At 44.4% G+C, this 64,797-nt stretch overlaps 2 protein-coding genes across 3 annotated transcripts; both read right to left on the minus strand.

The window, feature by feature from the left end:
• Positions 1-13,979: 13,979 nt before the first annotated feature.
• tfap2b (transcription factor AP-2 beta) lies at positions 13,980-23,809 on the minus strand. Of its 2 annotated transcripts, none has more exons than XM_086100982.1 (7): positions 23,718-23,809; positions 21,346-21,807; positions 20,365-20,419; positions 18,696-18,915; positions 18,358-18,476; positions 17,763-17,904; positions 13,980-14,963 (listed from the first exon to the last, which is right to left on the minus strand). In XM_086100982.1, the coding sequence occupies exons 1-7, from the start codon at positions 23,763-23,765 to the stop codon at positions 14,681-14,683; spliced, it is 1,329 nt and encodes a 442-aa protein (XP_085957108.1). In that variant the 5' UTR covers positions 23,766-23,809; the 3' UTR covers positions 13,980-14,680. The 2 variants fall into 2 exon arrangements, with proteins under 2 accessions (XP_085957108.1, XP_085957109.1); XM_086100983.1 differs by lacking the exon at positions 23,718-23,809 and adding an exon at positions 21,917-22,004.
• A 5,518-nt stretch (positions 23,810-29,327) lies between these two features.
• Positions 29,328-41,457, minus strand: tfap2d (transcription factor AP-2 delta (activating enhancer binding protein 2 delta)). The gene is made up of 8 exons (XM_086100386.1): positions 40,970-41,457; positions 39,914-40,429; positions 36,112-36,172; positions 32,997-33,162; positions 31,625-31,743; positions 31,362-31,503; positions 30,947-31,060; positions 29,328-30,493 (listed from the first exon to the last, which is right to left on the minus strand). Exons 1-8 carry the CDS (start codon positions 41,006-41,008, stop codon positions 30,277-30,279), a joined length of 1,374 nt encoding a protein of 457 aa, XP_085956512.1. The 5' UTR covers positions 41,009-41,457; the 3' UTR covers positions 29,328-30,276.
• Between the last annotated feature and the right edge of the window lie 23,340 nt (positions 41,458-64,797).

Here is a 64,797-nt window from a genome sequence, read left to right on the forward strand (position 1 = left end):
TAGCCCTGAAACTATGCATCTTTTTGATCTGTTGCACTCGCAAGTGTGTGTGTGTGTGTGTGTGTGTGTGTGCGTGTGTTTGTGTGTTTCTGAGGCCTTGGGGCTGTCGGAGCATCGCTAGTATCTCACAGGCCCCCTCCGTGGGATTGGGGTCTTATTATGTGAGAAGGTAAAGTCATTTCTCAGCTCCATCACTGTTCTACTCAAGCGTGCGTGTGCGTGCGTGCGTGTGTGTGTTTGTGTGCGCACATCAAAGCAGTGCAAAGAGATGAGCCCGATAGTATTTCTCTGATTAATTTAGTCATTTGGGACACTGCGTTAACTGGATTACATTCAGATGTGTTGATATGACCACATGGCCCTGGGATCTGTGTGTGTGTGTGTGTGTGTGTGTGTGTGTGTGTGTGTGTGTGTGTGTGTGTGTGTGTGTTTAATAATTATCCAAAACCGCAGTGGAAAATATCCTCTTGTGAGGTCCACAAATGTAAACCGAAGAGGAGTTTGGAAATTTTCAGTCACAAGTGATGCCGTAGTCTGTTGTCAAGCTTTGAGGGAAGAAATGTGTTTGGAATTGCACGATTATATTCACAACCCTACCGTTAAAAAAACAAAACACTTTGTTGGACAAGACATCTGCAACTAGCATAATCTTGCTAAGATGTCGCTAATACATCGTTAAAAAGACCACATGAGGGATGCTAAGCATGATATTGACGCAAACTTGCCATGTCACTCGTGACACGTCGTCGATACAAAAATGAACACGGAAGCATTTCTCTTCAAATGTGCCGTGGCCACCAAATGCAGGTTTGAGAGAGCGTGTGCAGTCTCGATGCATTCTGAAAGACAAGCGAGCTCGGCGGATAGCGCTGGGCAGAGAGACACCCGCGAAAAGAGAGAGAGGGAGAGTGAAGAAGAAGAGCACGCAAGCGAGAGAGATGGCTGAGTGGCCAGAGGGCAGTGAGCATTAGAGTAAGAGCCTGATTGGCTCTGACCTTCCTCACAGCCAGCTGTCAGCCTCTTAGATACACACACACACACACACACACACACACACACACACACACAGCCTGTTACGGCCCTGCAGGCTCTGATTACCATATCAGCACAGTCTCATTTGCATAAATCCCAGCACTCTTAATTAGGCTCCATCTCTCTCTTCCTCTCTTTACCTCACTCTCGTTCTCTACTCTTTTTTTTCCCCCCTCACCAGTTCTTCCGCTCTTCGCTCGCAGATATGGGCTAGGGTTTAGGGTTAGAATTAGTAGATAGGAGGGTCCATGACTCCCAATTAGTTTAGCGCTGATTAGCCTAATGACAATTTCACTTCATCAACATGCATTAGCAGAGTGTTTTTTTTTTAACAGTGCCCCATTCATATAAACATTATATGGTCCGACTTTCCTCTTCTTTCAGCTTCCTGCACTTTAGCGCCTCTGTACAGATCAGAGGCCGCAGGCGCTTGCGTTATCGGGTTGTCTAGCCATTCGTCTGCCTGTCCGTCCCATTCGAGTGCATGCATATCTTCGCACCACCTGAAGGTATTTTTGCACAAATTTGACACAAACTCACCCTTGTGACCCGCTGATGAACTAAATAGATTTTAGTGGTCAAAGGTGAAACCTCAATGTCACCGTGGCCTCGCATTCTACCATATTCTTATGAATATCTACCAGAAGGGAATTTTATTGTATCTGGCTCTCGAATTCGATTGGACTGAAACATGAACCGATTAGAATTCAAGGTCACAGGCCAAAGTGACTGTAACCTTACAAACTGCATTTTTGGCCTAAAATATTCTAACTCGGGATGTACGGATGTACAGCATGTTATGACATTTTGTATCGACCTGGGTGAAGGTCAACGACTGAACACAAGTTGTGGGTGTAAAGAACTATTTCAATGTTTGGGTATAATCTCGACATTAATAAGTCTTAAAATTTAGAAAGTAATCAAAACTTCAAATACACACACACACACACATATATATATATATAATGGGACACGATATCTAAAAAAAATCAGAAAGGTTGTTTTCATTTTACGATTTAAAAAAAACGTCCTTAAACATTACTGAAAAATAAAAAATGCACTTCCATTGAAATATTAAAAAAAAAAATTTAACGGAGTTGTTGGCCTCTGCTGAACGGAATTATGAAAGTAACTCGTCATCTAACTTAGTTCTAAAATCAAATCTGTAAAGTAAATAAATTATTTTTAAACAAACTAATCATTGAAGTAACTACCATTAAGTTCCTCTTCAAGGTGCCTGCAGCAACAGTGACCATTTTAACTCCTCTTAGTATCGCACTCTCGGTTAACCGTATTGATGCTATGCTTCTCCGCCTTGTTGTCGTAAACCTAAACTGCACTTTTATTTTGAGGTGGCTTATCTCAGGTCACGTTTCGATCGAATTCAATTTCTATAGCTGCCAAAACTGTGATTGTTGAGTGTGAATTGATCCTGTTCCAGCAGTCCAAAAGTTAGATCCCGTATGTGAACCACCCCACTCTCACTTGTTGTAGTTTTTGTTGTTCAGTAGCAAAGCACGGTGTCGACGGTTGGGGAAACAAATGAAAAGGGCCTTGGCTCCTCTCTGGGCCTGAGGCAATCGTGATCTACAGGCCCCCGGTATGTCTGCCAGAGGGCTTGTTACGTCACCTGTGAAAACTGACGCGCACTAAAGAACCAAGCTGTTGGGTTAACTTATGGCCAAAGATGCTCCGCCGCCGACGTTTACATTATTCTGAACAAAGATTCACAAGCAGATGGTTTTTAGGGGTTCCAAGTGGTACCAGAGGGCGCTCTGGGAGACTGTTGAACCCCCCCCAAAAAACACTGCATTCTGTATGTGTGTGTATGCCATATGTGTGTGTTGTCAGGGGGAGGTGTGTAGGGGGGTTAAACACAGCTATATTCTGTAGATAACAGGATTAGCTGGGAAGCGGATAATAAGTTAGCATTTCCTGCCTGCGGCACTCTCTCCTCTCCTCTCTTTAATCCTGCAGCTTTGATGTCCCTGCTCCCATCAGGTATCTGGGCTGCTCTGGCCCCGGGGCCCCGGGGCCTCCAAATGCTCAGACACTGTGTGTGTGCGCGCGCGTGTGTGTGTGTGTGCGTGTGTGCGTGTGTGTGTGTGTATATGGGTGTGGATGGTGTGCCTGTTTTATGGATGTGTGTGTGTGTTTGTTGGGCGTCATCATTAGTTCTGCCCGTTTTCTAAAGTTGGCTTCATGGGATGAAATCTGCTGTTCGGCCTCTTTGCCAGAGATCTGCTTACTGTTTACAGCCTGCGCTCTTTCCGCCTCGCTCTGACCCGGCGGAAAACTGCTGACCAGGCATCTTCTTCTCGGCATGAAAAATTTAAGCCATTAAAAAAAAAATAATAAAAAGCAAGGCGCACGTGCACAAAATATACGAAAGACAAGTTTTACAGGACATTTCTATTAATTGCTACTGATAAAAAACGGGCTTAAGGGAAAACAATGACATGTCAAGGAGTTATTTTTCTTTTTCTAGAGTTAAGTCACATGTGTGAGTGTGTGTGCATGTGCATGTGTGTGTCTTTTCCTGCCATGGACGGCAGGAAAAGAGAAAAAAACTTCCCAATCCATCACTCCAGAATGACAATTTTTCAAGCTACGCTGGGCTCCCTTTTCAATGGAAAAACTTTGCCCATTTCTTTTCAAAATGGCTTTATTGATCACCGGGTGCCAAATGTGATTTTTAGCGCAAGTCCCGCTAATTAAGATCAAACTTCTCCTTGTGTTGCAAATAGTTATCTGTGTCGCTGTTCAGTGTTCAAACTTCAGCCCTGGAGATTTTGCTCTGAGTTATGTTTCCAATCAGTGTTGTGTCTTGGTCAATGGGCTTCATTCCTTTTTAATAACTTTTTTGCCACAACTTGAGACACTTTTGTATTGATTGTTTGCTGTAGTGTACATTTTCACGTTGACTATACAGTGGAACCCTGAAGGCGCACAGTATAGACTGAGATGCTGAGATGTTGCCATCATCAACCTGGCAACATTTTAAAAATTGAAAGAGGAAGTTAAACGCTGACAGTATGATGGTCTCGTTTTTTTTTTTTGTGAGTGGCTTTAATTTGCACTTCACATTTTTACGTTTCCAAAGATTTACCACATTCGGTGCATTGCACATTGTACGTGCATTCGAAATCTCCTGCACGTACAATTTATTTCTTTTCTTAGTCACTTTGCACGGCAACTTTTCGATACTATTCACGTGAGATCATTTCGGAGCTTCGGCGCGAAAGTTTAAGAGCACCCGTCTGTTGTCACGTCAGGCTGAGGTCCCCGGATGGAGCAACTCGGAGGGGATAAAGGAATTGAGTGTAGAAATGGGCGAGTCTAATTAAAACGGTGAAAATAATTACTGATACAGGCTGACAGACAGCCTCGCCCTCAGACATCCTCAGTAATTAGTTAATTAACCAAACGCAAATTAGCGGCGAGAATTTGTCAGCCGAACTTAATGGAGAAGATGCTGAGCCCTCCTCTCACTTTTTACTTCGACATCCCCTTCTCCACAACAGCCTTCGTTATCTGCTTGTTTGTATGTTTTGTGTGTTCAACTATAATGGACTACCCCCCCCCCCCTAAATAGTTTCAAATAGACCACATCCATTTTGCTTGTCTTTTATCACCAATTTGCACGCCAGTAACATCATGGTAGGTAATATATTTATGGCCAAGTCAATTCATTCACATTAAATATGCTTTCACGATAACGAGGCTAGAATATTCCCAAGTTTCGCCGAACAGGAACAAATTGAGTCACTGCTGCCATCTGTTCCTCTTCCAATGCCTCAATGTAAAATGAATGAACTGCGTAATTTTAAGTGAGTGAGGAAAATACCTCTAAAGAAAAAAAATTGGGAAAATGGACTTGTTGCTTGTATACAAATGGATGGATCTCTGCAGTGCCTGTCCTCCCTTTTAAAGGTGAAATCAATCAACCAACCAACCAAATTATCTGTCTCGATGTGAATTTTTTTTCTGGATGTGGCCATTTTGTGATGGAACACTTGGATGCAAATTTGCTTTAAAAAAAAAAAAGCCCCCCTGCAGTGCACATATTCAAACTGGCCAAGTTAATCGGGAGGAAGAGCGGCAATTTTCAAGCCCACTAGCTCCCAGGCTAGCAAGTTAGGGGGACTAGCAGGCCGATAATGCAAACATACAGAATCAATTTCCCCTCTCCACCTTAGCTATGGGCCAATTAAAAGGTTTTGCGATAACTGTGACCTATCACATAAACGTATCAGTCACTTGACTCGTCAATCACTTGAAGCGCAGGATTCCCAGCAACTGACAATGGATGAAACTTTAAAAATGGTGCTAAACCTAAATTGGTTAAAAATGAGAAAATGTGACTGCAAAAACAAATTGCTGTTACACTATATTCTTCGGGATATACGTAGGGGGTACAGTATGTTGAATTGGCCTTGGGATTTATGAGGCTGTCCTTGGAAAGATTTCTCTCGTGTCTCTAAAAAATTTGTGAACCCTTAGCTTCAAGTGTCAGGCATTTAAATCATGTTCATACATGTTGCCCATCAACAGACGCAAGCTCAACTAAACAAGACAAGTGACAAGTATGCATATCCGGCATGAGTAAATTGATACATCGCATGTATAAAAAGTTTTGTCAGCGAGCATTTGAACAGGCACGTGCAAGGTGTGTTTGTTTGTGCTGGGGTGTGTGCTGGTGTGCCGGTGCCTTGAGGGATAGAAGAAATATGCACATTGAGGTCAGAGCTGTCAATCAAGCCCAATCCGTTCTTTGCGCTCGGCGTGTGCGTGCGCGTGCGTTTGCGTGTGTGTGCGGGATGACTCATAAGCGTAACCTATTGTTGCCAGTGGAAATGTTTTCGCTCTATTAGCGCCATTGTCTTTCAGTTGTCGACGCGCTGGAGTTGCCAAGTTCTTGGCAGACTTTGTTTTATATATTTCATCCAACCTTCTGAATCATACCAGTTTTTGTACTTGACCCCCCCCCCCCCCCAACCCCACCTCCCAAAAAATGCCCTTCGGCATTGTTTTCATTCCCGAGCATGGACTTAATAACTGTCAGTGTGCCGGCATAGTAAATGATAAATCTTTCATCGATGGGTCTTCTCATCACCAATGATAACTTTCTTGATCATGCGCATTGACCCCTCAATTAAATCTTTAAAAATAGTGCGTCGTCCGCTCGAAAGCCCCTTTTTCAAGTGGAAGTTTGAGTCTGGTCGGCCCACAGTGCCAGTAAACAGAGCTACGGCTCCATCAGCAGAAACCGGTCGCATTTTTCCCGCGTTGCGCTGTTCTTGTCGTCGCTAAACAGACTTAAGGAGTAGACTCGAGCAGGCTAAAAGGCGTCAGCGGCGATGTTCCCCAAAATGAATGGAACGCATAGAAAAGCGTTTAGCTGAATTTCTGAGTTTGTAAGTACAGTACAGGAGCTGAGATCTCCCCATCTCTTTCTTGAATATTTTTTGAAGTCACCATTTTTTTTTTTTTTTTTTTAAATCATGTTAACAATTGAACTTTATTTTATGGTACACGTACAAAAAAGATTCTCATTGAAGCCCAGTAGTTTCCATTGCTGCCATCTGCGACCACGTCATCATTTTAATTTTGCCCGTGTTTGGTGTTCCACCCGACCGTGATGCCATATTTCCTTGTACTTGGAGAAGCATCCACGCCGGACCGTGCCTATTTTGACCCGCCGCAGCATCCGGCCCCGGCCACTTACTTTGTTTCCACTGGCTACGCTGCGCCCGACTTTGCCCTCGTGTCGAAGAGACGACGGCACCCGCAGGCCTCTTTTCTCCTTCCCTTGGACACCCTCCCCGCACCCTTGTCTTGTGGTATTCCTCGGGTGTCCGCGCCCCATGTCCTGTGGTGTAGCTCCTTAAGAGAAGTGTACGTTTTGGTTATGGTCAGTGACATGCAAAAACACTGTGGGGGCCTAACAGAATGTGAGCACTGTCAGAATCAATTAGAGCCATACGTGTTGTTCCGTACGTGTGTGTGTGTGTGTATGTTTGGCTACTTGACTGGTGGGGAGACACCAGTACAGATGGAGGCTTCAGATGCGATGAGCGTCACGGTAAGGCCTCCTCCTGTCCTCTTTGGTTGACATCAAGAAAATTTGTTGGTTGGGGCGTTGTTGTCCGAAGAGCCCTTTGGCCACACCAGTGTCCCCCTTTTGTCCCCTCGTCTCACACTCAGCCAAAGTGGATCTTGCGCCCCATTATTGAAAATGTCTCCAGCAATTCCTTCATAAACGCTGAAAAAATCGCAAAAAGATAAAAACTGATGGCCGAGTCACACGGTTGTGAGTCTGATCCTCACTTGACATTATTATCATGGAGCTATCATTGAATTAATCCCGTGACCGAACATGCCCATTTCTGACTAATTGCATTGCAATTCTCTTGTGAGAAACGACAGTTTTAGATTTTTTAGTGCATTCAAACTGAAAGTGGACTGGTGGCTGCATCTCTGTCTAGCTTTAGTACACACACACACACACAGAGTATTAGAAGTGTTATGAGGCTGGGCTTGATGCTATAGGGGCAGATGGTTGGTTCATGGCCTTGCTCACTCGATCAGACTAGGCATTTTGTTCAGACACCGAGCAGAGACCTCCATTGCCCTGAGGCAATTTCTCTCTCTCTCTCTCTCTCTCTCTCTCTCTCTCTCTCTCTCTTATTTTTTTCACGCAGTCTGTGAGCCAAAGATGAATTCCTATTATAGCTGAAACACAGCAGATAATACACTGTCTCTTCTCCCCCTCATCATCTTCTTCGATAACAAATGATCAGACGTGCTCTTATCTCGCCGGAGTTGTTGTTGCCAAATCCGTGGTCACGCCTTTACCTGTTTGCGACGCATTTACATTATCGTGCGGAAGGACACACCAGAATGAAACTCGATTCTGCCATCTGATGGGATTTTTTTTTTTTTCCCAGGTTAAATTGATCTGACACAGACTTTGTTGAATGCAAGCGTCGGCATCGAAACGTTGAGCTGTTGCGCAAGTTTCCCCAAACTTTTCTACGCTCATAAATCAACTCCGGAATGAACTCGCCTCAAATGTTCTCATGTAGTGACACGAGATTGCAATGCAATCAATCGACAATAAATGTGCCGTTCATGAATTATGATGCATTACATTTGGCATTCGGTGACCAGCAATTGCATTTTCTTGTTGTTTTGTCATCTCTGGACTGTTCTAGCCAACGCGCTAACATTCAGTGCTCCATTATCCTCTCTGGCCCCAAATGTTTGAATCCCAGACATAACTTGGCAATATTAAGGCAAGAAGAAAGATATTTACTGAGAATAATCAAGCCAAAGCCTGGCGGAAGCGTTTCTCCCTTCAAATCAACAGCCGACTCGTTAACCTAAAACATAAACTAATGGCCAGAGAGCGCTTGTGTTTGCTCCCGCATCCCCAGCGACACGCCTCAGTGCACAAGCGCTCTGTTTATTTAGAAGGAGGGATTAAGAGGAAGCGTGCAAATGTTTCTTTTGAAAGTAAATCAATTCATAACGCCAGCAGGCTTTCAGGGGTATTTAACGAGGTCAATCAATTAAGCGCGGCTTCAAACATTTTCATGCTAAGACTGTAAACTGAAAAGCGTTTTTGATTGCTCTTAACGGTCGCAGCCTTGCCGCGATGGCCTAGTTGTTATTTTTAAGTACCGTCATTTGTGTCGGGGGTGTTAGGTTTCTTTGCACTGCCTGACACCCAAATGTGTTCTCAGTCAAAAGTATTCAAATAGTTGCTTTGCATTATTGGCTAGTCTTGAACGAGGAGCACCAAATAATTGTCGTGTATGCGATTTGAGGTTTATTTCCCGACTAAATGGACTCTCCCTTTGGTGGGACGAAAATACTTCAGTCCACTCTTTTGGGGCGTGCTCATTTATTCCATGTGGGTTTCTGTTATCTCTGACCTCTCCTGAATTTTTCACCCCCCCGTTTATTTGTCTGCTATTGCTCTGACCCAAGCATGCCTCGAACAATAGCCACGCCTTATGACAACGGCTTCTCAAGGGACGATATGTGGGCTGGATGAATATTGCGCAAGGCGAAGGTTGCTGGGCCTCAGCAAAGTGCGGCTTCGGGGTTTGAGGGCTGCGTCAAGGGGTCTGCAGCTCTGTCGGCTTTGCGGTATATGCATGCTTGATTTTTGTTCGGCAACTGACAAATAGTTCAAACTCTGCAGGTTCAAGATCTGTTGTTGTTCTTGTGATGTGACTTTCTTTCATTAAAAAAAAATGCAAAAGGTCAACAGAACCTGTCATCGGTCCTGGCCAAAAATATTTGAAGCATCACGAATATATATATATATATATATATATATATATATATATATTTGGTTCTTTTTGAGGTCGAATAGCATCATCTGTATTTCATTTTTTACGTCGGTATGATTGTAGTGTGTGCTGTTGTGTCCAAATGAGCATGAGTGGCTTGGCGATAGGAGTGTGCGTCCTCCTCTGTGTGACCTTGAGAAGCTGTCTTGCCTCAGCAGCAGCAGCAGCAGCGACTGTGTCACTTCAACTTAATATCTTCAAACCGTCCTAAAGGGAATCTGACTGCCAGCATCCCTCCGAGCCCCCCCGCCCCTCCGAGCCCTCCTCCTCCCAATACAACAACCACCCACACCTCGCCCTGAGCTACCATCCATGCGTATTGTCCGTCATGCATACTGATCCACACGTTGCGTCTCAACGGCCGACGCCGACTAGCTGCTCGACTCAGTCGGGCCGGCCGGTGCCCCGCGGCCCCCCACGGCCCCCGCAGACACAAGAACGGCCGTGAAGGCGCATCGCCGGCCTCCATCCGCTCCTCGTCAGCTCTCCATATGTCACGTGTTAATGACATCGAGTCGGCGGCCACCCACAGGTCCCGCTTTACTCCATTGAGATACACGGTGCTTTGGTCCTCCTTGGGATGTCAGTCTTTTTCCGTGTTTTTGGGGCTTTTCGGTGGCAAGATGTCAAGGTATTAAGTGGTGGGTGGGTGGATTTGACCGTTTTTAACTTGAATGTTTTGTCAGGAGGTTAAATGACGTTGCTGTTTGTTGTCCGAATGGCGTCGCCTCCTCTTTGGTACCTTTTTCGAGTGCCACGTCCCAGCAACGTCTCAGCCCTGAGCATGTTGACAAACTGGAGTTTCTTTTATTTTGTTACAGTTGACTCGCACTTTTCAATGTAAAGTGTTCCAGCACTCGGCCTCGGGCTTTTTGTGGAGCACTCGCCTTATTTTCCTTTTTTTCCTCTCCAAACAAGATGATTAATGGTTCATTGTTAAAACCGATTAATGGAATGCAATTCCCGCACACACACCAAAAACAAGAATTGTTGAGAAATGCACTTTGGTTTGTGTTTAGGATCTCGAAAAAGCCACATTGCATGTTGTTTGGGGTGTTTGTTGTTTTTAATGAATGTCAGTCGTGAAGAAAATAAGCAGCAGCTGAGGTAACCTTTTATGCAAAACAGGAAATGGTCCAGTGTCGCTCTCACCTTCCGCGTGAGCCGTATGGGTGGGGGGGGGGGCGGCAGAGGGGGTGCGTTGGCTTTCATATCGATCGCCCTTATGCCAACTGTTTGGTTTTTTGTGGTCTTTTCATATAAAGAACCTCGGGCGCCTATTGCAGGCCCCAGCGGACTTTTTGCCGCACGCTGAAGGGCTTTTTTTTTTTTTTGTGAGGTAGTGTCACGCTTGCTCGTTCCGGCAAAGCTCCGCGTTTCTTATTATTCATGGCTCTCTACGCATTTGTTGAGAAGGCCAGGATCAAACAGGCCCATTTGCAACGCCTGACACTCACCACTGTGTGCGTGTGTGTGTGTGTGTGTGTGTGTGCGTGTGTGTGTGTACGTGCACGTGTGTTTGAGGGAGAGAAAGAACACAGCTCTAGCTCAGTAATGACAGGATTTGTTAAACAGTAAATTAATGAATAATGAAATATCCAGCGCCTCCATTGCCTGCAGCACAGTGCTGTGAGCAGGAATTACTCCCGACCTGCACTCGGCAGTCTGCATGCTGGATAACCCGCGTGTGCGTGTGCGTGTGTGTGTGTGTGTGTGTGTGTGTGTGTGTGCGTGGGATAAGCATTTTTACAGCCCATCGGGTGACAAGAGTGCTGAAAGGCTTTGCTGATGGCAACGCGCTTCCTGACTTTCTGGCAAAACGACAGGGTGACTCAGGATGCAAGATGTAACTTGCAAACTGGACTCTGTTTTTTTGTTGTTGTTGTTTTTTCACAGCTGGGTCAAGGTTGAACCGGTCTCATGATTAAAATGACATCTTGTGATAGTTTCATGAAAACAACTTGATCAGACATATCGGTCATCTTTCAGCATGATCACGTGTTTATATAGCTGGCAATAGAACATGCACGCTTTTTGCTGGCTTAGCTCGTATCAGATCAGTAGAAAGGAAAGCATGGTGAAAAGACAACAGAATAGAGATTGCCCACGGGGTTTTTCTGCTTATCCAGCAACGACAATTACTTTTATACTTGATGCGTAATTACATGTCATAGGAAAAAACAATTATTTAAAACCATCCTTATATTTTGAGTACATAGATTTCAATCTTTCTTTTACATACAGTTCTCATTTATGAAGCTGAAATTTATTCATTATTTTAACTTTTTTTTTTTTCAAGAAAGTGTTGCATGCAAAAGTATTCGGCCCCCTTTACTATGACAGCCCTGAAATAAAAACAATTGCCAGAAGTCACAGGTGGAGACCATTTTTGAACAAACAACACCAAAAGTAACATACCACACAGGTCAACTTGTCCTAAACGTACAGCCAAGAGTGCCAATGGAATAGTTTGGGGCTTGCACCCCCCCCCCCCAAATAATAATTTTACATTTGTGGAAACATGAAAATGTTCAAAGGTTCTAAACTTTTGAAAGCCACGAATCCATTGTCTCTGTGCCAAATGCCATTGAGAATGAATTTATCCCAACGCGATGCTCTCATCCCAAGCATGATTGTTGCCGCGGCCAGCCAACCTGTCTTTGTTGTGTATATCCGCTGATCCTCAATAGCTTTTTCTTTTGTTGAACGGGAATCGCTCGCGGACGTGAGGGTTCTGAACTCTGCACCTGCGTCACGCGACGTTCCACTCCAGTGGTCACACTCGGCCCCGGGCTGCCTCTATCACTCTCTCCATTTCTATCACTCCCTCCCGCTTTTGCTCTCTTATGTTTTTTTAAGGTAGTTTATTTGCCCATTAGACCTGCACTGTTTTGGGGAGGAAAGGCCTAATAAAGTTGATTTCGGAATTTCTCTCTCTCTCTCTCTTTCTGTCTCTGTGTGCGTCTGCTCGACCCAGCGCATCACGTGCTCTCTCATCATTAGTACAGTGCGAGATAGCCAACACAGACGAAGCCCCCCCCCCTCTCCCCCCCAAGGCACAATTCCTGCTCCCTGGCGCACATGCGAGTGAGAGGCCTCCAGAATGCAGCCAATTATCTCGCTGGAATCCATCCTGCTGTGTGCATGCTCTGGAATACATTGCAGCTTCCTTGCATGATGAAACCTCAGTATCTGATCTATTATTACCAGTAGCAGTATTGGTATTGTTTTAGTTAAAAGTGATATTGTTCACACAAAAAAAAAAAGGCTTGCAATAACCTGTGTTGGGAAAAAAAAAAAGGGTTGCTTTCAACATAGTCGGCAAGGTTCAAATGCATAAAGTGCATTCATGGTTCAGTATCGCAGTTTGTGCCCAATTAATGATTGTGCACGAATGATGAGTTGAATCATGTCTTGGATAATCGGAGCGCTGAAGTTTCCCATCAGATTTCTCTGACAAGGCATGGTAGCTTGGAATTGCGACGGAGTGCTCTGATGTATTAATCAGCAATAAAATGTGAAATGAGGGGTTTGACATGGCAGCTTGAGGAGCAGAATTTGCATTTGGCCAGGCAAACATTGCATCTCAAGCCTTATCAAAACATTTTGGAGAGCAAAACTGAGAATCAACCGCCGAGACGATCCCAAACAGATTGCTGGGCTCATGCGTGCACGCGAACGTATGCAAATGTTGTCACGTTCCTCAAATGAAGTCAGTGATCCGCAAAACAGCTCCGCCAAGAAAAAAAATATATATTTCGAGCCTTGTGGACCAATGGTCATAATTTTACCCAACTGCTTCGGAGACTGTAAACGGTTTGATGGTGTGTTATGGTTTCATCTGAAGTGAAAATGCAGCCAACAGTTTTCCGTGAACTGACCCGCTTTATTTGACCCTATTGTTTGGTTGAACTTTCACATTTCCTGGTATGTGGCCATAATACAGAATCATAACCAAGTGGGTGAGTCAGGTCATCTGTGACCAAGGAATTCAGGTTTATTTTGGAGCACTTTTGACTCTTTATCTTTTCTCTTTCTGGATCAAATAATGCTATTTTGGAGGGGGATGTTATTACATCACGCTTTAGTCAGAAAAATTTGGTGTGTTGGACATTTGAACTGCAGTATGAGTAGTAAAAATGGATTTGCTTGAAATGCTGAAAAAGAAAAAGTCCATTTCATGGTTTACGTCGACTGATCAGGAAGCTGAGAGTTCCTTTCTGTTCATTTTTTTGTAGGTTAGTTAAATTTAACAGTAAGCATTCAGGAAGTCAGAAAAAGATCATACACGCTGTTGGATAAACCCCTGAGATTCATATTTTTGTATTTTAGAGCTGTATTTGTTTTTTTTAAGTAAAACATTTGGTCAAATTCCGAATTTCATTTTTCACAGAAGCAGGAGTTCAGAACAATCTCTCATTTGATTAAAAAGTCACCCCTTCTCAATCTCTCTCCTTCCATCCTCCTCCCACCGTTGAGGACATTTGCTCACTCTGTGCCGTGAGGAGGACTTGCTTTCCGTATATGAGGATACATTTCCAAGTGCGGCGTTTTTGTGAAGGAAGGGTGCCAGCAGCATAGCTCTCATAATAAAACGCATGGTTTATTATCAGTGTGATAGAAATGAAAGCACAGGACAATTCAAAGCATGTCTACCCATCATCAGCACCATGACAACAGCTCTAGAAGAACAGAAAAACACTGGACGAGCCCTCACTTCCCCCACCCCCACCGGCTGGTGACGCACAAAGATCAAATCACAGATAAATAGGCCTCCTCCAAAATAGCTGGCACCTATTTACAAAATCAACCATTTAAATTAATATAAATAAATATGTACACGCATAAATTACCCCCGCCAACCCCACCCCCCACCCGCTTCTATTTCGTGTGAAGTTACCAGACAAATCTGTTTTACAGATAGATAGCTCATGACCCATCTTCATACTCACAATGCTTTTTGTTGCGTGAAGACAAAACACAAGCGCGCGCGCGCACACACACAAAGTCTGCTGCTGCACACAGCATTGCGGTCAGGATGCTGGCAAGAGGAGCAAAATGGATGTAACACCGCAGCCAGAATGTCCTCGGGGGAGTGAAAGAACGTAACGCAGATGAACAGTCCCTCTGTGTCTCTGAACTCCTTTCCTCCTCTTCCTTCCTCACGCAGGCTGGTGTGTGTGCATGTCTGTGTGTGTCTGTGTGTGTGTGTGTGTGTGTGTGTATACGTGCGCGCACTTCAGTCTCAGTGGCGTAAAGCTGCAAGTAATAACGTCACGTCTGGTTCATTTCCGCTGCTTTTCCTCTTTCTCGCCAGACTTGTTGTCCCCGTGCCGGTTGGGAGGGTTGTTGAGGAACATCTTGTCCAGTCCTTTGAGGGCCTCGGTGAGGTAGTTTTGGAGGGCTGTGAGCGCAGCGCAGATGGCGGGTGATCCGAAGCCGTGTGTGATGAAGGAAAAGTGAGAGAGGCAGCTCTGGATGCCGGGCTCCAGGATGGGCGTGGGCCTTGAGTTGCCCAAGGGAGTCCTGTCCTGGGCCAGCAGGTCTGTGAACTCCTTACACAATTGCCTGGAGGGAAGAGAAGCGATCATGTGTCGGGAGAGGAAAGACCTTTTTGCCATTGATGCTACTTCAGCTAGCGTAGCCTCACATGATAATCGGTATCAGGAGCTCTCCCCTAAAGATAATCTATTTTCATCAGTGAGTGAGACCAGATATGCACAGGTCGGCACCTCTGAGAGAAGGAAGGCTGCACTGTTGTGGGGGTGGTCACAGCTGACTTTAATCGTAGCCAATCACTCCACTCATTTGCTTTTTACACGTGTGCCGTGACCACCCCAAAATCTGGGTGAAAAAAATTAACTATCAGCATTACTGAATCGCTTGGTCGATTTTAGCATGTTTAAAACAAACAAAGTCAAAGAATTGCATCCGTCAAATTTTCTGCATCCAGCCCTCAGAATCAACAAATGTAAAAGTACTGAAAATACATTAGAAATGTTGTACAATAAGAAGAAAGTCAATGGTTGAATTAAGTTCTGTGGAAGTTATTGCAAAAAAAAAAAAAGGGTAAAAAAAAAAAACAACAACCTTGAAATCATATCACAAAGTGGAGATGAAAAGCAGTTTGCTGATGAATCGGTAAAACCAGACAATGCTACAAACAGGTGCCTGTCTCATGAGCGTTATTTGTGTTTGGGAAGCTGCGCAGGATAATTGTTGAGCAATTTGACACTGTGGCAGGAAGACTTCAAATGTATGTCTGTATTTCTTTCAGTTTGCGCTGATTTGCTGCACAAAACCTTGACATGCTACGTATTCTTTCACTCCTACCGTTATGTTGACGTGACATCGCCTGTGCTTTATTTCATGTTTAAATTTAGCCGTTTGCTTTGGATTTGAAAACATTTTGCCAATACCTGTGTAGTGTTTATTAATGTAGTGTAACTTCTCTCTTTTTTAAATTTGCACTGAGACCAATTACACATTTATTCTTTAAATATGCAATTAATACAAAATAATTTCGTTTTTTTCCCCCCCGCTAGGTGCAGGGGTAGCCACAGAGTGACAAGGGCTGGATTTACCCTACCCTTTAGCTCCGCCCCTTGTTTTGGGTATTTTGAACTGATTTAATTTATTATCATGCATGCTCTTGTTGCAATGTTCTTAGCACAAATTTGAAAAAAAAAAATTTTCAATACATTCAATCACCTATGAAACAACATCAACTTGCACAAAAAAAGGAATATTAGGCCTTCATGTGAGGGCAATAGGTTTTTAACATCTCATTTTGGACACCCTGTTAAATTTAAACACCTCATTTTTCATTGGGAGTTGGGCCCAATTTAGATTCAAGGGACCTCTGGCTTCTCAGAGCACCCCCCCCCCCCCCACACACACACACAGTATAGAGGCAGGCCTAAGGGCATTGCTGCAGCAAATGAGTGACAGGCGGTGCAGGCCGAGCCCAGCTGGGGTTAGTTGAGTAGAGAGAAGAAGTCTCCACCTCGGGCTACACTTTAGGGCCCTCACTGTTGTTTTCTGATGACTTGAAACACTTGACTGATAAATAATGAATTTTTGAAGAGGCGCCACCGACACACAGCAGTGGAGCAGGTTCACATCTGAGCATCAAACATCCACCGGCGAACACATCAGCCATACTGAGCACCAAACAGATATTGGAATTTACGAGCCAATATTGCACCGCAATTAGACGACAAACCACTTCTTTTCAGTGGTCTAATTTAACTTGACCTCTCTTTTTTTTTTTACTTTTCAGATCTTGAAATATCTTCATTCTAAACACCCTGTGCTGTGAATATTTGCCCCCAATTCTGTTCTTACAACAATGTTGCAAGATTTTCAAAAGATAGTTTGGATTAATTTTATTTGCTATCTAACTGCTTCTTTGACACAGCAATTGCAACTCATTTGCGAAAAATCCCGAATTCATTTCCACTGTATAGCAGCCCTCAAATCGATAATTATAACTTGACACAGAGACCAGTACAATGGATTGCCTCGAAGACGAGCATGGGTCAAAATATGCATTCACAGCAACTGAAGTTGTATTTTCAAATGTCCGTGAGCTCTTCTGGTCTCATTAAATTGTCCAACGTTATACTAAAAGCTTTCTTGTAAATGAATCTTTTAACGACACTTGAAAGTCTGGAGAATGCTCATCTTGCACTGACATTTTCCAAAAATAAAAAATGTTAATATTAGAGCTATATTTTCAGGTGGCCAATGAAGTTTAATGCCGAACTCTTGCATTAACTGGTGATATTTTCGAACATCAAACATTATATTTTATTCCGGGTTAAACTATATCAACCCGTGAATAAAATCTCATATCCAAATGTCATTGCCATGCTCACTGCGCCAGAACGGGGCAGGCATATATAAAAATATTGTCTCGCAGCAGGCTCATGCTCCCTCAGGCCACCCTTTAACAGGAGGTCCAAAGAGGGCCCTGGAAAATGAAGGCAGGCTTTAATTTCTCACTAATTCCTTCTACCAGAAATGCCCCCCATTTGGAGATGACGAATGTGCTATTTTTCCTCCCCACAATGGGTGCAGTTATGTCATTCAAATGAAACGGCAACAATGTGCAGGGATAGACAAGTGAGGGGGCACCCGCTGCTTTAGACTCAGGTGTAAATAAATATCTAAATATTAATTATTTATTGACGTGAAATAGTTGCCTCCACATAGAGGGGGGAAAAATAACGGCGATTGCAGGTTTCAAATTAGAATAGGTTCAGAATACGCTTCTGTGACGTGTGTAAAAATGCGATGCAAACAGCAGTTGCGGCCATAAAAGACAACGAGTGAGAATCCAATCAAACGCTCCATCAAACTCACTTGGTGGCCAGCAGCATGTTTTTCCGCGTGTGCAGCTCGTTGGGATCCGCGTGCTGCCGGTTGAGGTACTCGCTCACGGCTTTGGTGGGGAACTCGGTCTCGCAGATGTAGCCGAAGTCTCGGGCAAGGTGCACGGCCTCGCCTGCACACAGGGGCCGCGAGTCAACGTGGGGTGCGCACAGAAACGAGTCCACTTCCATCATTCGAGTGCAAAAAATGAAAGCCTAGACTGTCGTGTTTGCTTCTTATTAGTTTGTAACGAATTGCTGTTCAATCCAACAAATTGGATGCACTGAAGAGGGAGGCTATTTTTCAGCACAATTGACCTTAAGTATGGTGTGATTATTTTCCTGCATGATTTAAACGTACTAGTTAATATGGTTTGTTCGATTTACAAAAAAATTTAAAAAATGTAAAAATGTGATTTATTCTCATTTAAAGTTATCGCCATTATTGCTGCTTGAATCGCTGAATCAAATTCATTTTGCATCGCAGTCCGCCCTCCTCTCTCAAGACGCAGCATTTGAAGGCAGTTGAAACCGGTGCCACGCCCTCTGGGGGGGGGGGGGGTTAAAATAATGCTTCTCATAATCACCTTCAACTAGTGACGTGAGTAACGTGACATTTGCAGCCTTGCGTCTCCCAGCAGGTAAATTCAGCCCAATCTTCTCGAGTTTTTCCCGCAGGCATTTCCCACCGTTTTTGGACTTTGCTCTGTCAAAATGTAGAGGACGAGAATGTAAACATTTGGATACACAGCATGCGTGCGCAATGAATTTCTTTGAAAGCATGCCACGAGGGATGCTTCAAGTGATTTTGAATTGTGTGTGGGTGTTACAAAGTGCCTCCAGAGATTTGCATAGAGGTGCATCGGTGTGTGTGTGTGTGTGTGTGTGTGTGTGTGTGTGTGTGTGTGTGTGTGCGTGTGCGTACCTTCGCAACACGCCCCCCAATAAGGATGCGTTGAGGCACTCGGGCGGGGAAAGTCTCCTCTGCACCTCCCCGACGGTCACTTTGTATTTGGAGGTGGAGCTGAGAAGGGACAGCCGACCCGGTACCGAACAGAACAGTTCGTTGATGTTGACGCTGACTCCACCGATCAGGCCGTCCTTGCCGAGCATCAACGAACCGATGTTTTTGGGTGGCATGGGGACTAAAAGAGGGAGATTTTTTTTTTTCCATTTCATTTTTTTATCATTAGTCGACGGGCAATTTGACATACATGGCATCTAATAAAGGAGCTAAAAACGGTTTTCATCGATGATAACGCAACATTGTATTTTGATATAATTTAAAAGGCTGTCCCTCATTTCCTGGCATTTTTTTCCGTGTGTAAAAAAAAAACATTTATAGCCCATAAGATTTTCTTTTGGTTCTTGGTAACACTGCAAGTAAAGGCCGTTTCTGATATTTGATCAGCCGATATAATTACATTGAGCAGCCAAAAATATTCTCTCAGTATACGATATAATGTGATTGCATTTAATGCCGAGGCCAGTGAGTGTGTTTTGGTCATCATGAAACTAATTTGGTTATCTTGTCTAATCAGGCGCGTTCACGAGGTTATCCTGACTTCGACTACAAAGTTCTGGTAGACATCGCGTTATCGATTGCTGATCCAGTCGCGCGAAACTCCCTCCCACCTTTCGCATGGCCGTTGAGTAACACACACTCATCTTGTTTCCATTTATGTTAAATCTCGCACTCGGCGGTCAAAACGCCGCTGCAGCCAAGCAGGCGCACGCACGCTCGCACGCACGCATGCATGCACCGGGCCAGTGTGATTATTATTTTTTTGATAGCTCCACGGGGGATAATACAGCAGATTAGCTCTAAACGAGCTCACGAGATCTCCGTGAGCGGTGCCATTTATTACATCAGCGGTTTAAATGCCCCGCGGGGAGCTCAGTCACTCAACATCCCGCGACTGAATCATTGCACATCATCAGCGGCTTGCCTGCATGCGTGGCAGCCTGTCAGCGGCGCTATGCGGGGGGGGAGCAAGGGGGGTCGTTATCCCGCTTTACAGCCTCCCCATCCTGGAGCCACTGAGCAGGAACAACTGCCAGTCTTTTTTAACCAGTGGAACTCCCCTTGAATAAAACGGTGCCCGAATCATTTTGCTCCCTCGCCATCGCCGCGTTTACAACAATAAGGAAAAAACACGCACCGGTCACCTCATTAGGTACGCCGTGACGGCCAGTAGAAAGATTGCTCGTTTCAAAATATGACATTTTAGACTCGGTCATGCCAGATCGGGACACTGTGAGAGATGCTCGATTTGCAATACTTTACATTATATTCATTATTCATTATATTCAAACGGAAATCAGCTCTGTATTGGATAATTGTCAATAACTAAAAAGGGTTAGTGATGTTCACACCAGTGTTTATTGCACCCCCCCCCCAAAAACATTATCCTATATTTCTGTCAAAGCTGTGCATTTACTGTAGTTGAAGTTAAATTGCCCAATAAATCACAGTCATGCGACCCAATCGTTTAAGCCACCTTAATAGATTCAGCAGTGCAAAGTATATGCATCATTTTAAAGGCGACAATATCCATCATTTGCATTGCACACGGCATCGACATGCAGTTTACCTTTCTTAATAACGGATTGATCCAGTATGTTGGTTCCGTTGGTGTCGTCAATAGTCTGTCAATACCAAGACAGATACAAACCATCGTTATAAGCTGGTTTTATAGTACTGACAGTTCACACTGCAACAGCCCACTGAAATGTCACACGTAATTAAGCTATAGTGGGGGTTAAGTGAATTTAATTTAGTCCAACGCCCAGACATCACATCAAGAACAAAAACAGAAATACTTTGCAAGCTTGGCAATAAATTACAGGTCGACAATGAACATGCTGAATATGAAAATCACACCAGGTGACATCCCAAAAACAAAAGAAAAAATGAGATAAAAAGAGAAAGTTTCCAACAAGTCAGTGCTATAATTAATTGCAGTTAATTAATCCACGATTTATTTATTCCTGTCCAGTACGTAATTCCCCAGTTTATTTTGTAAAACAGTTTCACTATTTAGGATTGCAATGCAATTCAAGGATGCTACATTTTAAATCACAACGATTCAATTTGGTTGGGTGAGATCAAAACCAATCTTCTGATTCAATTTGTTTATTTTTACAGCCCCAATAGAGAGAGAGAGTGAGAGAGAGAGATGCCATGCTTATCTTGTTGCGGCCCCATTCTCAGCCTTAGGCCCTTTTGGGTCAGACCACAGCTGCATTTTTTTTCAGAGGTCAACTCTGGGGGGCACCTCATTCACTGACCCCTGATCCCGCTCAAAAAATAAGAATCATATTATACACTTCAATTATTATAAATAAAATGTGTACAATCTCTGTCATAGTTTTTGTATGCTTTATATGCCCTCTATTATTTGAGGAAATTCGTTGTCTGACAGAGTAGTATATTTATTCCAACCCCCCTCCAAAGACGTGAATGATCGCTGCATTAAAAAAAAAAATTAAAAATTAAAAATGCAAGTAAGGAAAAAACAAGTTGAATATCTCTCACATGCGTTGAAAAATTCGTTTCCTGACCTCCGACTCACCTGCACATCCTCCATGCCGTGCAGTCCGTGCAACAATCCGTCGGCCATCCCGGGCTCCAGTCCCGGATGAGCGGCGTGCAGCAGCACGTCGGGCCGCCTCACCCCACCGTAGTCCCGCCGCGGGTCCAGCCCAGGCAGCTGCTGCAGCGAGGCCCGAGGCTGGGCCAGCAAAGAGGAGCTGTCCATCCGCTCTCCGGCGGCGTCCTGCCGCTGGCGCGACCCCCATACGCCCTGTTGGCTCTGGTGCAGAGAGTTCAGGGAGTACGGGTCGCTCACGTGGGAATACGGGTCCTGGCTCTGGTAGTGGGCGAGCGGCTGGTACGGCGGTGGGAAGTAGGGAGGCTGGAAGTCCGACGAGGGCGCGTGGGAGAGGGGAGGCGCGCTGGAGTAGGGCCCCGCGTGGGATACCGAACCCAGCTGGGACAGGCGCGAGCTGTGACTCGAGACACCGTCATGGCGGTCCTTGAGGGAGCACAGAAAATTAGAAACTCACAAAAAGAAGAAGAAGAAGAAAAAAAAAAGAACCTGAAGACCAATTCACCACAAATGATAACCATGAGTGAAAACTCACCGCAGTGCAGTAAGAATGAACTAACATCTGGACAACCGCTGTCAGCCTCACAAAAACAACCAAACCAGCCGAAACGCCAATTTTTTAGTCCACAAGAGCCCGGGCATATGCTGCTCCAAGCACCTCCAGGGGCAGATCTCTCTCTCTCTCTCTCTCTCTCTCTCTCTCTCTCTCTCTCTCTCTCTCTCTCTCTCTCTCTCTCACCACACTCTCTCCCTCCCTCTTCCCCCCGCGTGTGTGAGCTCCCCCCCCCCCCCACACCTGCTTACCTCTCCCGTGTAATTGTTATTCACGACTGAGATTCGGACGAAAACTGTATTAATGCGCTCACGGGTGGCCAGTGGCGACACATCGCCACGAGTGAAGCATCTTGCGCCACCATGCGTGGCGTTCTGAGACACGCAGGTATGTTTTTAATCGGTATAGAATACAGCCCCCTGCCCCCGTTTTTCACGGAGGTAAATTTTGCACTAAAATGGGAGACATTTCGCGATATAGAGAACCCATGCATTTATTGAAATAGTGTGACTACTCACACGTGTAAACACATTCCAATTTATTAAAACACAACTTGAGATTTGAACTTGCCCCCCCCCCCCAAAAAAAGAATATTACTCAGTTTAAGTGCTGTGAATATTCCAAGATGGCACTAACGGCGAAAACATGGTTCGCCGCCTTCTTTGGCTACTCCAGGAGTTTTATCTTCTGTTGTCGGTGCTGGATGCCTTCAAATATAATCGCAGGGTTTAAAATAAAACCAAAAGTTTTCGAACAGAATTATTTGTATTTTCTGTTTTAAACATTGTAAAAACCAATTAAAAACAAAACAAAACAACCTTTGATATGGGAGCGAACGCCGAACCGCAATAAATTGGGATTCACTTGCAATAGAATACTGCAGACTAATATGACAAAAAACACTGCGCTGTGAATCTCCATCACATAGGTCGCTCACCGGTCACCAGATATAAGATACCCCCTCCAAGATTATTTGAACAAACGGAAATCAGCTCTGTAGAATGATCCAGAAGAAACTCTTTATGCACTCCTTGGCGCGTGGGGGGCTCGTGTGAACCGTGTCACGAGTCAAAAGGCGCATTAGACTCGACAATGCCCTCCGCGTAGTGCTTGGTTAATGACATTAGGCGCTCCCTTAAACTGCGGTGGCCGTGGGAGAGACGCCATGTGCGGCACGAGACAAGGCTCTCCCACTGGGCTTGGCCAAGGGGCCCATTTTTTATTTTTTTTCTTCACACCCCTGTCTGCAGCAGCTCGGCTATTTTCTTCTATTATAACTCTGGGAGAAAAGCCAAGATGATTTACATACATCTCACGCCTGAATGAGCGTTTTAGGGTAACTTTTCAAGTTGTATATTGTAGCCAATTTACAACATTAACCCTTTCATGCACCCTGTAACCTGTGAACACGATCAACTGTCCACTGTCGTAACTAGTGTCGCTTAGTGCCTTTGACTTTAAAATCATTACATTCCATCAGCACCCCTATACTGTATTTTTAAAAAAGTATATTTTTCTAGAAATATATTTTTTCCACCATTTCTCTGACCATATGTTGCAAATCAATTATAAAGCATGCATCTCATCCACAAGCACGGCATACAAAATAACACATTTTACCCTAGGTGGCTCCCGTTCACGTTCACAACCCGATTCTAGTAAGGCCTATAAAGGTTGCACCACCTGGAAAACACCTGCCGGTCAAACGACACACGTATCCATTTCAAGCATGCCTGGTAATCCCATTTCAGCCAAATAGGAGAAGCAAAGATGGTGACTTTACCTCATAAATATCTTCATACTTGACATTCTCAACTAGTTTCCACAGCATGGTCGCTGCTTCTCCGTTGTCCGTAACCCGAATGCGAGAGAGGAAGAGATGTCACATCCCTCAGTCTCTCTCTTTCTCTCTCTCTCTCTCTCTCTCTCTCTCTCTCTCTCTCTCTCCCTCTCTCCCCCCTCCTGCCCCCTCTCCCTCCCTTCTGCTCCCTCCACCACTTCCTTGTTCATAAAGAAAATCCCGAAAAGATTCTCAGACTTGAGCGTCAACACAAAAACTATAAAAATACTCTTTAAAAAACACTGGAGATTGACTATCTGTATGTATGTGTATGAGTGTGTGTGTGTATTAGGAATGTGCATCATTTATGTCCATGCATATATGGGCTACGATACAAGGATGGTACATTTTCAAGGGGAAATCTCACTGTTCATGAACTTCGAAGAAGCGACAAAACAATTTAGACTGATTTCTACCTGGTGTGAAAGATGATTCGATGAGTATTTCAATGTGTGGAATGTGATGTGATGCAATCATAAATTAATCGCATATTTTTTATCTGTTCTCAGTGCGCAGTAAATTAGTTTTAGTTTTTCATACTCTTGTTAATTAGCACAAAAGTGGACGACTACGCTTACCTCATTCAATCGTATATTTTTGTTCTTTGATGCAATAATTTTATGTAATGCGTAAAGTGATATCAACGGAAAAGATATTTTACTCTGAGCCACTGAGCCATAGATTGGTGTTGAGGTCATTTGTCTGCCAGTAGGGGGCGGTAGCGGTTCTTGGTGGACATTGGTGAGAGGAAATTAATTAAAACATGAGGCAACTGGTGGGCTCCGCCCATTTTGCTCATTGAAAATGACAACTAGTCCCCACCAACATCTATCATTATTATATTTATTATTGCAAAAACTGTGTCATAGTGATGCCTTGGCACAACATTGTCTGCCTTTATTTCGTTTTATACTTAAGTGCATAGTTATTAGATGCGGCTTTCCAGAAATGCATTGACTCTTCCCACAGGCTGATAGGTTATATAGCTTTATTCATTTCTCCGATGTTAACCCAACTCAGTCATCAAACTCCTTCGCGCTCTCATCCGCATTCCTCATAGGTCGATGTTATTGACAACCAAGTGTTGGATTAACAGTGCTCTATTCTTCCTCAAGGATCCTACCCTCTAATTATATTGAGTCATGATATTTTGGTCGTTTATATTTTTGCTGTTGTTGTTTAATTTGGAGGTGTTGCAAAGCTGTAGGATGCAAATAAAACTAAGCATCTTATTTTTTTTTTTAATCTCATTCTAGAGTTGATGGCAAATGGCTGCTCCACACAGACTCTTGGCTCTAAAGGTTTCTTCTGTACAGGTGAGTTCACCCCCCCCCCCCCGTCCCCCCATAAAAACAACTTGCTTCCATTATGTCTCTTTTGGTGCATGGAAATTCTAAACCCAGTCCGCTTGAGAAATGTAGTCATGTTTCTTGGGTTTTGGCGCTATATCAAATTAATTGACATTATAATTTAAATGAATGAATAAATACTGAGGCAACATGGTCAAAAATGCCTGGCTCGCATTTCTGAAATTCTGGGTTCAAATATTCCTGTGTTTCCTGTGCTTTCATTGCTTTTCTTTAAAAGTGTACACATTGAGTTCATTGGCGACACTAAACTGGCAATGTGTGAATCGTTGTTTGTATACTGCATGTGCCCTGCCTCTCGCACAAAGTCCGCCGGCATAGACTCCGGCTCATCCGTGACCATAAACGAAGACAAAATGAATGAATGAATGAATGATGTTCGCCATCAGAGCAGGATAAAGAGAGGCCCCCCTTGACTACAATGTCAGTCACCCCCACTTTCACCTCTAAAACACCCCAATCCCTGCCCCCGTCCAATTTTCTAAATCTATAAATATGAATGCTTACCATTTAACAGTAGGTCTTAGTGTCTTTCTTGTATGTATGAGACAATAAATTAATCGCACGGACTAAGGACAAAAGGTGTCGCTGAGGTTCAGTGCCTGAAAAGTGCTTTTTTTTTTTACATGAGCATTCCTGGATAGATTAGTTTAAATTATAAGTTAACTATTGCTTTTAGGATGCATAGGGTCTAAATATGATTTTTTTGTATCTCACATGACCCTTGACTCTTAGAGCTCCTAATTCTGAACAACTTGATTAACTGAAACAAATGATTATTATTTGATGTGGTGGAATGAAGGAGTTGGGGGTGAAATCCCCTCAATAGGCACCTTGATTAGTCATGAGAAAATATTTGAGCACAGTTCATTAGAAACACTTTCAATCCCCCCAGACCCCACCCCCAATTTCACAGTATTCACCCTTCAATCCAACGGCCCTGTCACGTTTGTTTAAACGTGTATGAGCTGCGCCATCTAGTGGTATAACAATATTCACGCAACCCTTTGTATCGAGTGGCTTGTATTTCCCCGGTCTTCTTGCATTTAGGATCCCCTTCTTCTTCGTCTTCTTGTCCAAAGGTTCATTCACTTATCTGTCTGAATATATTCAAAATGATATATGCAAAATATTGCATTTGATGTGGTGTTTATAGTTTAAAACTGCATAATCTCGAGAGGTGTTAGGATCCGTTCTTGAACAATGCACTGTTTTTGTTTTTCAACAGAAGTGGTTGCGTTCTATGTAATGTGCCTTAGCTTGTTCGTTGTTAAATTGTGCTTTGAAGGCTTGATCTCACTTAAACATACGCAGTTACACTTTATTGAGTCAAAACTAGGGGGGAAAAAAGTCTTATGACACACAACCCAAACAAAAAAATGTCACACACAGTTGACGCATATGTTAATGGTGTGCCTTCTGCCATCTAGTGGAGGAGTATTTAATTGTACTGCCTACCACGAAGCGTCACTGGCATAGATAGTTGAACAGACACATTTTTGTTGTACACTTGATGATCTCTCACGGGGCAGTTTTTGCGAATCACTGATTTAAAATACGCGTGCGTGCCTCACTGTAAAAGACTTACTTTATATGTTGGGCTGGGACTTGGCTGGAATTACTAGTTAGCTTTTGATATTTAATGCAAGAAAAAAAACAACAACCAAGGCATCCTTTCCACATGAATGTTTTAGAAGCAAGGCTGTTGTCACCGTCTCTGAAATGACCTGCTGCCAAAGATTCATCCGTCTTTGTCTGGCTTTCTGTCAGACGTGCACACGCACAAAGAAGGCCCATATGACTGTTAGCAATGACAGATGTCCTGACAGTCTGGAGGTCTGGAGGCATGTTTGTGGTGCTATCCTGAAGGGCTTTGATACCCGATGTATCAGCATACTTAACATATGCACACATGTCACAATAATACAACTCGTGGGCATTTTTGTTACATTCATACCCCGTTCGCCACATTTGTATTTATTTTAACCTCAACTGGAGGTAAGTTTAAGGAGGTTTAGTTTGCACCCGTGCTGGCATTTTGTTGTAACTACGATCTAGTATTGGATTATAAAGTAGCGACCGAGTGTAAATTAAACCAATGTTTTGCAGTTCTTAATGTGGCCACTAGATAGCAGAAAAACACCACACGAGCAAGCAGCCAGACGCTGTCAACGTCGTCTGAATTTTGCTCGAGTTATCGTTGCTTATCACGTCTTAAACAACAATAGTAACAAACGATATAAGTCAAAAGACTACTAGATTATGTGATAAAGTGCATTTTGCTGCAATCACTATTTTTTATTTTACGAACGAGTCGTGAAATGCATTCATCCTGATTCATTTTGAAAGTGAATGTATTGACAGAATTTCAGGGACAGTTATTTTTTTAATTTGTACAGCAATACTCACAGGCATAGATTACTTATCTTCTGCGATGTAATACTCGTAACACTGCTGCACTGAGAAGCTCAGACCACCTCTATGGGCATACAGTACATCCATATGTCTGTCAAGCTGTCCACAGATGCCTAAAGGCATACAAAGCAAAATGCATTAAAGTGAGGCAGAAAGTATGACAAAAAACTGATTCATGCCTTTAAAATCCTATCTTAAATGATCATTGCAAGTGTACCCATGCCCCCTTAGATTTAATGATTAAAGGCTGCAAAATATGAGGAAAAAATTACACATTTTGACTGACGGGGTGAGAATCTCAGCATCAAGAGGTTTTTTTTGTTTTGTTTTGAATATCAGATATTGGGAACAAGGTGATCTAATGAGGAAAACCCCGCAAGCTATGAAGATGAGCTCTTCTGTACCTTCCTGTCATAACCAAACAGCAACAAAGAAAACAAAGGGAAAGGTGAACAAATGTGCTCATTATTATTTCTATAACAAGATTTTTAAAAAATGCTAAACATACTTCCAACTGCGTTTTTTTTTTAATCATCAAATATTCATTTCATCATTTGGTTTAAAATGTCAACAAAATGTTAACACGTTAACTATAAAATAAGAAGTAATTAGTGTATTACAATAATGAAAGGAAGTAACTTTAAAACGCTAATAAGTGCGTTTAAGTAAACAATAATACAATCATACAATCAGACTTGTAAGTGCGTTGTGCAAACGCACTTACACCTATATATAGGCGTGTGTGTGTTTGTTTGCAGCACCCTTTACTCTGGCAAATGTTCCATGACACATGCCATTTTCCTAAAATTGTCCTTGAAGTATTGAAAAGTCAGTTGCTGTTTTCTGCGTAATCCTTCCTGTCATATCGGTCGCAATGTGCAATCCAACAATAGCAGCCAACCTGTTGCTGTATGCCAATTGTACACCCATGGCGCACCTTTCCTTCACGTATCACCGTCTTCACCGATAGATCTCCAACCCACCCAAAACTTGGCGAGATTGAGTGAATGTGACAAACTGGCGCGGGTGTCTCTGCGAATGTGACTGATGTTTGTATTTTAATGCCACGTCGTGAGCGTGACCTCCTTTTTAAATGACGGGAATATTAACAAGTAAACACAATCTACAGAGGTGGGGTGGAGATGCCAGCAGTCAGCTGCTCTGCTCTCTGTGTCATCACTTTGTTGTCTTGAAATGTATTGAAGCAGTTAAGTTGACAAAAGTCACTCAGCCTGAAAACAAACATGAGCGCGCATGCAAACAAAAGTGGCTTTTTGAACATGGCGGCGCCTCACCTCGCGTCACGGAGAAGAAAGTTAATGTCGGCATTGTAAACTAGCATGAATGAGTGAAACGTGTTCCCTTTGAACTCTGACAGTTAATTTATACATCGACTGCGGTTGCGAATGTGTGCGCGAGCGTCTGTTTGCAAGTACCACACACCGAGGCCCAAGTAAATAATAGAACACATCGTAACTTGTATTTATTGAACACCAGCATTTTTCAAATGGAAGTTGAACATATATATCGTCGAAGTCCTACAAGAAAAGTAATTTAAATATTTATATACTGTATATCTTTACAAATGTTCATGGGCGAGTCGGAGAGCTTGCGTTGGCTAAACCTGCGTTTTTCGGAGAGTGTACAAAGATAGACATGGACATGCACAGGAAATAGTAATTGTTGTAAATCACTGTTACAAAATGGCTGACTTGGACCCATCTCACACTTTACAAACCCCCCCCCCCCCCCTCCCTCAAAAACCCCACCCATAAAACATATATATTCACACACAAACGCACGTCACAGCGTAGCCTCGAGCTCAGGTTGTTCCAATGTGTTCTCACAAGAATTCAGTAAGAATTTGCGTTCTGAAACTCGCCAAGTAAAACTCTTGAAACGATGACAAGCATAAATCCACAAACATTGCAGACACGCTGCGCAAAGGACACACTTTATAAAACCTCAGATGTTGCCATCATTTCAAAGATTCTCAACCAAATCATGTCATGTAGCGTGCCGAATTACGTGTAATTTAAATGTTCAGTTCATAAAACCCCACTCAATTCTCATGAGAACAGACCGTCGCATCATATCAGGCTCGCGTGTAAAAACAGTCGACCATTCTCATCCGTTCACATGGTAAACACATTAGTTGGCGTGGCACTGATTGTGTATTTTGCGCCGCTGTGGTGTGAAAGTAGCTTCGTCCTGACCAATCGGAATAGCATCCCTCATTTGCGGTAAAATGAGGACGGTTGCCGTGCAGTGCACCGCGCCTGACATTGACCAGTGTGTTCACATACTATAGATAAGGTAAGCGAGATGAGCACATTTTTTCTTTCAGAAGTGTGTATCAGACTGGTAGCCCTTTCTCAATCATCAGTACCCGCTAAGCAGCTCTCGGTTTCAAAAAGGTTGCTGACCCCTGTGTGAGATGAACCCGTTGAAAGTAAATTCTTGCGGTTTGATATTGTTGTAGCACATTCAAATGGCCTCAAATCCTTTCTTGTCTTTGTGTGTGTGTGTATGTGTGTGTTTGTGTGTGTGTGTGTGTGCATTGTGCAATTACCAACCCTGCCTACCATGGCTTACTGATGTTAGAATGTCCATGTGCATCCTAATTCCAAAAATGAAAATATCAGCAAATAAATACATAACTAGAATAAACACACACACACACACACAGCTCCAAGGCACGGGGGAGCAGGCGGGTGGGACTACTCAGTCTTTTCAGTTTTCCCGTCTTTGCTCTGGGGCTCAGCTGCTTTGCGGAGCTGCGACTTTTCCGAGCCGCTGTTAATGAGTTGGTCGGCTGTGGCGCTCGTTTTGCCGCTCGAGTTTTTGTCCAGGTAGTTGAGCATCTCACTCAGGACTGTTTGGAAAGTGCTGAGAGCGGCGCAAACAGCCGGTGTACCAAAACCGTGTGTGATTAGACTGTTGGGAAGAAGAAGACAAAGCCAAGCGTAAGAATGGTTCAAAAGTAACGGCCTTCGGTTTTGGAGGCTTGGCACTCCCAGGACAAGAAATGTATTAAATTACATGAAAGTTTTTTTTTTTAAATCCTCGCAAGGGATTGGTTAAGCATCTTCAAACAGCTGAATGCTGTGCTAACATTTGAGTTCAGTTGTGCTATGTCCCTTGCTGGCATCGCTATGTAGTTAGTTGGACTTTGCTAAAACTTTCTCTGGAGGCTAACACCATACATGACCTTTCTGCTAAGAGACCACTGGTGCCCCCCCCCCCCATCCCCCACCCCACTACTCTTCCCCTGTAACAAATTGCAGCGCTGCCACATTTGGAAATGCCAAGTGGCTCTGTGGAGACCAAACAAGCACAAGAGTAGTTTGCTCTGTTGATGCTTGAATTTAAATTTTGCGCCAAGGTTACCTGAAATGTGTCAGGTGTCTCTGGATGTCCAGATCCAGGATGGGTGTCGGTCTGGAAGAGCCCAAAGGAGAACGATCCTGACTCAACAAGTCCTGGAACTCCTTACAGATTTGCCTAACACAAAGAAAAGGAATTAATTCAGGATCGCTATTCGCAAAGATGCTACTCTTATGGTTTTATTGGGGCGGGGGGATCGGGGGGGGGGGCGGTTATTAACAAGGATGGCTTGGACACAACTCTCCAAAATCTTGACTTTGAAATAAGATCAACGGGAGTGATGTTCATGACCACAGTCTTCCTTTCTGATCTGATACCGAGTAAAAATGACGTGGAGCAACTTGACAGCAGAAACAGTGTTTGTATGTTGAAGCAGTTCAAGGAGTTGTTTTTGTATGTCATGTGTGTGTCTTCTCACTTTGTGGCCAAAACCATTTTCTTTCGTGCGCTGTTTTCTTTGGACTCATTGTGCTGTCGGGCTAAATGTTCGCCCACCGCCTTGCTGGGAAATTCTGTCTCACAGGTGTAGCCAAAGTCTCTTGCCAGGTGGAGCGCTTCCCCTGCATACAACACATCACAGACCGTTGAGAGGGATGCGGACCAAAAAAAGGGGAAGGATGGAAACAAAACAAACAAACAAAAAAACGGTATTCTAAATTGAAAACATGAAAAGTAACTCACCCTCTACCAGGGAGGTGAGCAGTGTGACATTGGCAGCTTTCCTCCGACCCGCCGGCAGGTTGAGGCCGAGGCGGTCTAATTTCTCCCGTAGACATCGCCCGCCGTTCTTTGACTTGGCTCTGCGGAACAGTCGGCAAATCTCGCGTCACATATTTTCAAAATATTTGGCTCTCCTGTTTCTTGGGAATTGTTCCAAAATACAATTTGCCTGTGCTGGAAAGAGTCCAGTCCACACAAAGCGAGATATAGACAAGATTTCATTTTATTATGATGACAACACCCTTCCAGTAAATGAAAGCCCGAATAAATTAAATACGTGTCAGCTCGCAGAGAACCATCACTTCTTTAATCAAGCACATTTGCATATTTAATGCGCTTTCAGGTTGTAATTCCCCTTGAGTTTCTCGGATTTGAGTCTGCGCATTTCTTCTTTGGTTGAATTTATACTATTTTCGATCCGTGTCATTTTTATGATCATGTCCCGCGTGGAAATGTGACAATATACATTGCTGACTTTTCATTTCGCTTACGTTAAGACGAGAGCTTGATAAGCGTTTGAGGGAGGGATCGGTGGGCTTTGAACTGGATTTTGTCAAACACAGTTTTGTCTTACATAATGACACATGTAAGCAAAACGCATGTCCAATGATCATGTCAAGGAGCAGTGTAAAATCTTTTACACGAGTAGTTTTACTTTCTGCAGACTGAATGTTTATGATTGTTGTCGTAGTTTTTGTCTCTGATCTCTGAGTTACCTTATTTGACCGCTCTCCATCTTTGCCCGTCTCTCTACCTTATCAATAATACAGCCGACCCTCTGGTTCGTCTAATCCTTGCATGCTTTGGCTCCGACTCACCAATAGTCTTTGCGGACGCAGCTCCAACGGCATATCCTCTCTTTTATCTGAGCTCTACAAAGACTCGTGTAGCCCTCTTCATTGTTCATCAGATGGATTAACATTTAGAAAGTGCTCCGCAATCTCCCGCAATTACTACGGCTGCTAAAACTCAACATGATTGAAGTGCAATGGGTCAGCGGCGTACGTGTCTGGAAAGGAGATGTATGTCCAGGAAATGTGTAGTCAGAAACTTTAGCCTGCGCCATACTTTGGTTGTGGCAAACTATATACCCGATCCTGTTTTCAACAACCGGTGTATTAGTAAGAGCAGAAACCAGAGGTCGTCGGCGTTCATTTTTGATTGATGGTGGTGTCAAACTTCATTGAGTCTTACTGACATGTATTTATTATTATTGTCTCATTCTCATGAGCTTCAGTGCAAGTGTACCTATAAGTGATGTGTCGAGTCCCCCCGAAAAGTCATACGGCTGTCACATTTGTCTTTTTTTGTTTTGTTTTGTTTTAATACGAACCTGCGCAGTATTCCACCCAGAAGAGAGGCGTTGAGGCATTCCGGTGGTGACAGTCTTCGTTTCACCTCTGCGATGGTGACTTTGTACTTGGAGGTGGAGCTGAGTAGTGACAGTCGACCTGGTACTGAGCAGAATAGATCTGTCGGATTCACCACACAAGTTCCCCCTGCACGGAAAAGCAAGACAATTTGTTAGAGCAAAAATACCACAAAACCTTTTTTTTTTTTTTTTTTTTTTTTTAGGACTGTGACAGGAAGCAGAAGTGATTTAGTTTCACTGCTCATCAAAAACAATGCAGGAGAAGAAAGTGGTAATTATAAAGGTGCTTTTCTTGGTAAATGGGCTAATTATTCGCAGTTACGTATCTGAAAGGTAATCATGCAATTCATTACAACAGTTGAAAAGTAAAATATTGCTTCAGTCTGTTTAGAGAAAAAAAAAGGTATTTGGTTTAATTGTGACACATCGAATAACATACAGTACACTAAGTGCTGCATGTAATATTCAAATGAACAGTTGCATCAAAAATGCATGCAACATAAGACTCGATGAATTTGCTATTTAATTGTTGGTGAGAGAAAAGGATTGTTCTCGGCGCGTAGCGAATATCTTCCCTTTTCTCATCCATGCAGTCTCTCACCCACTTCTCATCATGTAAATAAAGGCTCTGGCGTTTTCATTGCATGATGTGGTTGAGCTTGAAGCTAATATTTGTACGTCGCAGCCGTCTGCTTTAATCCAAACAAAAGCCTCATTTTATCACCTTCCAGCCACCACCGAGTTGTGCCTGCAAAAGCGTGAATAAATCATTCTCGCGAAGGCTCTTACGCATTATTAACTGCATCTGAATGAGTCTCATTGCTTTCCTCCTGGAAAATATTGACTGCTCGAGCTGAGGAGGCCCCATTATTAATAAACTTTCACTTAAACGTGCCAAGCAGCTGAAACGCAAGGTCGCTGTCTGATCTACTGTGGGCTATATTCTATTATTTTATTATTCATCTGCCTCATTATCAAATCCAACAGTGGGGTGTGTCGCTTTTGTTATCAGGCCGTGATGTGATGGAAACGGAGGAAAAGATGCCATTTAGGCCAAACGGAACAAGGCTGCAGGCGAAGATGCCCAAGCCAGTCTTTTTTTTGGGGGGGGGGGGGGGGCTGCATGGACACATTTGGCCACCAACTAAGGCTTTCTAACCTACATGTTATCTCTGAAAATGTATTATTCACCATCAGCACAAATGCACCAGACCGCGTTACTTTCCTTGCCGCAGGAAGGCAGCTGAGGTTTTTCAAAACACAGCGGTCCTTTATTTCAGCACCTGGACAGCGGCTTGTCCGATTCCTCTTTACCAATACGTGACCTGTCTGTCAGATTCACGCACCCTGACAGGTGCGCGCGCCTCTGAAAGCCTCGGGTTCACATCGTATTAATCCCCCTAAAAATGTTTTGATACAAAGTAGTTTGTATTTTATGTTGCCAAGGGCAATCGAAACGAGCTATTGCTGCTAGTGCAGCGAGCGGAGCGTGCGGGCCCAGAGGCGATAACGGTATTTAAGCAACGGAGAGTAGCCTCGGGCTGCGGCGCGAGCGGCGGGCGGGATCACACGCGGAATCAAGCGCCTGTTTTAAAACCAGTTTGCCGAAAATTAAAGAAAAAGAACACGGGCCAAATGTCATTCTTCTCATAGTTTAACAACAATGTTTACAGCTTCTAACAAGCCGGCGCGACTTGCTTGACAGCGCGCGAAGTGAGAGCGTGCGCCCTGTGACGTCATACTCGGAACCGGAAGTGGCGCTCGCAGGGTGATTAAAAGCGCAGACGACTTTTCAGAAAAGCGGGCGCCTTTCTTGACTGGTTTTCTTCTGAAGGCGTGAAGGGGGTGGGGGGGGGCGAGTTATGTGAATATTCATGCCTGCAAAGCCGCAGTCAGAAAGAACAACATTAATATGATCTCGGCTGAATCCGGGGCCCCGCTCCTCATTAGCATATCAAAGCGTGCGCCCGAGGCGAGAGAAGCTATCGATACAGGAGTGCGAGCCAAAGCAAAGATTATTGGTTGTGATGGTTGCGGCGGCTGAGCTCAGGGCCAAATACTGCGCACCATTAACCGAATGTGATAGCGGAGGGATTCCCGCGTCAATCCGAAAGAAAAGCCCCAACACATAAGAAGGCCTGATGAAAAATTAAACTGGAGACACTCAGCTTTCCTCTCCGTTTGGAAAAGCACAACGGTCTGACTCTCTCCCTGGCAGACACACGCGCGCACACACACTGCTTTTTCCTTTTAAAAAGGAAACCAAACCACTGGACTGTTTAACCCCCCTCGTCTTCCCAAGAACACGTGCAGACAAAATGAACTTTTCTGTGATAAATTCGATTCAGTGGAAAACATCACATCTGTATAATTACAAACAACTCAATCGTATGCAACCCAAATAAAATTGTGCATTTGCTTCGGATTAAAAAAACAACAACCAACATAAACCCATCTGATGCATTGATTAGTTTCAACTTCAAATCGGATTCGATGCAATACGAGAGCAGTATATAAATCATTTCCAGGAGGGTCAAGCTGAATAATCATATTTTTATTATGGAATCACGCAACCGCTATAATAAACATTTTTAAATGAAGACGTTTAATTTTGTCAACAGGAAAAAGAACATAACTGTCCTTGAAAATATAACTGTTTTGTATTGGGTCTCATTAGGTCATAATGCAGGTTTTATATAGCGAGTGATGTGACTTTTTTTTTTAATCTACAAAGCATTGGTATTTTAAAATTGTCGTAAATGACATCACAAAATCTATATTCTGCTCTGCACATTGGCGGCATAGATAAATACACGATCCACACATGACATAAAGGGGCTCATAGGGCAAGAAGGTGTGGAGTAAGTGATTTCAAAACCGGAAATGGGAAGCAGCGTGTAACCGCGCGGTTACAAGTGATGTGTGCAACACGCTGACAGCACGCGAACGGGGTGTTCCGGCGTGTTTGTCTGGCTGCTCTCTTGTTTAGTCTTGTCGTGTCAGAACGTGAATGTTCGCGGCCCGGGGTAGACAACAATGCAACACAACAGAACAGAGAAGTGGAAGTGGGGTTTACCTCTGCGGATGACGCCCCCTTGGCCGTTGAGCACGAGCCCACACTGCGCTTCCACGGAGCCCTGTGGAGACAGGCGCTCATTAGCACGAGCGAGATGCTCAAAATCACTTTTGCCCGCTTTGTTGTTGCCATGCTCGGGGACAACAGGTGGACTGCGTGCGTGCACACTTTACCAACAACACATGCGCCAAAGCCACACAATGCCATGAAAAATATTTTTTCGTACGTTTTGCCGTCCATTTTGATGCATCTATAATTTCACTATTTACCATTTGTCATAAAGCTTTTAACTGTAGCATAATATGTTGCTGGAGTTTTTTTTTTCATCTTTAGGGCAAGGGGACAGAGTCAAAAATTAGCTCCACTGTTGGGCACTAGAAATCGAAGACAATCAGTGCAGAAATGCAATTACACATTACAGCGAATGAGAGAAAATTCTAATTTCAGACTAATTGCATCCGAATATTATCCCAATTAAAGTTGGCTATTAAATGACTTGCCGTTTAAATTAGCACCGGCTATACAAATGGGCATCCTCCATCATGTATTGTAAAGTAGACCTGTGTGCTCATTGGCGCACTGTAATCAGTGAGGTGATTTTAGCTTTATATAATTACAATAAATAGGATATTATGAATTAAAAAAAATATATCTGCATCTCCAACCTGTTGTAGCTTTGCCGGTTGACGCGTGCATGCGTGAGCGCCGCCATTTTAGTCCAGATCAGCACTATCAACGGTGTCATCGAGAAAGAAGAACACGCTCTTTTTATTCCGAAACACTTAATCCCCCCCCTGTGCGAGCCTCAAGGCCTGCGCCTCCACCGATTATAATAAAGTGGGGAAAAGCGAGCTTGTTGTCGTTCGTCTTTTGGAAGGGTGTACGAAGGCTATACATATAACCAGCTCCTGCTTCTGTTTCTTTTTCTTCCGTTGCGAGGCTAAAGTGATTATAAAATCAATATACAAAACGCAGAGGTCTTGCATGAATTAGCTTTGTGGCGGGGGAAAGGTGTGGCAGTTGCTTTTGTTCAGCATGAAAATCTCTTTAAGGCGCTCAAAAGATGACAGTGGGCCCGACGGAACCATAGGCGCATCTGTTCCGTTCACGCCTTGTGCCAGCTCCGGTTCACGGAACCTTTGCTTGCTTTCTTCTTTATTTTTTATTTTTCCCCCCACCCGATGGAGAAGTAAAACGGCGCTGGTTTTATGCCATCTCAGTCAATATAAGCTTTTGGTTTTCAACAAAGGAAGAAAAACGGGGAGCAATTTGAAAAGATACCGAAATATGTCACAAAAACATGTCGTACCCAATCCGAAATATTTTTAAATGCTGCTGCAAATGTAAAAATATAAGATACATATTTTGGTCACCGTCAGAATTATCTCTCTATCTAGATATAGATATACAGTATACACACACAAACAGAGAGAAAAATTCCCATAAATTCTGATGGGAACATATCACATTTAAATAACAACCCAACGAAGACTCAATGATATTTCCATCTTTAGTTAAAAATAAAATTGAAAATACATTCTGGAATTCAAATTCCGAAATTGGTGAACACACTTAACACGGCCGACATTATTTGGCGAGGTGTTTAACTCGAAGCTTGTTGAAATCCGATCAGATGTTGCTGCATAAGTAACAAAGTTGATTGACGTTAAGCCCGTAATTGGATAAACTACGGTGCTTTATGGTGCTCGAGCAGGGTATTGTGTCCTCAACCTCGATCCCTTAATCCGCCCTTGACCGCAGAATAGAGAAACTAGCAGCCTTTCTTTGCCTCAACAGCTAGCCGGACACACACACACACCCTCGCGAGCACTCACTCACTCACACGCACACACAATTTTCATCTCGACTACTACTTTACATCCAAAAGAATTATGTAAAGTCTGTGTCACGTGTGCGCGTGGTAAAATAAAGGGCGGATTTGACGAGGATTGTATAGACTGCCAGTCAATTAACCTTTGGGAAAAAACAGACGCCTGGCTCTCAAAGGCGCGGCCCCGTGCAGACTTGACATTTACTTGTTGTACGGTCACGTTCGGTTCGGCTTCCCCTCCTCATTTGCTGGCAAGCAAATGATCTCGAGATGATATGCAGCATTATTGCCTTTCCTCTACAGACTTGCTCACTGGCTTGCAAAGAACCGAAGGGCCCGGCACAGTCGGCAGACTGGCAGACATCTGGCGCCCTCCTTCCCACTCATATTTGGGGAATTATGGTTGCAGTGGAGGTGGGGGCTGGTGCCAATAGTAGGCCAGTGGGGCACAGGGCTAGGATGGGGAGGGGGCGTGGGCGTGGGGGGGTGAACCGTACTAGACTGGACTGTACTCGACTATGTTAAATATTGACGATAGACTACTCTACTCTACAATTGTCTATGTATTCCAGGCTGCGTAATAGTTGACTATCCTCGATATGGACTACTCAATAGACTACATGAGAACATTTTATGCACTATTGATAGACTCGGAACTACGCCGGTCTTAACTTGACCCCTTCCCTATGCTCTACGTGGCCTACACAGCTAGACTATTCCAGGCTACAGAGAGGTTATTCTTGACTAGAGGTTTGGAATGATTGCAGTACCAGACAGATTACATTGTCTTTGATCCCTGTACTGTATATGTGTACACTTGATACTACATTATGGGAAAACCAAACTACTTTACGAGTGTGAACTACACAATATTTGTCCATATTAAACCAATCCGATCATACTTTATTTTCCTGTAATTTATGCTAGATTGGACTAATTTATACTAGACTACATATACTAGGATATGTACTATACTAGACTGCACAATGTCATACTAAAGTACACGCTACAGCACTAAACTATGCTATATTGTTCCATGCTAGGCTAGGCTACTATACTAAATTACACTAATTAGACTCCTCCACACTCAATTCCACTAGATTACATTTGGCTACTCTTGACTGTACAAGATTAGATGTGATTTTATTCGACAATACTGTACTTGCAGGGGCTATATATTCGACTCGTATGCACTGAATTATGCTTGATTATGTTTTTGATTGGATGAGAATGAATATACATCTTAAAACAAGATCATTTTGTAGAAATGCATTTATTTTGTTCAATATTTACTTGGGAGAGCCATTGCGCCCGTGCCCGAGTTTTAAATGCGTTATTCATTTGAGTGCCCATAAAACTCTATCGTGAAAAGGGAGTACAGGGAATGAGTTTCAAACACCAACCAACTGTACAGTATAATAGCCTCCATGTTTTGCTGCTGTTTTTTTTCCCATTGCCATATGTCCTCTTGACACATGGCTGTAAAAGAGGGCTTGACCTCAACGATCATGTGAGATCTAAATAAAGATATGAAATAGCTGCATTTGACCATATACTGTAGGTATACTGTACCATAGATTTGGCAACCGTGGTCTGCACAAGACAATACGACTGAACTTCTCTTTGCTACCTGTAATTCCCAACAGCGTGTCATAAAAGACGATCAGAATATTTCCTGCAAATACCATTGATCGTCTATCCATGCCACCTATGTATAATGGCGGGCACCACAATTATATGCACTTATGTTGGCCGAAGGAACCTAATTAACCTGTGTATCTGATTTTTGTTACATTTGTGTTTGGTGGGTCGCCATTACGTTTTTGGGGGGGGGGGGTTCTACAGTCAAATATGCTCTATATGAACGTTGGGGAAACACTTGACTATCTAGCACGTTAGTTGCAGTCTATTCGATTTTTTCAAATTGGGAGAGGGGGGGGGGGGGGTCACATATGGAGGCCGAGCATGTACCTGCAGGTCGTCTGCGGCCGTGGGAAGGCCCAGGCCGGCAGCAGGAAGCAGTCTCTGGTCCGGATGGTGCATGCCGACGCCGTAGGCCTGGGAGCCGTGTGACGTCATGAGCGACAAGTCGTGTCGCCGGTAAGCGTCGAGGCAGCCCAGCTCTCGCCGTTGCTGCTCGTCCAGACACGACGACTTGAGCGCCGAGCGCGCGTTGTGCAGGTTGATGAAGTCTGCCGGTTCCCCGTGGTGGATCTGTTGGTAGTACTGACCCGAGTGGAGCGAGTTGAGCCCGTAGGCCTCCGGGGCCACGGCCGGGTGCGAGTGCTGGAACTCATAGTGGAAGGACTGGTGGTGCAGGGGAGTGTACTGGTGGTTGGCGGAGAAATAAGGAGAGGCGAACTCCGTGCCCGCCGGCGCCGGGTAGGTGAGCGGGGAGGAGGAGGAGTAGGCGACCGACGAGTTGGCCACGGACTCCAGGCAACCGAGCTGCATGAGCCGGTAGCTGTTTGATCCGTCGTGACGTATCTGCGGGAGAAGAGAGCCGAGCGGGCTGTGGGAACCGTGTCATTTAGCATCAGCCGCCGTCTCCTCACACTCGCTTGCAGAAAAAAAAAAACCATCCCGAAAAAGCACAACTCTCGAAGTGCGTTCCCCACCCCACGTGCTCCACCAGAAGGAAATGCCTCTTCCACACGCCCGGGAGGGAAACGAACGCTCCGCTACCGCAAGGAGCCTTCATTTATTTATTTTTTTTGCTTCTTTTTTTTTTTGGTGCAAGTTTCTCGCCGCGTTTTAAAACTCGTGCTAATATTGATCCATTATATATTCTAATTTCATGCTGTTCCCAGTTGCTCACAATGGCTAAATACACAAATCACTCCATCCTCCACATCCAACCTATTTTCTGGCGCCACTCCTCATTTTGACCTCGTCCTGAAACAACTTTATCGCTTGGCTTTCCCGTTGCAAATTGACGAATTTAAATATCGAACTATCTTCTGGGGCTATTTAATCCTCCGCTTTAGTTTCACACATTTGCGAGTAAAGAACGAATGAAGCGTTTACCTCTGCGTCGTGGACAAGCCCCGGGAAGGTCGCTGACATTGTGTTTTTTTCTCCAAAGTACTCGTTGCTTTCCTCCCCTCTCCTCTCCGACGGCGGCGAAAAAGCGTTAAAATCCCCCAAATGTGCGAGCAATTGAAAAGTCTCCCCTCACGCGCCGTGTGTGGGTAATAAGGGCAGGAAAAGCTGGTGCAAGGCGAGCGTCTCCCCTCTGCACGGACGGGGCTGGCTCACGGATTTTGTACTTGCAGGGTATTTCTCGGCTGATGTCGTAGGTCCCTTGGTAATATCCAAGTTTTGAAAATTAAGCATCAGCACAGGAATGGGAGGACAATAGACGTAGTGAAGCATCCCAGGAGACCAGGAATAAATATTGTATCTGCGCCTTGATAAGGAAGCAAGAACTGCTTTCAACATTTTCCTCCGTTTTTTTTTTAATGCGGACTTTTCCCTTTTTGACTTGTTTGTGCGTGGTCCTCTGCTCGCTTTCACCGTGTTGTTGCTTCTTCCTCTTCTTTTAATCGTACCACCTTTTAAGCCTTCTTTTATTTTTACAAACGCGTGCGGATTTTCGACCAAAAATGTAAGTTTACTTTCAAGCATGATATCAAATATTTTCGTCTATGTGGAGAGGTTGGATGGATCATTTGATATGGAGCTGCTTTTCTGATCATTTATTTTTTTTGCACGTTTGGCAATATATATTTAGAGGTTTCTTTTCATTTAAATACGGATTTCCAAACAATAGGACTGCATTTTATGCACGTTCCTTAGGCACGTTCGTCAATTTTTCGAGAACGCAAATGATTGCAAATGCACTTTTGGCATTTTTTTTAAAGCTGCGATCGAGTGTTTTCATTTCCAACATTGCTTCGACTGTTGCATTTTTAATTGTCATGCCATTTTTTAACTGGCTGTGCTTTTGGAGTCGGTGATGATTTTCCTGAGATGTTTTACTTTTATTTTTGTGGAAATGGAATGCTCATTGTGCTTTTGTCATTGTGGAAAAGACGACTAATGCTAATGTTTCTCCAAATTTCGATTAAAAAATAGGATTGCTTTATATCCGAATGTTAAAAAATGACTTGCCTATTATGGAATTTTTTTTTTTAACTTTATTTGCAATAAATCCTCTTTCTGGTTCTACCCTCGTGATTTTACTCACCTGCGCGCGCTGCTCTTGCAAGGATATGATAATAGAGAAGCGCAGACGAGCGTCTTCTCTATGAATACGTTTCATTGACTTTTACCTCGTCAATGACGATGTTGAAAATCAGCCGAACACAGTGTCGGCTTCCTCGAATAAAGAGGCCAATGTGAGATAGCGGTGCACCGTGTGATATCTGCAGCCCGTTTCAGCGGTACAAATACCACCTATAGCTCGAGTCGTTGCCCTTGGGCAGCCCAGGAAGAAACAGCGATACAAAACGTGAACGGGAGAAGGTAAAGCTCACGGCCACAGCCTGGAGAGGAGCACAAGCAAATGTGCAGGAGATGGGAGGGGAGGAACATGCGCCGTCTGACTACAACTGTCACATTCTTTACCATTCACAACGAATGGACACAGAGCAGAGTGGAGATAAGCCCCAATCAGTCTTGTTTTTTTTTTTTATTGCCAGTCAGCTGTAAGCAAAGCCACTCTTCGTGTGATATTATTAGAAGTGCAGACTGCTGACGCCCAGACGCCACCATTGACTCTGCACTTTAATTAAGCAACTATTTAACCCTCCCATCTGTTCCTGCCTGCACGCCTCTCGCACTGTCCTCATCGTTGTCATAATGATAAACAGTAACAATTGAATATTAATGATTTCACATCAACAAAATTAAAAAAAAATATGTATTTGATCTCATTTTCGTCAGAATGTGCTTCTGGTAACGTAATATTTCCTGTTACGTCACTGAAGTGGACCCTATTCTCTCTTTTTTTTTTTGAAGCACTTCGTCTGAATCAGCAACCCTTTCAAGAAGAACGGGCCTCCAATAGCCTCCCTAAAAAAGTACCCCAAGGCCTTGAATATTTAAATCAACTATTCGCTTTTGTTTTTGTGTGTGTGCGTGCCTGTGTGCCCCTGCAGGGTCAGCGTCAAACCTCGGCTCCACGAAGGCCGGTTGTCGCATCCTGGCAGGTATATGCAAACCTTAACGGGAAGGACTTGGGGGGTGCAGGTGCATGGAAGGATGAAAGGGATGGATGAATGACAGAGAAGTGTGGCGGGAGGGGGCGGGGGGGGGGGGTGGCTACGCCAGGCAAAAGAGCGAGCGATACAGCAAGGTGATGCTCTTAAGATGCCCTGTCTGATATAATGACGTATGATCTTTCACTTTGCTTTCTAGTACTTCATTTTCTCGGACTCGCTCTTTAAAAACGGAAACCGGAAATGATCCGCGTCAGAGAAAGTACAACACGTGAAAAAAAATAAAGTGCTTCGAGCGACATCTTCATCATCCAAATGCGCCGAGTGAGAAGGCGTCTTTTTTTTACCCATTCAAACTGATCGAATTCGAAGATGAGGCTATGTTTTAGAACACACGGGGTACAAAGTGCAACAGTTGCACGGTCGACTATCATATTTGGGTCCTACGTGCATGTTTAAAGGTGTCTATAGTGGCCCCGCTGTATATGTAGCGGGGTCTGGAAGCGCCTCATGCAGCAGATGCGCACTGATCTCCGGACAGGAGCCAGTCCATCTGCCGCCTGACGAGGCTAGGAAAGGCCCAAAACGCACTCAAGCCCACGGGCGAGAATTTAGATCAGTCCACTGCTTTTCTGCAGGAAGCTGCGAGGCGTGTTGATATATATTTTAGAGCAAGTGTGAGAAAACAATACAAGCGGGGATGACGTGTGAATTTGCAACTAATATGACACGAAGACAAACTGAATGACGTGACGGTCATCAAATCAATGAGCAAAAAGGAAGCGCGTTGACTGAAGATTAAACAACAAAAAACCCACACAGGTCTCTCCATAGTGATTTGACTTAAAGCGTCAGCAAGTGGAAATTGCAGTCGCTTCAGCGGCTCCTTTCATGCGGTAACGATTTATGACTGATCGCCCTCCACATGCAATAAATGCTTCTGATGCTTCTGAATGGGACTGCATTATATTGAGTTTGATATATCCTCTGGCATTGTTTCAAAATATTAGTTACTGCTCTTATAGTGTGATGTAGTGCAGGTACGGACACAAACTGTTATTAAATAGATTGTTTGGAAAATGAATGCAGCTCGTTGAATCGAATCTCATCTGATTGTGAACGAATGAAGACGCGTTGTGTTAATTCATTAACGCTCCAAAATGAAGAGCAAACTGGAGACGTTGCGTCTATTGGCCCCGCGCGCATGCGCCAGTCTTGTTTTCTTCGAGTCTGTTTTCATTTTAATCACTGGCAGCTCATATGGCTGCGGGCGTCCGTTATGTCGGCCCTGCAAGAGTTTTGTGCATGCGGACTCGAACCTTTTTGCAGCCAAATAACGACTGGTGTAATCATATTGTGCGCAGCATAAACAAACGGCCCAGAAGATGTTTGTCCTCCCCAAAAGAAAGAAAAAGCAATTAAGAGAAATGGTGTCTGACCTAGATAAAGGATGCGCCGCGGACTGGAAGCACAGGTTAATATGCTAATATGGATCTGCTAATTGTGCGGATTTATTTGTCAGTTTGTGGAGGGTAAAAAAAGGGGAGGGGGGGCGTCAGCTCCTTGTTTTGCTGCAAATTAATTTTTGCCCATGCATGCATGGATGCAGTGCGTGAGGTGAGGAGGCAGGAAACAGGTGGTCGCTCACAAATGGACAGTCAGGGAGAAACAGATTGACCAATAGAGACAAAAAAAAAAATCTTTATTAACTCCTTTTTTTTTAAAATTCAATCTCTCTTGAGTTCTGCATTCTTTTGGATTAAAATAAACAGAAATAAAACACAACGGCGAGTCAAACTAATACGAAATAGTAACTAAATGACTACTGATTACTATTTAAAAAAAAGACAAATTCAACAAGACGTTCGTTGGGGTATCAATGCAGGTTTGTGTTGCCAATTAGTGCGTTTAATTGTTCTTTGTGTGCCTAATTAGTCCTGAAGTCAATTGAGAGGTTCATTGAGGGCAGACACGTGTCATCTGCTGCTGAAATTTAGTGCAGCGAAGGCCAATCTGCCACCAACGGACAGCCACTCACCAACCATAATGGAGATGCATAATCCTTCGTTTTAATAACAAGTATTATAATAATAATTATTATTATAGTTTCCCTCCCCTCTCCAAAAAAGTCCCTCCTATTTGATTCAGATTTCGCGCTCGGTAAAATCTCCATCCAAGCAATCAATCACGGCTCTTCCACACAATATGTATATTTTTAAAAATAGACGTCCAAAACCACCAAGCAGCAACCGATGCTCCAAAATTGATCTCGAAACTTAACTTCAGCAGCTGTTGCCTCAGTGTGCCTGGTGCGCGTGCGTCTGTGCGTGTTTGCGTGTGGATCGATGCCCATTAACTTCTCTTCGCCAGAGTTCTCTCAAGTGCTGGCTAAGATCACACGGAAGCCAAAAGTCGCTCCAATATTTCCCATTAACTTTTATTTTGAAACGAAGAGCAACGAGGAAATGTTTTCATTCGCTTTTCCTCCTCAAATAGCATTTATTTCCCTTTAAAGGAATACATTCTAGCTGCGTGCGGACGAGAAGCCGTCAAATGGCAAGAAGAATTCAGATTACAATGCGGACATTTCACTTGACATGAAGTTGATTTCACTTCTCGTGGTAATATTGTGGCACGACGATCAAATGAATCATTGGTAGGCAGTTTTGGTAAAAGCTCAGTTTTGCTTTATTGATTTACTTCGGGAGTCCTCACCCTGAGATGCCAAAAATTGAAACATATGGCGCTGCTAATCTTATTTTAATTACAAGTGATGCAGACATAATGCATACCCTGTTTAGTTGAATACTTCAAACTAAAAGGTGTTGCCTTCAGTTTCAGAAAGACACGAACGAAATCGATTAAAATGTTAGTTTTGGTGTATCAGGGTCCTTCATTACTTGCTTTCATGCTTCAGTTTTGGTTCTATCAGTATTCATCCATATGAAATCCAATTTTACTAGACGTAAACATATGTATGAGTTATCACCCGAACTTTGCGCACAATCGGCCTTGAATTGATTTTGTGAGTTTTTTTAAATCTAATTGTTGACTTATCAATTCAGTCTGATAAGTATTTCCCTTCTTTATGCTGTTCATATCCCAACCAGCAGAGGACGCTAAATTGGTAGTGCAGCCTGGAGGGAGGGTAACCTGCGGCTCTGTCAGAGCAAAAGACAAAACACCCGCACACACGCACACACGCACACACGCACACACACACACACACACATGCAAGTAGGCTCTGAGCAGGTTCAAGAGCTTCAATTGTGTAATTCCTGGGTAATCTCTGTAATCTTTTAACGCCTAGCTGTTTGCATGTTGAGAGTGGTAATGTGTATTGTGTAGATTGAATTAGCAAGATGAAGCAAGAGTCTGATAAAGAAAAGCTTATAGGAGTAAGTGGATTTTACCACTTTGTCCTTATAGATGCTTTTAAACCCCGATAGAAGCAATACTGCAAATACATACCTTGCTATTAAGATCATGGATACAGTTGATTTTCTTTCCACACTTCCCTTTGTAAAGTTAACCACAATTTCGAGAAACCATATGTCAAAACCTCTGTTCCAGCTGCTGTTGTCATGTATGATATAATGTTCGACATTCTCTTACTTCAACTTTGCATGTGTCGTTTCTTTCTTGGCTTTTTGTGTTTTTTTTTTGGGTTTTTTTTACGTTATGCAGTAACATCCATATTCAGTACTTTTGCCAGGTCTGGTCTAGCTGCTATGTGCAAATGAAAGCCAGGTTTTAAATAAACGTTTAACCGTTGCACAGTGATGACGTGGTAAGCGCGGTTCTCACACGCAGAGAGTTCAGCGGATAATCGGAACACTGTCCTGTTCTGATAAAACCGCTAGCATGACCGCATACATGCCAGTGCACGCAAGCACAAGTGTATTTATTCACTTTGGTGAAGTCATTGCGCCGCCACAGAAACCTGTTTGCTCTGTACCGACCTCTGTGAATATCTGCTCGTGCGTGTACCGGCTCACCCGAGATCACAGACCCACTGCAAGCCAAACAGCCACATTACAGCTTGGCACGCCGCAGCGCACGGCAACATGGAGAGGTAGAAGGTGGCAGTTGAGTGGAGGAGGCCTTGTATTGTAGCACGCGCTTTTGACTTGCCTGCTTCCGTTGTAATTACCCGGGAAGTCTCCTGATGTGGAACCTTTGCCGTTCTCACAAGGAACCCATTTACTGCTGCAAACAGTCAAACGCCTGCCAAACACACACTGCTGGTTTGCATACAGGAGCGAGTACACACACACACACACACACACACACACACACACACACACTGGCACAGGCCCGGAGTTAGTACGCGCACACATACACCCAAACCATTTCAAACGGATGCAGGGAAATAAACAGAGACGAGAGCACACAACCCCTTCAACCCTGTGGGAATTTTACTATTCTGTGCTTCTCTCATCCCCCTTCACACGTAGACACACACACACACACACACACTCACACGCATCCACATTTACACACACACACACACACACACACACACACACACACGCACTTTTTCTCTCTCTCTTCATCTCTTCCTCTGCTCCTTTGTCTCCCTGATTATGCAGTCGATCCCGGGGTGCCCTACTCACTGAGATCATCCACCTGTCAATCTAAAGCACACATTCGACACACATCTACTTTTTGCACACACTCTTCCACTAGTGATATTGATACAGAGGAAATATTAATGACTTCACTCACCTGCAATAGGCCGCTGTGTCTTGCATTTCCAAACGGCGCGATATGCAATTCATCAATGCGCTCTTGGAGGGGTTGGGGTGGGGTGGCGGGGATAAACCTGGCGAAATAACGGCGGATGCTCTGATATATGTCAAAGAGCGTCACATCAAGCAGTAGAAATGCAAGATGGCGGGGCTTTCTGGAACATCTTTGCGAGATGTTTTGCTGTTTTTAAGCGCCTTAGTGCAAGTCCACGTCTGATTTGTGTACGCAAGACCGAAGTCATCACATGAGAAGCCAAGCCAAGGCAGTGAAGTTCGAAAAAGGGATACAGCTATGCACAGTGTATAAATATGTAAAGATCTCCTCGGTCATAGCTTTTGATATGCATGCAAATTGGATAATACATGCATATTTAAATGTATGTATATTTTAACATGTCTTTGCTTAAACTACAGAAAGCCACAGCAGACGTGCATCAAAAAATGGATACATGAAAAAATATACTGGAGCAAAATTGCTGCATTCTGGTCTGATGTCGGCAAATATTTTGAAATTGGAAGGATGGATAGTAAAGGCAATTTTTATTGACGGCGCAAACGGTAGTGGCTCACCACGGTGCACTTCTTATACAACGGTAAAGACGAAAGCGATCAAATTCATCCACAGCTTCATATAAATCATGCGAGTTTGCATAATGGCTGGATGGATATTTCTTTAATATTTGGTAGGCAAGGGGCCATAAATATGGATCATATGTAAGTGAACGACAGCTATTCTTCAGGGTTTTACATCATTGGTGTACAAAAACATTAGCCAAAGATAGTACATGCAAGGTTCAACTGCTTTGCACAGAATTGTCGCCAAATATATAAACAGCGCCGCGATCGCCGTTGTCCAAAAAGTCGGCTGATTTCTACTCAACGACTGATGGACGGCGAGATATGGAGCTAATTTCATTTCTCATGCAGCCTCTTTCCATCACTCTCCGCGATCACAGGCCCGAGCCTCATGCGCTCTGATGGTAGAGGTTACCATGGCAACGGTGTGGTCTTGTGGCCCTGGATGTGCCCGCACACACCGGCGCGCTCGCTCTTCTCCTCTCCCTCGATCTCTTCCCGCCGCTTCATGCATACATATTCGGAGCTACAGGTGCCCCCAAAAGTATACTTCCTGAGTTTGATTGACATGCTCAAGGGGCAGCGGATCACAATTAGTGATGTGGCTAATTTCCCACAATGCCCCGCAGCCACTGGGCAACCGCTGCGCCCGGTGCCAGCCCATCAATATTTATGACTGGTTTGATGAATATGCAGAGAAGAAAGTGTCTGCATGCAGGTGAGGAAGCACGATCCAATCGGAGGTTGCTGTATGTCCACGGTGGGAGGGGCCGCCGAAGTCAACTTTATTCATATAACTCGCTCATTATTTTGAGCACGTCCCGATTCAAATCAAAAGCGGCATCGTTGAACCGGTGGTTAGCACGTCTGACTCAATTCTGAGGTTCCTGTGTGGCCGTCTTTGCCCTGCCTACCTGCGTGGAGTTTCGATATTCTCCGCATGTTTTTGTGCGTTTTCTTCCAATTGTATTCCAAAAACATGCGTGTGAGCTTCATTAAAGACTCTAAATTATCCCTAAATGGGAGTGTGAGAATGATTGATGATTTGTCTCTACTGTCTGTGCTCTGTGATTGGCTGGTTGGCCAGTCCAAATGTAATACCTTCCTTGAGCATGAAAAAAATGCAAGATTTGTATCTCAAATCATCTTTCCCTATTGAAGTGAATAGAAATGCCCTTAATCTGGTCCAGCCACCATGGGGGGAAAAAAAGCAGCAAAGCATGTTTGTGACCTGTTTTTAATGAGAAAAATAGGACTGAGATTATGCTTTGTCAAATATATAATGATAAGATAATCAAACAACATATGGATATACTGTACTGTATGCCACTGTGAAGTCACATCTCAAGTTTGTGCTCTTAAGTCAAAGCGATTCAAAACAAATCAGCCGTTCGACGCCAGTAAAACTGAAGTCGTTGATCAAGACACAGACTATAATCTGTTCTAATCTTAAAATGCCATCATCATAAAAACTGGCAGTGTTTTCTTTGGGGGGGGGGGTGAATTTTAGCTTTTTACAAAAAAAGCAACAAAAAAAAAAGAAGCATACAAAAAAAAGCATGTTCTGCCGATTGATACGCGCATAGCAAAACACGGTTTCTGCGGATTCTTGCTTGATGTTCTGAAAAAACAACAGCGAAGACATTTATGGACATAGAATTGTTATTGGTTAAGACAAAAATATTTCTAATGTCTTGTTTGTTGAAATTAACAATTGTGTAATTGTGGCGAATTAGTTCTAGTCCCAACAACATCTTGCGTTTTGACATGAAAGTACACTTTGTTGTGTATATGGCTTTATGTGTGCACGCACACACACACACACACACACACACATCGTGAGCTGAGAGAAAAACCAAAGCGGACAGATCAGAGCAGAGATATAATCAAGCCTGAGTTCTGAGGGAAAAGCATTTCGCTCCTTCCTTCCAATCCTTCTTACCTCCTCTCATCTCCATCGCATCTCAACACCGCGCCCCCCCCACCCCTGCTTTTAGAACCCGTGTGTCAATGCAAGTGCGTGTGTGTGCGTGGAATCACGTGTCCGGTGGTAGTTCTACAAGCAGTTTAGGGTTGCTGAAGACAAACCGACAACTGGTGCTGCGGGTCCAGGGCTCTAACGCAGTGGTGGGACTCACGAGGCGCTACATGCTACAGTGCAGAGTTCAGCTAAACCAGAAGGTTTATTGCGAAGTTTGAATGTGTGTGTGTGTGTGTGTGTGTGTGTGTGTGTGTGTGTGTGTGTGTGTGTGTGTGTGTGTGTGTGTGTGTGTGTGTGTGTGTGTGTGTGTGTCGGTGTTATTGAGAAGCACATCTTTCCCCAGAGAGATCCTCCATTAATTGTGAAGTGAAGGAGCCTGAGGGTGACACCAGGGACCTCCATTAAACACAGACAGCCAACTGACAACCTCACTCTCTCGCCTTCTCTCCCCACTTTCTCTCAATCCTGCCCCCCCCCTTCCCCCCACCCCTCGTTTATCCTCTAAAATTCAAATTCACATTCAAATTGAAACAAGGTTCATTGGCATGAAAGGAGCAACATAATAATGGCAGAGTAAATGCGCGGCACACGAGAGAAAATAAGTTGCGTTGATTCTGGGAGGCTGCAAACAAAGAAAGCGAAGCCTCGCCTAAATGCAGCACGCGTTCATATCTGAGGGCAACTGTTAACCACCTTTGGCGCGGGAGTCTAATTCAAGCTTGTCAGTTTCATCAGTTTTGCTTTTTTTAAATTTGCTCTGCCGTTCGCGCTGCAGACTTTGCAACTTTGCAACCCAATTAGACTTTGGAAGCATCTCATGACACACTATCTTCCTTTTTATTGCTCACTTTTGTTTCATACCCTGGATGACGAGCCTCATTATACATACACTTGAGCTCCAATCAGGCAAGTTGGGACTTACTAATGGTATCACTTCTGTCCTTGGAGGCTACCGACAATTTAATTTTTGCCGCAATTATCACACCAGGTTGATTCTGATACTGTGCCTGTCGATGGTTCATTCCCAACAGGATGTGTCCAGGCCCTGCGTAATCCCATATCTAGATTATTTCAAAAACAAGCAGGGCGCTGCTCCTGTTCCTCTTCACGGTGTAGCTAATTTGTCTCAGGAGAAATTAATTATTGTGCGTACCTGTGCTTGTGTGTTTGTTTGTGGGGAAAGTGAGTGAGAGAAAATAATGGTCCCGGCCACTAGAGGGAGCACTAGTAGTGTGGTAGGCAATTGAGTCCTCAATTTCATCTGCCTTTCTTTCCATCACCCTCACAAAACACACGCACTCACTCACACACACACACACACACACACACACACACACGGAGTATAGTGTATGGCAGACGACTACCAGTGAACTTGATAGAGCCCACCTTAACTGATTATCAATGAGTTTACAGTGAGAAAGCCAGACACACACACACACACACATACACACACACACACACACACACATTGGCGTGCATGCACACACACACACTTTTACACGTTCGCTATAGCAGATGTTAAGGATTAGTGTGTGTGTGTGTGTGTGTGTATGCCTAGCCTCAGGCAATGTTCAACAATGCATTATTCCTGAGTGCACCAGTTAAGAGGGGCACTCCATTGCCATGGTAACCACCCCAGCTCTGATGTAAACATGGGGGTAGTTAAACCATCGGGCACCATAAAGTGGTTCCCCCATGAATTACACACATCATCAAATGTCATGGATAAGAACATGTGGTCTTGCACTTGACAATGATTCCATTGATTTAAAAAAAAAAAAAAAAAAACGAATACAAAAACTAAGTTAGGAGTTTTAAAAAACATGAAAATCTGCTCTAAAAATCAATAGAAACTGTATTTAAAAGAGGTAAAAGTTAAAATCAAATAAAAACTCATCAGAATTCAAATTAAAAACAAATATGACCCTGTTGTGAAGGCAATTTGGTTAGACTGAAGGATATGTGGATGTTGTGATACTGATCACGCCACGAACCTTTCTCTTGTATGTAACCTGACTATTTTCTACTCATTACAGTCTCAAAAAAAAAAAGCAGTCAAACTTTCAATCTTGAGGTGACACAATACCGCACAGCTCCCGCAGCGTTTTACAACACTTCACAGAGAGTCGTCAGCTGCCGTGTGATGTTAAAGCAGATCAGCCATATTTCCAGGTTCAAATTAGGACTTCATTAAGTGAAACAAAAAGAAGACTGTAAAAAGTTAAGCTACAGCCACATGTCATGTCCACTGCGGAGGCATTGCCGTCTGCAAGCCACACAAGCAGAAAAGTCAGGGCGACGGGGGTTATAATGCTCATGAGTGTGTTTAGAGGTGTGTGTGTGGATCTTAAACTCTCGCCATTGGAATGGGTTCCTACGTGTGTGAGTGTGTGTTTGACAGCTCAGATGAGGACTGGCTGCAGGCAGCTGCTTTGCTCGAGGCCACATTCAGTTCCGTCGCGCTGCATTAGTCCCCAACCAACCTGTCACCCCTAGCAAGAGAGTGATAGCACGCAGTGCGCGCGCGCACACACACGCACACACACACACGGTTGCGCACCTTCATTACCTCTTCCTCGAGTATGCGTGAGCACAAAGCAACACATGACAACTCAGACAAGCACTTGACGCCATCTGATGTTGTCACTCTCCTGTCCACACCAAAGTGGGTGTGTTTATTGGTCGAGGAGGGGGGCGGGGACACATTTAATCACAGAGACTCTTCTTTTTGAGGCAAGGCGTGGATTTGCGCCCGTGTGCAATCCGTCAGCGTTGATATGCTAGTGAGAGCGACTAACCGGAGTTGAGTGGAGTCTTTTGTAGAGCCGGCGAGGCCCTCAGGCACAGCCCCAGACCTAGACCCCCTCCTAAACACGCACACAGACACACACACACAACACATGCATATGCTCTCGGCCGCTGCGCTGTCGATCTGATGTGACAAGTACAGTGGGGCAGACTTTCCCACGGTTGCCTTGCACTGCAACAGGATGTGCCCGCCAAAGTGCGTACGTCAAAACCAAACTGCGTGACTTAGTTGTGGGTTGTCGTAATGAGGCCTGGTTAGGAAGGGACAGATGTTGGGAAGTGACGGTTCATTAGTAAGAGAAGATTTCCCGCCCCACTCCCGCCTTGTCTGTTTCTCTGGGTTGGTCTATGTCTATCACTGCCTTTCCCTCTGCTTCTGCCTCCTCCATGATTTCCGATGCCCAGAGCCACTGACAAAGGCAATTCTGCCTTCCACTCTGGTTGCACTGGTGCATCTCTGATGAACTTTTAATGACTCCACCATCACCGCCAGTCACAAAAAACCCCAATGCAGGCAGGAGGTTCAGTCTGGTAAGGGAATGAATTAACCTTGGCGGTCAGGAATCGTTGTCTTTTCAGTGCTCCGAGGCTCCCTCTACAGTCCCGAATTGTAATTTACTCCTGACTGTGCGCTAATTACAACATCATGTCCTGAAGTAAACTTTAATCATATTAGTGTTTTGACTGCCATTTTCCATTTGTATTAATTGGATTCCATTTGTGCTCTGTCACTGGTCTGGAACCAACTCCTTAATGACCATAATGAGGACATGCGGGATAGAAAATGGCAATATAACCACATACGTTTATATGCTTGCCATTTTTGCAGACCCACCTTGCACTATTTCTCCACACTACCTGATGATGCAATAATATCAACTTGCTTCATGGTCATGAACTTTTTTTTAACTTGATTATGATACACCACAATGGGTTTAAAAAGCAACCAGTGAGGGCCGGCTAAGATAAGTAAGGCGGATGCGGTGGGTCGAGAAGGATGGCGGTGAGGTGGGGGCGGGATGGTTTTGTGACATCACCACAAAACCCGCCAAGTGCTTCAGCAAAGTGACAAATGGATTTCGAAAGCCAACCAACCACTTGTGGTTCACAGCGACCCACTTCCTGCTCGCTCGTTTCGAGAGACACTTTTCTCACTGTTATTCCCCAGTTTGAAATCATGTTTTATTTATATGTGTATAATTCATGTATTTTAAAAAAAAAGATGTATTTTCACAGAGGGAAGACGAGGCATTAAGTCCATCAGTGGTGCTGGTGAATGGAACATAAACTCTATTAGCAATGGGACTATTTCTTCAACTGATCATGGCACATAAAGACTTACCGGTATTTTACTGCCACTTCAGCACTTTGTTTGTTCCGGGACACGAAAACCGCAACATGTTCAAAAGGTTTTGACGGGAAGTAACATGTTGCACATGGCGCTTTGCTTTCGCCCGTCAAATACGTCAATGCTTGCTCTTGTTGTTATAAACAGAGATGATCATGTGTGGCCGCGAATTCACTACTAAACCTGCACGCATGCGGGCAATCGGCCTGCTTCATCCAAGGCCAACCCAAACACACTGCTTGCGCGTCCTTGCATTAGCATTTCCTGCAGGGAAAACCTCTGCTCCGAGATCTTTTTTTAATGCCGTTATTTAAAAAGAGTTAATAGTCGTGTGACAGTTTGGCAGCTCATTTCAAGGACTATTGTCTTATGATTATTACTCGGGCAGGTGTCTTGGAATAGAAACATTGAAAAGGTTGAAAGAGAAAAATAAACAGTTTCAAGGGATTTTTTTGTTTTGTTTTTTTTGTTGTTTTTTGAAGGCTACATTTATGGCTCAGGACAATAAGATCATTGGGAAAGATGAACCATCAGCTTTTCAAAGCACGTACATAACTTACTTTGTTTTCATGTGGGGTGTTCGTAGCCTTGCGTCTTGCCCAAGTGTGTGTCTGCGTGGGTGTGTGGGTGTATGCGGGTGTATATGCTTGAGTGCAATGCGATGTTGCATCTTCTCTAGGTGGAGATGGAAGGCGACATGGCGGCCTGCTCTCTGTCAAAGGCAGGCTGAGTGTTAATATTTAACAGAGGAAGGCTCTATTTAGAGCCGGCCGCCTCGCCTTCTCCCCTGTGGGCCTCGCAACGCTGATCCCGCCCGGCGCCGTTATGGAGGAAAGCTGTAGAAAGCAACCGCACGTCACTAAGTCTCCCTGACAGAATCAGTTTGCAGATGAGCTTTAAAACGCGCCGCGTTGTTTGCCTTGCTTGTGTGTGTGCGTGTATGTGTGTGTGTGTGTGTGTGTGTCCTGCCTGACAATCTCTAATTTAGCTTTCTCCTCGGAGAGTGTTCCTTGGCATCCCAACATGCTTTGCATCTTAATTCACAGGCTCATTGTGGGGCGTATGGGTCCACCAGTACCGCACATTCGCGTAAGTTTCATCAGAACGGAAGACTTCATTTTTTCCTGAGCAAACTCTGGAATGATTGGACTCTGAGAGTGACTCGGAAGTGACCTCGATTAACCTTTAACCTTCGGGGTGAGGCCTTTTGTCAGGAAACACCTCTCCATTCAACACAGGGAACACTAGTCATGACACAGGAGGAAATGATTGCCATTGCCACCTCGCCACTTCTTTTTCGTCACTGAATGACGTGCAGAAATTTTTTGTATAATGTGGTCTTAAAATAAAAACACAAACATACAAAAAAAATCATGTTAGGAAGTGAGTTGCACAAGGCGCCAGCGATCAAATGAGGATTCATGGCATGCAAATGAATGGCCTCAAACTCCAGAAAACGAAGGCAACTTTGATTGTATCAACCCCGGATGCAGCCGTCGCAGCGTGTTTTTGTGCTTGTGTGAGTCTACAATATATTTGTAATTCTGACAAGTTGAGTATCCAAACGGAGAATGGTTTAATACAGCTGTCTGTATACAATTTTGCCGTCTCAGAGGCGGTAGTCACGGAGGCAAACAACAAATTAGTCATAAGCCCTGCTGAACTTCGCTACGATTGCAAGCTATCCCGGCAAACTTAATTAGGGAATACAAATAAAACACCTCAACGCTCAATGTGTGTGCGTGTGTGCGTGTATGTGTCGGGATCAATAGTCATTTGGCAGGCCCAGTTGGCAGCTGCTGAGAGAAGGAAACAGGTGCACACATGGCAGCTTGACGTGCACCCGCGACTGAATTGACATGAAACCACTTGACCCGCAGAAGAACTAATTAATCGCGCAAAATGGTGAAACTTAAAACGATTGAGCTGTCAGGAATGCAAGGTGCTCATCTCGAAAAATATTCCCACATAGATCAGGACACACCTTGATTGCACAGAATCTTGTAAAAGAGGAGATGTGGCATAAGGGATACTAATTAAACAAATTGAAAGGGCAACAGTGAGCATGCACAGTGATGAAATTGTTAAAATGTGCAGAAAACCAAATGTTTCAACTTATTTTAAACAGAAGTGAATTTATGATATTTCGGATACAGGGGTTGTTGTCACACGCAGACAAAAGGCCTTGAATTGCCCATGTCACATGGGCAGCCGACGACATCATCCGCAAGGGGAGATCTTGCAACTTACCTGTCAATGTTAAGCGCGGCTATCAGCGAGCCTATTGCTGTTTCTGTGATGTCAATGAGTGTGTGCGATGCGACCGCCTCTGAGGGAGGGGGGGGTGCCGCGACAACACGCTGGGACTCGGCTAGGTTCCATCCCACAACGGCGCACTGCTTTTGGAATTCAACTCATGGTACTTCTTGTGGGGGCTAGTTCCTGTCTCACAAAATGGACACAACATATATAATTATGCCGCATCTTCAAGTTCTGTTCAGTTAAAAGACAAAAACCAAAAGTTGTAACTCAACAATGTCATTCAGCTCTGTGTGAGTGTCTTGAGTAGAGGATAAGGTCTGTGTGGTGCAGGTATCAGGTGGCACTCCATTTGGGAGCATCAAGCGCAAACGTTGAAAGCTGTCCTAATTGAGTGCCCCTCCCATGGCCAGCGTGGTCCTAGTGTCCCTCTCTTGAGGCCTGCGGGGCGGTGGGGCAGTGTGGTTGTCTGGAGGGTTGGGGGGGGTGGGGTCTGACCCCAAAACCCTGCCTTAGGCGCTGACTGCCACCAGCCTGAACCCTCTGCAACCCCCCGCAACTAGCGCCGTCCCCTCTCGGCTCTCTTTCTCTGATGCTCAGCACCTCTCTGCCCAATTGTCTCTGAGCTACAGACTTCTTTTGTCTGTCCTCATTAGAATACTGATCCGACACATGCGCGCACATTTTCTCAGTAATTGCAGCATCGTTAGTCGATCCATCGCGATCCAGATGGTAAAACAAAAAAACTGAATGAAAATTAAATTGAGAAAGCGAATCAAGCCATTTTATTATATATCGCATTACCCGATTTTTAAAGTGGACGAAGACGCATCCGGATCCACGTCATTCTATTTCGTGCAACCACTTGACGGAACAAAATTGACTCTGTTCTCACACACACACGCACAGTGCAAAGATGCTGCATCAGTCACCTTCTTCAAAACGCTCTCCTCCATCCAGCATCCGCCCGCAGCTGTCCGTCAAAATGACGGACAGCTCAGAAGAGGGCTCTGATGGCTGATGAGAGTGCGCAGCCGACGTGTGCCTCAGAGGCAACAGCAGCAGTCCTGTGTTCTCCTGCCCACCTCCTTCTGCTCCCCTGCCCGCCTCCCATCATGGCCTCCTGCCGGCCCGCAGCCAATTAAGATTGGACAAAGTCTCTTGAAGGACATGTAAAGGTGACGAACCGGCGGTCTGTTTGCTGGATAGAGACACAAGAAAGCACATCGTGCATAAACATGCCGCGGAGGACCACCGGAGCATTTAGGAGCGTCTCGGTGACGTCTGCAGAGTTCAGACGAACTTTACTATAAAGGCTTCTTCTTCCTGGCTTTCGGATTCCTTTAGATTGCTTCTTCTTTTCTATCCACCTCCAACGTTTCCCACAGCTGCATCTCAATCTCAAGGACCACCTTCATCTTTCTGTTGCGGACCCTCACCTCGCTCTTCAACCCATGGTGCTGTGCGAGACCACCTTCGGCTTCTTTCTTGACCCCCTGGCTCAGCCTGCCATATACTCGGCATCACATTTTAGCTCCAGCCGAGACCCAGCATATTCTCCCCCAAACGGCCCCCTCGTTCTGAAGGCTCACCGTGACCACCGGGTGGACCGGCTGCCCCTGCAGGCCACACTTACCTCCTCGGGCCCTCGCTGGTCTCCAGGCTTCTCATGCCCACAGCTATGCCTGTTTGATGTTGGTCTTCTGACAGGCAACACAAGGCTTGTTGGATGCTGTGAGCTGAAGGAAGCTCTTTAATGTGTGTGTGTGTGTGTGTGTGTGTGTGTGTGTGTGCGCGCGTGCACGCGTGCACACACGCACACAACAAAAAAGGCAAACATGAAAAGGACTGTATGATGAGCGACTGACAGCAGCTCGACTAGTTCACCCTGGTACTGGCCAAGTGGGCGGGTCTTAGTGTGATGACTGACATGCGTTGCCATCAAAACCATCGTGCACCGTTGGCGCACCTCAGCCGTGACCCTCATGACGCCCAGGAAAGAACATTGATCTGAGTTCTCGGTTCTAAATGTTATGTCGTTCTGCACCACACTATTAAAACGGCAATTTATTCTTTCCGTAATTGAATCGACTCGCGAGCTCCAATGGTGACTGTCTGTCTAGCCACACAGATAGCTGACGGTGACCTTGACGAAAGCAGTGTCACTGTCACTTGTGTGTTATGTACTTCTTCAGTGAGTTAAAACGGGAGCAATTATGTGTCGCTACTCCCGCGGTGTCTTGTGAGAGACACGTCAACGCTTAAAAGAAACATTTTTGCTCCAGTTACTGTTATGTAGCGAGAACCGTTTTTTTTTTTTTTAACTATAGAAATCTCTCACTTGTCCCTCAAGGGGTACGACTTAAATGTCATTTTTGTCAAGCGGCGTGTGACAAACTTTTGACTCCTGATTAAAGGCGACGTGTCACAGCCCATCAGAATTGTTGTGGGGAGCAGCGTTCGACGCGCTGTAATGATTACGTGTGGTTTTGATTTGAAACGAGGCAACAAGGAGGCGCCATCAAAGTGGGATTCTCGTACTTTAGCTGCAGGTTGTAGATGGATGTACGGCCTATGGCTGGCAGGCTGCTGCTAGCACTCTGCCAGGCAGATGAGAGCCGGGTTAATGTTGGGATTTGTTCCCTAAAGCTCCCACACAAAGGAAATACTGATCAGCTTTGCCGTCAGCCTCCAGAGCTGCTAATCGCTAATCAGCACTTAACGGCGCTTCTGGCTCACTCGCTCACTCAGTCGCGCACACGCAGACAACCTGAGCTGTGACACAATGCACATCGCTGTGCTTTAGAAGGCGTTTTGAACTTTTTAATTGCGCACTTTGCCAGCTTCATACATTTGTCTTTTGTATGCAGTGAACAAATATGACACCTGGAAAAAAAAAACATCAAAGCAAACTTACCCTTGTCAGTTCCGAAGATATGAGTTTTTGTAAAGTGACATTTACAATTTTTGGCTCCCGACCGTTTTCCAGGAAGGGAATATCTCTCTCTTAATAGACCCCCCCCCCGCCCCCACCCCAGAGAATAATATTATAAACATACAATTTTGGACCTTTGCTGACTTTCATCATAAAGGGGACAGGGGGAGTATTCAAATTTTGACCTCTTAACAGTACACATATGCAAATGTGTACCTGGCTCAAAGCGAAGAAACTCAAATTTGAGCTATGAGGAAATGTACACATTCAGCATGACTCACTTGTACATATTTGAATGATTTAATATTTGGAGTCTTAAACACATGGACAGAACTTTATGAAGGGAAAAAAAGTCTTAGTTATATCCTTCTCAATAGGAAGTTTTAATGCAGTGGAGTTATTGAATATCTTCTTTAAACACATCATCTGCACTGCAAAAAATTATCCCCCCCCCCCCCCCAAAAAACGCAACTCCATTTTTTGACAACTTCACCTTGATTATTCCAACACCTCAATCGCACCGTTTAGCCAAACGCGACCCTCACGTCCACTCCAGCCTCAGATTGGCCCAATCGTCCAGAAAGTCAGTACGTGTATTGTTTGGGGGCCGAGTCCGCCTCCCCGCAGGAATGCCAGATTCCGTTTGAAGTCAGGATCCAGCGCGGCCGACTCACCTGCAAGATCAATACGCTCGGTTCAAAGTGGCCGGCTTCACAGCGAACACACTCTTATTAATTTATAGAAACTGCGAGAAACTTTGTCTGAAGGGGAAAAAAAACCTCCAACTCGGTGCGGTGGAGAGACGGGAGGAATTTTTAATACACCTGCAGAGAGCGCCAGAGTCGGCCATCTTCTAACACCTCATCTGAATATTTAAATGAGTTGGCTTTTGATGCTCACTGATCGTACGACAAGCGTTGTGTGTGTCGGTGCGAGGCGGACGGATAAGGAAGCTGCTTAAAAGAGTCTCCAGATCAAGAGCGTGTGTAAGTGCATGGGCGTGAGCGCGCGTAGGGGTGTGTGTTTAACTCATTAAGGCAGTCCATTTGAGTTTTCCTTTGTTGTCAGATTTGATGATTTGGGGGAAATTTCCAGCCTTGGATTCAAAGCACTGCCATTTGGCGCTCCAGGCCTGCTGCGTCGGGAATGAAACGCTCTGCATCTATATTTCATGATATCAATTTATCAACGGGAACAATCTCAGGATGTTGGCTCAGATACGAGCGCATGTTCCTCTGTTTTACCTGAGGGACCACATGCGCACATTTTCTCAGCCACTTGCCACTTGCGCGCTGATTTTCCCATTTCACGTTTTTGTGCCGCCAAATTTACGCACTCTGACGCCGCGATGCTCAAGATGCTAGCTTTTAAGGATTTGTATTTATTTATTTTTTAATGAGACGATGAACAAATAAAAACATCGCGTTCAACATCAGGAAAGTTCCCAAAACAACAGGAAGCCTCAAAATGTGAAGTTTATTTAACAGAACCACCATGAGTGGTTCTTTTGCGAATGTGTGTGCAAATGGTGAATAGAAAGCAGAAAGTGGATTGACCAATATCGGGCTAGACAAGACTGCACCTGAAGATCCAAGATTGAATTTTCTGAATCAAAGTCGCCAAAAGTGTACTGTTCTTCCGGAATAAGTGTGTGTGTGTGAGCAGTAGACACTCACTCAGACAGATATATACAATATTGTATATCCGTGTGTGTAAATCCAGTATTCATATTGGCACAGCACGAAACACACGCATTGAAAGTTGCATCGAGATAGTCACACACAGTACAAAGAAAAAAAGTGGACGCTACTCCAATTCATGCACATGGAACACGCATGTGCAAAGACTCCCACAGGCTCTCTCCCGCACTCTTTCTCTTGCGTGTCTCTCAGTAGTTCCTCGGCGTTTCATCTGACAGCTTATTCCCCAGTGCGGCTCCACTCTGTATTCACCCTGGTAACCCCACAGCACAGACACCTTGTGAACACTGTCCCAGGTGGATGTACTCCATACATGTGTGTTGGCTGGTTTCTCTGAGCAATATCGCAGTTGATGACACTGTCATCAAGTTCCGATCCCAGAAGAACCCAATCGTGAGAGTGTATAGTGTCTTGCAGGAAATGCATAAAATCTCCAGACACGTCGGTAGGGATACCTACCCTGTCCACCGTGATACAAAACAAAGGTATTGGTGCTTAGTTTTGATTGACCTGACCCCAGAAAACCTTTGTTAGATTCAATGGGAAATACTTACAGGGCATTTGCGCCGTTGTGGGAGTGAACACAGCCAACTATGTATCGTTGGCCGCTGTAATTGCCTTCCGCTCCTTGATCGTGCGTCCGTGTGTGACAACCAGGCTCGCACCTGCAAGCTACTTCCCTCACACCTGCATGATGTAGACAACTAATGTGTTGGGATTGCCGATCCGACTTACTTTGTTAGTTGCAGTAATAGTGGGCACCTCAACACTCGTCACAAAAGTGAAAATGACTCTGGCGCTCCAAAACTTTATCACCGCGCTCACGATTCAATCTCTGCCTGCCTAGGTTTCCCCTGCAGCACTTTGGAAAGAAATCCGGCTGTCAGGCAAACCGCCGTCCGCATCCCTCAGGAATGGGTGACACTCGCAACCTGTGTGAGTGTATACTGTCCACGCACACACATATGCACATCCACGCGCACACAATCCGAATGTGTGTACCCGTGCATGATTGCGTATGCATGAGATTGAGAGCTGTGGCTAGCCCTAAACCATCAGCCTAGCGGCGCTACAGTAATAACCGCACGACTCAGTCACTACCACAGGCAGTTGGGAATGTGCCGGCGTATGCCCGATCGCTCGGTTTTGCTCTCATTCCTTATCCACCAAATATTGACATTGATAGATAAACACACATAACAGTGCAACATCCATTTGACATAATGCATGGACTTCAGCAAGGATGATCATTTTCTCAAAGTGGGATGAAAAAAAAAGAGTTTTCCCTCTCCCGCCGTCTCTCTTTCTCTCTCTCATTCCTGTTGCCTCTCTTTTCTCTCTGCTGGCTGCAAGCTTGATTGGAGGTTTTGTCACGCCTGCTTTGACAGGCCGGGCAGAGCTCAGGTCCCAATGGTTTGGCAATTATCCTCTAACCCAGCAATCCGAGCGCTGCACAAACTCCAGCTCTTGCGCACATACACACACGTACAGTAGATCCACGGCATGCATGTCAATACGTCACCAAAGGGGTGTGGGGGGAGGGGGTCTGTTTTCCTTCCCTCTCTCTCTCTCTCTCTCTCTCTCTCTCTCTCTCTCTCTCTCTCTCTCCCTCTCTCTCTCATTAGGCAGGTGTGTGTTTGAGGGAGTAAGGTGTGAAACTCGAGAGACTCTTTGCATTGCACTCTAATATACGAACGGTCTTAAGACAGCCATGGCTTGAATTTATACACACACACCTGCACGCCTTATATTGTAATCCCCGGAGATCAGGTGAGCTCGTCTTTCTCTTGATAAGTAGCGTTGGGCTCGCTGTCAGACTCACTAGCTTATCCAGTGTGGTGCAGCTTGACAAGTACAGGAAGCAGTTTCGACTCTGGATTTAACGTGAACATACACAGTGTTAGGCCTGCCAGGGAATTTTTCATGTCATTTTAAGATATTGTTCATTAACAAAACTCAAAGTGCAGACCACTGTTAAGGCAGAATAATCCGAAACACTGTCTGAGTGAAATCATGATAGAAAAGGTCATACTATTCCATCCCAGTCCTTTAGGTGCTCCGCCATCTGCTGGATGTAGTTGGTCTCTGCACCGCTACATCTTGTATGCAAGTGGACAGTAACATTGAAGAGTCACAGACAGGTGCAGTCAGAAAAGGGCGTTTGCGCCGTGATGGGACTGATCACAGCTGACTCAATTCGTAGATTGACGTGTGCTCACGCGCGCACATGTGTGTATGTATGTGTATATAATATATATACTGTATATTCTTTTTCAGTGATTAGACTCTTGCATTCACTCCTAATTTGAACGTCGTCAGTCAAGTCTCTCTCTTTCTTTCACAACACGTGCATCATCATCTTCTGTGTTTTTGTTGAGTGCCCTGGGCGGCATGATCGTCAAATCCCTCAACACACTCACTTGGCATCAGATCAGCATGCCGCTCTTTGAAGGAGATGGACGTCGCAGCTTTATCAAACAGACAAAGCAGAGATCCCTTCCGGCATCAAACAACTCCTTTCAGTCCACCTTTCAGTAACACAAGTAGCTGGGTAGCTGGAGCAACACTACATGGATGTAATTTTGTGTGTGTGTGTGTGTGTGTGTGTGTGTGTGTGTGTGTGTGTGTGTGTGTGTGTGTGTGCGAGCGTGTGTGAGCGTATGGGTTGCGAGTATGCATGCGCGTGTGTGAGCGGACCTTGCCTCAAGCTAAAGTCATTGAACAGTTAAGGAGTTCCTGCTACACTCCAGGCTAAAGCTGAAAGGCAACCACCAGGCCATGCGTGAAATTACCAGCCTTTTCATGAGGCCACACACACACACACACACACACACTTGTGTTCTCACCCACAAAATCCTAATTGGACATTTCCATGTGTTGCTATGACGTGATGGACACATGCAACAGAACCGCCGCCATCCAGCCCATCGCAGAATAACTCAGCATAAACTTGTCATTGTTCATTTTAGAATGTTGAAATTGTAATTTTTGGGGTGGGGGGAACTGTTGTGTGTGTGTGGCACAGAAATGGGTACCAGTGACGACAAAGATGTAACTGTGGCGTAGTCCTTCATACATTCTAAAAACGGCTGGGTCAAAAAAAGAAAAACCCATTGGGGTCAAAAAGGGACTGACTCACTACTTGGGTCCATGAGACAACATTTTTTGCACTAATATGAAAAGTTTTTGACCCACTTATGATTATTTTTAGCCCACCTGTTTTGAGAGTGTAATTTCATCAAGATTTGTTTCTTTTACGGGAGCTTATCACTCCGAAAGCCGGAGAGCATCACCTCTAAGTTGTCTATAGGATTTCAATTAGATGTGCTGCAAAC

Source organism: Hippocampus guttulatus, chromosome 20 (genome assembly GCF_054856545.1).
Source record: "Hippocampus guttulatus isolate MCC_2025c chromosome 20, RoL_Hgut_1.0, whole genome shotgun sequence".
Taxonomy (NCBI): Eukaryota; Metazoa; Chordata; class Actinopteri; order Syngnathiformes; family Syngnathidae; genus Hippocampus; species Hippocampus guttulatus.

What these genes read in the sequence shown, in the direction of transcription:
- tfap2b (XM_086100982.1), bottom strand. Translation starts at nt 23,765, where the DNA reads ATGCTGTGGAAACTAGTTGAGAATGTCAAGTATGAAGATATTTATGAG. An exon ending in TCAATCCGTTATTAAGAAAG is followed by an intron (nt 18,916 to 20,364) that starts GTAAACTGCATG and finishes TCCCTCTTTTAG; the next exon opens with TCCCCATGCCACCCAAAAAC. An exon ending in ACTCACGTCACTAGTTGAAG is followed by an intron (nt 17,905 to 18,357) that starts GTGATTATGAGA and finishes CCCTGTGTGCAG; the next exon opens with GCGAGGCCGTGCACCTTGCC.
- tfap2d (XM_086100386.1), bottom strand. Translation starts at nt 41,008, where the DNA reads ATGTCAGCGACCTTCCCGGGGCTTGTCCACGACGCAGAG. An exon ending in GCTCACCTCCCTGGTAGAGG is followed by an intron (nt 31,504 to 31,624) that starts GTGAGTTACTTT and finishes TGTTGTATGCAG; the next exon opens with GGGAAGCGCTCCACCTGGCA. An exon ending in AAAATGGTTTTGGCCACAAA is followed by an intron (nt 31,061 to 31,361) that starts GTGAGAAGACAC and finishes TCTTTGTGTTAG; the next exon opens with GCAAATCTGTAAGGAGTTCC.